The sequence below is a fragment of the Xenopus tropicalis genome, chromosome 8 (genome assembly GCF_000004195.4).
Source record: "Xenopus tropicalis strain Nigerian chromosome 8, UCB_Xtro_10.0, whole genome shotgun sequence".
NCBI classification, from domain to species: domain Eukaryota; kingdom Metazoa; phylum Chordata; class Amphibia; order Anura; family Pipidae; genus Xenopus; species Xenopus tropicalis.
The window spans coordinates 90,356,806-90,417,753 of NC_030684.2; the positions used below are offsets into that span (position 1 = coordinate 90,356,806).

At 38.3% G+C, this 60,948-nt stretch overlaps 1 long non-coding RNA gene across 1 annotated transcript; it reads left to right on the forward strand.

Moving 5' to 3' along the window:
* The first annotated feature begins 45,606 nt into the window (after positions 1–45,606).
* LOC105948166 lies at positions 45,607–60,443 on the forward strand. The gene is made up of 4 exons (XR_001171548.3): positions 45,607–45,688; positions 46,415–46,579; positions 46,763–46,901; positions 59,956–60,443. It is a non-coding gene; the product is annotated as an uncharacterized LOC105948166 (long non-coding RNA).
* Positions 60,444–60,948: the final 505 nt, after the last annotated feature.

Genomic DNA, 60,948 nt, shown 5'->3' on the forward strand with positions numbered 1-60,948 from the left:
AAAAATTGAGTTGTTTATATTTTCCTGTATGCCCTGTTTAGCTCAAAAATAGCAATTCAAATTTAATTTAAATTGGCCAGAAACTGATCATTGCAGAAGAGTGTGTATGATGAAAAACTACTGACATTTCGGCAAACGAGGTAAAAAATCCATTCAGCCAAAAACCCATTATAATGTAAAGAACTAGAATAATAGGTGCTAGAAGTCTAGAATTCAGAAGGTTCTGGACTTATTTATTAATACTAGGCAAAATTGTTTCAATGAAACTGAAAATGTTATCAGTTAAGGTGGCCATACACGAGGCGATTTCGCTCGTTGTGCGATGAACGATTATATCGACAAACGATCGTATGGCGATCGAGTTCCCATACGATATGCCATCCACGGGCAACGATAATTCGGGAAAGATTTTGTCGCATCATTATCGTAAGATACCTACGATCGTACATCTACGTACGATCGATGTCGTTGCTGGCAATCGTGACATGCGCAGAGAACAATCGTTGAAAGACAAATGTCTGACACTCACACCAACTGGCAGATTTTATCGTTAAACGACAAAAATTTTTAAACCTGGCCGATCGATTTTGGGGACGATAATGTCGGCTCGTTTAGTGGGCCGACGATCGTTCGTACACCACCAACTATACGATAACTTAACGATAGCATCGGATTGTTCGGGAATCGGTCGTTTGTAAGTAAAAAATCGGTCCGTGTATGGCCACCTTAAGTTAAGGGCCCCTAATCCCAAGAACCAATTAAAATAAGATTGAATTAAAGCTTTAATAATGAGGTTATACTTGTATATTTATTGCTTATATTTATTTTAAGCAACCTAAACTATTTATATTCTGTTCTGACTACCCAGCTGCTGCCTAGTTGTTAGGGAAATAATCCCTAGCAACCGCATGGCCAGATGTTAAAATTTGAAGAATTTGAAGTCTAACAGCTGCATAGCAAAAAGAAAAAAATACAAATGGTTCAAAAGCCAGAAAACAAAATGAAGACTAAATGCTTATTTTCTAACAACACCACTGTGTGCATCATGCTTAAAGTTACTTTTAAGGAGAACTACTTATTTAAAACCAAACGTTATATTTAAAAAATAAATAATAAATGGAATCTGTTACTGTTGGATTCAATGCATTTTGTGCAAGCAGAGGTGTTATGGTAGTGTTTTTTTAATCAGAATGACATTATGTGGAACCAGCTGTCTCTGGGTAGACTTGCTGGCTTTGCACTTCCAAAGTGTATTGTTCTTTAAATGAGCAGTAGTATTTTAAAATAACTTCATTCTTTTTATGCTTTATAATAAAAATGAGCTTGCTTTTTTTTTAAAAAAAGAAGGTGGCCATGTGGGAGACTTTACTGTGAGCAATATCCCTGAAAAGTTTAACTGAATTGTTTGATATCAACATGTAATTTTCTTTATCAAGTAAAAACATAATTAATTTCTTGCTGCTCAGACACAGAGCTCAGGCAAAATATCTGATACCTATAAAAAGATACAGCTTGTTCTCATTTGCGGTCATCTACCCGGTGTTCTGTGTTAAGCAGGAATAAAGGGAGTGCAAATAGAATATTTTCCTGCAGCCTGCTGAACAAGTTGAATGTGTTCTTCATTTCATATTATAAAAATGTTTTTTCTCCACCTCTCTCTTTTTCTTGCCTTCCAAATGCCTACTGTTTGCATATAATACAGGCTTATCACTTAAAGGGGTGGTTCCCCTTCAAATTAACTTTTAGTATGATGTAGACAATTTGCAGCTGGTCTTTGTTTTTTTATTTTTTGTGGTTTTTCAGTTATTTCGTTTTTTGTTCGGCAGCTCTCCAGTTTGGTATTTCAACAGCTATCTGGTTGCCAAGGTCTTATTTACCCTGCCAGCCAGGCAATGAACTAATTGCTAAGTTGCTAGGAATAGCAACTGTATATAACTAATACTATACTAATAGTTAAGTTAAACTTGAACCAACCCCATAGGAAAGTCATAGAATAAGATGGATGATCTGGGGCCCCCAATATCAACTTCTGAAAGTCCCTAAATGTATCCTACTGAAAATGAACTAAAACAGCTCTGACAGTCAAATACTGTTTATCTTAAAATATAGAACTTCATCAAAACCTGTTTGTCAATACATGACCTTTCACATAAATCATCTTGGTTCATAATCTACTCCTATAATTGTAATAAATCCATCCTGAAAAAGTGCAGACTTATGCTTACTGGACCTAGGAAAATTCAATTCAGACAAAAACTTTGGATACTTTGGCAAAATATGTTGAGGTGCCCGTTAGAAATGAGAAACCCACTAGAAGTCAGTAGCAGCTATGTATCGTTTTCTGTTGTCTGTGATTGTGTTTACCTTGTCACTGAACACTGTATAGAGGTGAAATGATTCCTGCATTTATTCTTCTTTCAGATATAATATGTATCCTTGGACTGCATTTATTTTGGATACTTCATATGGTATAGATTCCATAATACCAAAATCACAGACATTACCATTCACTTATGATACAAATACACTGAAAGAACCCTTTAGCACAATGTTTTTAGCACAGCAGGACTTCACCACAAATGCGTAACTTGGAGTCTGAATCAGCAGAGAAAGTCATTTTAGACAGGAGCCAACCTGCCCTGTAACTGTACATTTAGCAGGACAGAGCAGATCAAGTTAAATAAAGCAGAACATACTTTTAAAAATATGTAATACTAGACTGTGAATAGGATCAAAAGACCATCTATAAAAACAGGGCCCCATTTGATAGATTTGTTGTTTTTTTATGCTTTATTCACATAATCAGGACTGGAACATATACCTGGAGAAACAAAGCAGATTTTTGTTTTAGGGAACATTTTTTATACATTGCCTAACAGAAGTCCTGGTATATAAGGTGTTAAGAGTTAGTCAGCGTGACAAGTATACATATTGTATGCAGCTTGGTGGGTAAGCTCTAATTATTGTTGCATTTCCACCTTTTGCTGTCCCCTTTTGTCATTGACTCAGTTGCATTGTGTCTGCTATGAATCATGGGATTCTTTATGTGTTTAGTGTGGACACAACTCACCTGCTTAAATAGAAGGCATCTATTAACATTGCATGTCAAAACTCTATTTGGTTTGATTTATGTGAATTTTTGTTAGATGTTCTCTGTAAAAGGTGAGGTTCAGGCAACCTATATGTGATGCATATAAAAACAGCAATATTATAAATGACTAAAACAGTTGCAGTGAGGGTGTACACTACAAATTAAAGAAACACTTTGGGGAAATACAAAGTACTCTGAAGCAGGTCATTTTTATGTAAGAGGTTAGCAACCCATCACGATTAGGGCCACATAGGAAGAATTTGGACCGGTCCAGCTACTGGATATTTCGGATATCAGTGGGGCATTGTGAGGAACTAGAGCAAGAAAGACCCAGCCTGCCAATGCAACACATATATCATGGACTAGTTCCGCATGCATGCTCACAAATATCAGTCTAAGGCATTAGCAAACAGGATTAGTGATGGGCGAAAAGTTTCGCCAGGCATGGATTCGTGGCGAATTTCCGCGTTTCGCCATTGGCGGATTGTTTCGCGAAACGGACGAAAAATTTCGCCGCGGAAAAATTCGCCGCACGTCCAAAAATTGTCAAAAATAATAGCCGCGGGCGACGAAACAATAGCGCGACAAAACAATAGCCGTGCGACAAAATAATAGCTGCGGGCGACGAAATAATAGCCACGCGACAAAACAATAGCCGCGGGCGACGAAACAAGAGCCGCGGGTGACGAAACAAGAGCCACGCGCGACGAAATAATAGCCGCGCAACAAAACAATAGCCGCGGGCGACAAAACAATAGCCGCGGGCGACGAAACAAGAGCCGCGGGCGCTGAAACAAGTGCCGCGGGCGACGAAACAAGAGCCGCGCGCGACGAAATAATAGCCGCGCGACAAAACAATAGCCGCGGGAGACGAAACAATAGCCGCGCGACAAAATAATAGCCGCGGGCGACAATTTTTTTGTCGCACGACATTTTCGCCGTTTCGCGAATTTTTCGCCGTTTCGCGGATCTTTTCAAAGATTCGCGAATTTTTCGGCGAAGCGAAACGGAACAGATTCGCTCATCACTAAACAGGATCATTAAGTACATTTTGTTAAGAATAATTATAATCCCATTATTATTCCACAGATCAGTGTAAAAGTCATGTGCTTAGCTGACTCAGCCTGGCCAGTGTTCTCATAAACACACACTGCATTGGGGCAAAAATTAGGTATGTGATCTTGTTTTAAAGCAGTAATCCCCAACCAGTGGCTTGTGAGCAACATATTGCTCACCAACCCCTTAGATGTTGCTTCCCATAGCAACATAAGCAGGTGCTTATTTTTGAATTCCTGGCTTGGGGCAAGTTTTGGTTGCATAAAGACTCAGTATAAAGGCAAACACAGCCTTCTTTAGGCTGTCAGTCACCATATGAGGCTATTAAATAACCAATTATAGCTCTCATTGGCACCCCCAGGAGCCTTTTCCATGCTTGTGTTGCTCTCTAAAACCTTTTCCATTTGGATGTGGCTCACAGGTATAAAAGGTTGGGGATCCTTGTTTTAAAGTTTTCTCTGTGTTTTTCAATGCTGTGGTGGGCCAGTACTTTGATATGGCACCCTTTTATATTAAATATCTTAACATGTGTATCTTGTTAGGAAATCTTGAAAATTTAACTTGAATAATCTGTTAAACAGATTACATATCATTGTCCTGCATCACTGACCTTTAATGGAAAGGTAATCAAAACACTTGACTCCCCATAAGTATATTTTGTTGGACCCGTTTCTTGGTCATGTTAGTCCTTTAGCTAGAAATTCCATTATCCACTTCATTGGCATTACATTCTCTTAAAATCGCGTTATTTTATTAAAACATGCATAAGTGAACAACTATCTAGAAAACAGATGAAAAACAAATCCCACTTACAAGATAGATTGAAATATTTAGGCCTAAAGGTGGCCACACAGCAGCTTCCTGCGATATCGGTCGACTTGCCGACATGCCATACACGCACCGAATATCGCACGAAACAAGGTTTCGTACGATATTATCGGTGCGTGTATGGCCAGCTTAAAACTGAACATTTGCAAACTGTTTATTCTACTGACCCTCCCCAGCTGGTAACTAGGATTTGATTAGAATACATAGGCAGTATTAACTAAGACATAAAAATAACTTGTCAATGGGAGCTAGCAGGATACTGAAGCGTGACACCTTAATGAGCCCTGTATTGCCCGTGCACATACAAAGCAAGGGACATCAGATAATCTCAGGGAAATTATATTTTGGAATTATTCGTTTTGGTTTGTGTAAAGGCATTTATCTTTGGACTGCAAGCTGAATTAACTCATTACAATGTTTCCTCTTAAGGCATGCTGGCAAAAGCAGTCCTTGCACGGTACAGAATAAATGATTTGTCACATTTTTATTTTTAGTCTATATAATGTTTTGTGATTAATGTTTGTCTTCTGTGCCACCATTTAAATACACAAATCTCTGCACGGAAAGGGCTACGAGCTTCTAATGTGAGATGTATCATTAATTGTGTCTTCTCACATTTGGCACTCAAAGCCTGATAAAATTTCACCTTTTAATGAAATAAATGACTCAATTAACAAGATGAAAAACAGCAGTACAGTGGCAGACCCACTTGGTGGTATAAAAAAAGGATAAAAAAGAATTATCTCAGCAGGGTGTTAATACAAGGAACGCCACAATACACAGCAGGCCCCTGCATTGACTGACAGGCATCCTGCAATGCTGACAGATCCATCAGCTTGCTGACCGCTGGCTTAAGTTAACTGTACCACCCTAGGAATAAATTGTTCTTAAAAATGTTGGTGCAGGCAATTTATTCTTGTTGAGGCAACAGAACTGAGCTTTTGTCTTTGAATATGACCTACAAGAATAGGGGGTCTAATAGTTCCAGATATATTGACCCTTTTGTCTACAAAACACATTGGATATATGAAATGAATGACAGGAGAATGATTGCCACAAGTCCCTTACAAGTGAAAGCATTGCCATTGTATGAAAGTCTTTTACATACTGGTAACGACATTCAGTCTTCTGTACCTATCAGTGGGTTCAAGGACCTCTGTGTTTAAAACAGCCTAAATCAATAGCTCTGCAAAGATCAGGCCTTCTGTGTCTCCTTTTAAGGACAAATCTTATATTACCTATTCCCACTAACTCACTTGGGAATCGTGTGTTCTGGGTGTTTTTGAGGAAATGAATGCTAAACTGACACTTTTATTTCTCAGCACTTTTATTTCCCAGGTTTCTCCGCAGCCAAAACATTTCCACTAGTTGTTCTAACCAGTATAACATATTCTGGCTTTCATGGCATCACCCCCAACCCCCCACCCAAAAAAAAGGTTGGTTGCAGGGCAGGTAAGTAACATTGATTTTCAAACCCAAACAATGATGAACCACGGAATTGCTAAACACAATATTAATTGAATATGCACCAATTAACAATATACTTTTATAAAATAGCCTAATTTCCACCATATATAGGCCCAGGGCAGATTGCAAATGTCTCCCCCAGCAGCTGCTGTCTCACTTGATAGTTGCAAATTGGCCACCTATGACTGACACTAGTGCTATTAGGCAAGTATTGGTCTGGAATTCCGACTAATGTTACAGCAAGATGCTTGTTATGATGACTGTTTGGCCTGTTGGAGATTCTTTATAGGAAGACTGCAGTTTGATAATGTCAGTCCTGATGAAGCCACATCCAGGGCAATACACATGGTACAAATCCTTGGATGCTAATGTAACCTTTTTTTTAGCTCAATAGCTGCCTTCCTGGACAAGTACCAGTAGAAAATGGGTTATACTGTACTCTCTCACCCAGAATGGGCCTTTGCTAAGTGAAAGAGGAAGGTGAGGGCGTTGTGCAACTACACCTCTCTTGCTGCTGTACAGAAAAATAAATACACAGAGCGCCAGAGGTTCTTGCTGACAACAAAATAACAAGTGTTTATTGAACATCCATGGTGTTTACTCACAATACAGCTTCTCTAAGGCCAGTGGCACAGGCAACATCACATGCAGAGTGTATATACAGGCTGACACTCCCCTGAGGGCAAATTTGGCAGGATTCTCACTTCACCTCGCCCCATAGTGGATCACCTCAGGGTATTTTCTATCCTGATTCCCTATTCACTTGGATCCCTACACTACAGGCAATGTGGCCCTTAAGAGATACCTCCAAATTGCCTTTCCTATGTAGGAGCTCACAACTGCTCTTTCTAGCTGAACCGTAACGGCCTTACACTCGGGGTATATTTATCATGCTGTGTAAAAAGTGGAGTAAAGCATTAACGGTGATGTTGCCCAGGGCAACCAATCAGCAATTACATTTCAACAGTTAGAAAAACAGAGCAAAGTATCTGATTGGCTGCTATGAGCAACATCACTGAGAATGTTTTATTCCACTTTTTACACATAAATATACCTCCTAGAGTGTACTATAAAGGGAGCTACACCTGCCACTATCTAATGCTTCATTCACGGGGCCCTGTTCCCCAACTTTAACTGGGCCAGTGCCCAGGCTGCCAGCAGACATCCACCATGTTTAGCAAATTTATTCACAGTTTCACAAATGGACAGATTCACTAATCACTAATAATGATATAAGGCCTACTTCAATCATTTAAACCAAGTAAACCATTCCCCATAGTAATGCTTAAGCTCAATTTTTACAGACACCAAAGTGTAGCATATTTACAAATATAAAATGGGCTGACATTTTGTTATCTTAATCTGACGCACCTGTCAGCAGTGGGGAAAGTTTAAATTCAGTTCAACAGAAAAAAAAGGACCAATAATGCCATAAAGTGTTGTTTAAAATGTGTGTGTATTTAACCACCCCATGCAAAGAAACTATTTCTTAACAACAAATGTCCTTCTACATATGGAAGAGATTTTCATTCTATAGTCCATGCCATGGATGGCATTTGACCCCTGTTTATCTTTTGTGAAAGTGAAAGAAATAAACCTATTGTATTCTATACAGATTATCTGTTGTAAAAAAAGTTTGCACTGTAGCCCTATCCAAATTGAAAGTCTCCCCAAATGGCTACTCAGTAGTAATGAGCGAATCTGTCCCAAAAATTTTAAACGGCGGACTATTTTTTTTGTCACGCGGCTATTCTTTTGTCGCCCGCGGCTATTCTTTTGTCACGCGGCTATTCTTTTGTCGCCCGTGGCTATTCTTTTGTCGCGGACAACAATTTTTGGGCACTCGCGAATTTTTCCGCAGCAAATTTTTTCATCCATTTCGCGAAACAATCCGCCAATGGTGAAACACAGAAATTCGCAGCAAATCCATGCCTGCAGAAACATTTCGCCCATCACTACTACTCAGTACTATCAGTAATGATAGTAGGTAACACTTCATCTCTGATGATGTGCCAAAGAAAGACATGAGACACATCAGGTGATCATGTACATGGAAATATTGTGATCTTGAATGGTGTTTAGTCCTTATTTTTAAATTATATATTAATAAAAGGTATTTTAACATTGAATTGATGCATCCATGGCGATTAAAATGCAATCTATTTGTTGGGGTATGGAAACCAAAGACTTATTGACATTTTAATTGTTATTGTTACCTTTATTGCTTAGATATCTTTAGAGGCTCTGTCCTATAATATCTTGCATTTTGGATTCCAAACCACTGTCTGCTTGCTATGGTAAATGGCACCTTAGCAACCAGGCAGTCCTTGAATTTCAAACTATAAACTCATAGAGAAACAAGGTGACAATTTATAAAACAGCAAAACATGAAAAATTTAAAATAATTTCAAACTGCCTTTGGATTCTACTGTCTAAGGTACACAACCTTTAGTGAGGTAAGTGTTCTCCACCTATAGAAAGTTTTCCTAAAACTCTGGATTCTTGAAAATGTTTTACTTGTACTTAATCTGACCTTACAGTTTGTTAACAAGCACAAATACTATGACCTTAGAAATATTGCTCAGTCTTAAAGACATCCTTCCCAAGGGACTGTGGTGCTCCATGAATGTATTGTATTTAATTGCCCTTGACATCAAAACAAAGAGAAAAAAATGTTGCCTTGCTTATAGCATTGTGTCCTTGTAGGTTTTTGCAACTTTGCAATGACCCATGCTTTAAGAACATATTTGATAAAACCTTGAACAAATAATGGTTATTTTTTTCATTATTAAATTCCTACCTGCTTGTAACGTAGTCCCAGTTCGAACTTTGTTTTCACCTGTTCTTATTTCACTATTGTTACTATTATGAATGGTGTTGTTTTCATTGGAACTGTTTAAGTTGTTTATATTTTTGTATTTTATTTGTCCCAGCAAGCATAAAGCAAACGCTGTATATAGAGACAAGACCTTAGCTGGGTGGAGGAATGTGTGGAGCAAGTGAGCTGGATATTCTACAGAGCCCTCTCTGCTATTTCTTTGAACACATTACATGACCAACTTTGACACTATCTGCATTACCCACATTGCTATGACAATCCAAAGAAAATAATACTGACAACATGACTTGCTAAGGTAAAACATCACAAAAATTGTTTAGACCTTTGTATCTTGCATTCCATAAAAATGTCTATTAATTCATTACTTTAAAAAAAAATGAAAGAAAAAAGACAAGTTAACTGTCTGTCTAGGTTTTTTTTCTCGGAGCTGTAGTGCTTTACATGGACTTCAATGTACAAGGGAAAACGTAGGGTCTTGTAACTCAGACAGGCCTGCTCAGGGAATGCCTTTCTGTGGCTTCTGTTATACACAGCTTGAGGCTATGAACATTGTATAGGCCCTGACCCAGTAAGGTCATCATTTGTGAGGAATTCTGAGGCCTGACATCTGGTGCCTGGCTTTAAGTAGAATCTTAGGCCTTGACAGCCAAAACACAGGCTGATGTAAAATAATCCCTCAGCAAGGATCCTAGACTTCAGTGAAAAGGCTAAATGGTCTTCTTTTTGTCTGAGTGTCCAAGCTTTTTGTTTTCTCATCCTCGTGTAGTATAGGGTTCATAGAAAAAAGCAGTTCCCACAATGTAGGCACACATTCTCACGGCACGATGCTATCTCTCTATCACCTGCAGCCCACTGATATACATTTGTACAAGTATGGGGGCGTTCCATAATTTCAATATATTTAAAACCCAAATATATAGCATAGGTCAGCTATACAGCAACAATTGTATACTACTGTTTTCTAGCTATTTTTAAAATATTTGGAATTATAAAAATAAATGCTAATTAATGAATGTATAAACAGATAATTGATTTTACACAAATTCAATAGCTATGAGAAAGATACTAGCAAAAAATACCACATGGGCTATTGAGGAAAACAAAAATGAATTGCAGAAATGTGGGTGAAATATGGTTCTGTCTAAAAATTCACAAAGCTGTGAAAAAAATGTGCCTTTTAGAATGCTGTTGTATTGGTTTTGTTTAAGTTTTGTATTTGTGTATAGCATCTTTTAAAGATTTGCTGGAAAACATCTTTTTTTAATATATAATACATTCTCAATGAACAATTTCATCACACACAAAAACTTTGCAGTTTAAAACTCAAAAACAGTTAACAGAAATATTTCCAGAAGAACCATTTTCCCTGTATTCTTTTATTAAATTCATTTATTTAATATATTGTATATATATTTAATATATTGTTTTATCACTTGTCTACTTTAAATGTGTTTGTCTTAAGTTTGTATTGTATAATATCTTGTCTATGAAAAATTAAGAGTTAAATTAGTAGAATATATAGACTATATATATATGTGTGTGTGTGCGTGGCCTCATTTACACCAAACAGGGTTTTTCACACATTGGACCATGCCCTGCAGATAGTGGCAGGCACGTGGGCATACCCTTTAAGGCCAACTAACTTGCAGGTAATTCATGTCCACAATCTAGAAAGCCCCCACAAACAAAAGATGGATCCTTACACTTTGTGACAGATTCTTAAAATAAGAAATTAAATATATTAGTGCTCTATATAATGGATGATCAATAGTAGTGATTTTATGGTCCACATAGAGGATTTCCACACAAAAATTGCATTTCAGAAGCTCTATACCAACAATGGTCACTTTCAATTATTTTGGGCTATGATAATGCAGAATAATCACTTGTTACACAGAAGATGGATTAGTAATTCCTGCCAGTGGACAGTTTATTTGCTGAAGTGAAAAAGAGACCTTGGTCACATAGACTTACCTATCCCGCAGAATCTCACTACACATCAACAGTTCCCACAAAATCTCATCCTGCTTGAGGCAATGTTAAATATATTTGGTGATACAGTAGATAGAATATCTTTCATAGCAACATACATCCATTTGATAGTACCGTCATATGCCCCATGAAGTTCAACTTTATGTCCGCCTATTTTATTAGCATTTACATTATTTCTTGATGTGTGTAACGTCATCCAACTTGTAGGGTGTGTGTTTTCTGTCCAAGGTGTAGTTCAGCCCTATAACTATTATTACTGAGCACTGCATTCTTATTATATCACTAGCCTCCAGGCAATGGCTGCCTTGGGGTTACCTAATCATCCAGCAAGGAGTTGTGTCAGTGTATGTATTTTGTTGTGTCACAATACAACAATTATATTTGCATTGCTTGCTAATTAACTCTATAACAATAAACTGTTCAAATCATACAACTACAACTAGAAAATTCCAAAATGATGTTTTGAACTTCTGCAGCTGGAAATGTTAATCATATATTTATCTAAAATAAAGGTAAAAAGAAAGATTGAGGATTATGTATTTAGCTGCATTTATATGTAGCTAAATAGAAAATTAAAAATCCCATACAACTGCATTCTGGAGTTTCCAATCAAAAACATAGCAAAAACCCTTCACTCCAAGCATTCAGCTATTTTCAGTACTTCTTCTCAAAAACCACTTCCAAATATAGATCTGTCCTAAATTCCCATTGATTAAATTGGGCACTGCAATAGCTTTGCAAACTGGCAGCCATGATGGGTTTGACAAAGAAGCCAAATCTAGTGTTATACTCCAGCTTGGAATGATTTCTTCTCTGGTGTAGCCAATATGTCTACATTACCAGGATTAAAAGCATAAACAGGTTGTTGGAATGAAAATGCAGTCAGCAACAGTGTTTGTATATTTGTCTGTTAACCCCAAAAAACAGCTGAGGGAGATTTTACAACTCTGTCCCATATTTTCTATTGTATACCTTGGCTATTTTCTCATTTAGGTTACAATAAAATGATTCTCAACCAAAAACACAGCTACGTCCAATACAAATATCTCTGCGCCTACTGTCCTGTAAGCGATTTAGTACTGTGCTTTATATTCCACAGGGATGGGTAGCGATTAAATATTTGATGCATTTACTGTTCCAGTTAGTGTGGGCTCTTGGCTGCCCATTTTTTGACATCTTCATTAAGCACATAGAACTTACAGCAGAAGGGGAGAGAGGGCATGAGTCCAGGGAGAGAAAAAGGGAAAAGACTGATTTTTTTTTTTTTTTTCATTTTTACTTGGAAGGAAACACAATAACATTTTATTGGTGATATTTTATTCTCTGGCTTTTCAATTCCATCATTGATAATAAGTGATAACAAATATCTTTACCTCTATATTTGGAGGTTAATGAGAATTAAGAATCAAGCTTTTTATGTAGTCATTATGGTTGAGGTTACAGTCAGTTGTGGTCTATATATAAGACTGGGGGAGGATTCTCTCCGGAGGAAATCAGGGAGGGCATTCCAAATGTAAGGGGCAGCAAGGCAGAAAGGTTTAAGGCGGGAAACAGCAGTAGTAGTGGGGGGCGCACCAAACAGTTGCTCTGTGAGGAACGAAGGAGTCGGCCAGAAATGTACGGAGACACAAGAGAAGAGTTGTAGTGAGGAGCAGAGGAATGGAGGGCTTTGAAGGTTAAGAGAAGGAGTTCGTAAGATATGCTTTGTTTAATAGGAAGCCACGATAAGGACTTTAGCAGGGGAAGGGCCTGAACTCTCCTGGATGAGAGGAGGAGAATTCTGGCAGCAGTATTTAATATAGACTGTAGGGGGGAAAGACGGGAGTTAGGGAGGCTGGTTAGTAGCAGGTTACAGTAGTCAAGTCGGGATAGGATGAGAGCATGTATGAGCAGCCTAGCTGTTGCAGTAGAGAGAAAGGGACAGATTTTGGCAATATTACGTAAGAAAAAGTGACAGCTTTTGACAGTGGTGTTAATGTGGTCAGAGAAAGAGAGACAGGAGTCAAAGATCACCCCCAAACAACGTGCCAAATCGACAGGGTTCATGAGGGTGCCATCAATAGAGATAGTAAATGGGGGGGTAGGACCAGGCTTAGGCAGAAAGATCATTAGGTTCAGTTTGAGGTGGCGTTGTTTCATCCTGTTCAACTGTTAATGAAGGGGTCGAAAAATAAATCTGGATATTATCAGCATACAGATGATATTTAAAGCCAAATAAATGGATAATAACAGTGTGCTAAAAATACAGCACTGTCTACATGAAGAGCACAGACCAGGGCAGCTTCACGGCTTCCTGACGCCCCTTAGAAAATATCCCAACTAAATACCATTCTACCCCTGCAAATGAATTCAAACAGAGTTCAGCATGGATGTGAAAGACCACAGCTTTTATTTATACAAAAATGAACGTATATACTGTATATATATATATAGGTGTGTATATATATATATATATACACACCTATAAAAAGGACCAGCACACTGAATCACATCAATATCTTCTTTTTATATATATGTATGTATATATATATATATATATATATATATATATATATATATAAACAAGCAGGGTACCGCACACATAGGGACTAGTGATGAGCGAATCTGTTCCGTTTCGCTTCACCGAAAAATTCGCAAATCTTTAAAAAGATCCGCGAAACGGCGAAAAATTAGCGAAACGGCAAAAATGTTGTGCAACAAAAAAAATTTGTCGCCCGCAGCTATTATTTTGTCGCGCGGCTATTGTTTCGTCGCCCGCAGCTATTATTTTGTCGCGCGGCTATTGTTTCGTCGCCCACGGCTATTATTTTGTCGCGCAGCTATTGTTTCGTCGCCCGCTGCTATTGTTTCGTCGCACGCGGCTATTATTTCGTCGCGCGGCTATTGTTTCGTCGCACGCGGCTATTATTTCGTTGCACGCGGCTATTGTTTCGTCGCGCGGCTATTGTTTCGTCGCCCGCGGCTATTATTTCGTCGCGTGGCTATTATTTCGTCGTGCGGCTATTCTTTTGACGTGTGGCTATTCTTTTGACGCCTGCGACAATTATTTTTTGACGCCCACGACAATTTTCGGACGTGCGGCAAATTTTTCCGCGGCGAATTTTTTCATCCGTTTCGCGAAACAATCCGCCAATGGCGAAACGTGGAAATTCGCCGCGAATCCATGCCTGGCGAAACATTTCGCCCATCACTAATAGGGACTTTATGAAAAAACAAAAAAGGTTTATTGAAAAAGATCCGACGTTTCGAGCACCAACTCGAAACGTCGGATCTTTTTCAATAAACCTTTTTTGTTTTTTCATAAAGTCCCTATGTGTGCGGTACCCTGCTTGTTTATTTAATTTTTTGACCAGCACCTAGGGCATTTGATTGCCTGAAGGGTGTGCTGCTTTTGTTTCTGTATATATATATATATATATATATATATATATATAAAATTGTGTGTCCACACTCTAAACAGGTGCAATAAGTGGATGCTAGGTCAAAACATGTAAATACCTATAAAAAGGACCAGCACACCAAATTACATCAATATCTTCTTATTTTATATGAGGAAGCAGAACACCCTGCAGTCCCTTCTTATACTAGTTCTCCAGTTAATGCTGTCCTCCCTGCTTTCCTAACCTGGGTGACAAATCTCCTGAAAATGCAACCCCCTTTGCTAACAGTTGGACCAAAGCAAGTATTGTAAATTACATTACTTGTGGTGATTTGGCTTGGTCACAGATAAATGCCTTCTTTTACATTATCTCATAAGTGAAGATGATATTTAATGGGAAAATATACACCTATGTGAGACATGGGACCAATAAAGGACTTGAATCAGTAATGCATTTCGTCATTTTAGCTTTACATTTCGCTTCTTTAATGAATTTTTTTTAATAACACCTACTGGTGTAAGTGGCTTAGCAGACCAGACTTGCACACTATACTCTTACATACTCAATGTATGCAGGAAAGGAAGCTATGTACAGCTGCTTTGATGCTTTATTGGCAATGTCATCAATGAGGTGTTTGTTTTTGCTATAAACACCCACCTGATACTGTGCAAATAGCAAATGCACAGTGACCAGCATTATCTGCTAGCAAGGTCTGTTCAAGGAAAGCCAAAGCCCAGACGTCTTTTGTTAGATGCAGCTCAGGGATGGCAAGCCGCATTCCAAAAGGCTGAAACAGTACGGTTCAAAGGATATTTCATTTGGGACTTGTAATTTTGTTTTATGTAATGAAGCCACAAACATAATGGGTAGGCCCAACATTGCTTCACCTGGAAAAAAATAGATATACCTGTATTTAAAGAAGATTGTGGCTGGACCCCATTGAACACCAGGTCAATATTCCAATTAAGGACAGAACTAATTCTGGATTTATAATTAGATACAGACTAGTTCCCTGCTGTCACTGTCCCACCCTTGTCAGAGAATGGGTTAATCAGCTTAGCATCCTACCCTTAATTTTCCAAGCCTTTATCTTAATTACTGTGCCTGGGAAGACCTTGAATCTACATAAACCACTCCTTTCTGGTTACATTTGCATGTAATTAACACATGAGTGACATGCAGTGCAATCAGGTCCTTTTCTGTGTTCAAAGCTCATGTTCCCCCTGGCTGTCCTTCCCCACGCCAGTTCAGGCTCTCTTCAAAGGCAAAATACTCCCACAATAACAATACATTTTACATGACATTAAATTCATTTAGCTTCCCATCTGGTACATTTTTTTCCCATAAATAGATTAACTACTTCATTGTAAAGCAATTCATTTAATCACACATGCCACCAATTGAGAAAAAGGGTCTGTGCTGAAGAGCTTACAATTCAAATAAAAATGCCCATCCAAATAAAGCTAAAAATACTAACTATTATTATTTTTTTTCAATAGCCAGAATGCAGCAATTCATCTAAAAGACAAAAGATTTTTTTTCATATTATTTTATGCATTTTGGTCTATATTAGTGAAGAGCGGAATAGACAATTTGCAACAGTTTATCAGAGAGGAATTGCACAGCTTTATTCATTTTTATAGAATTGTTAAAGTTCTCCCCTGGCGATCTAAAGTGCACTGGCTATTCAGCCTGCAATAAATATTCCTATAACTTTTATCTGATAGATTTTCATTTAACCTATTAGCTGCAGCATGTTTAAGCATTTTTCGATTTCCATATTTTTATTCCAGAGTACCTGGCACTGCAGTCCAACATTTGTTATTTCCCTGAGCCCTAACATATAAATTAGAACATAAAAGCTGATCATGATATCATTTTAGGTAGAACCAAAAAAGCCTTACAAAGTACAGGTATGGGATCCCTTATCTGGAAACCCATTAACCAGAAAGTTCAGAATTACTGAAAGAACAGTACCTTGTACTTGATCCCAAGTAAGATATAATTAATCCTTATTGGAAACTAAACAAGCCTATTAGGTTTATTCAATATTTAAATGATTTTTAGCAGACTTAAGTTATGGAGATCCAAATTACGGAAAGATCCCTTATCTGTAAAACCGCAGGTCCTGAGCATTCTGGATAATAGGTCCCATACCGGTACCATAGCATGAAAAAATATATTATTATTTTTCTATTTCTTTAAAGGAATTGATACATTTTCATACTTTAGAGAAACTTTTGAAAAAAAATGTTGAGAAACTGAGCAATGAAATGAGAAGATAGTCAGAATAGCATTTATTTGCTTAACAAGAAACGCACAAACATAGGGGGCCTTATTTACTTACTGTTTTTTTCCTACAACAAAACATTTTTCCCAAAATACCAGCATAATTCTTCAATTTTGCTTGCATCAAAAAATGTTTCTTTTCAGGTGACACATACCCAAACTTGAAGAAAGTAAATGGGGAAAGCCTAAATGCAGTGCTTTACTGCAATCAACTTTATTGAGTAGTGCCACTACATGTTTCAGACACAGAGCCCTTTCTCAAGTGAACACAGTGAATATATGATTGAATACAAATAGGTCAAGCATGTAAAAACCCCTCCCTCAGGTGACTTTTCAGGTGACATGTTGGCATATAGTTTTATACCTTAGAACAGTATTGTCCAACTTATTACATGTAGTGACAATATTATTTATCATATAACATGCTTGAGTGCCATGTTACATTAAAATGATTATGTCAAACAGTGATGTTTATGAAGCCTTTCACTAGGCTGGGGGCCATCAAAATCTTTTGGAGGGCCATTTCCGACCTGGGGGCGTATAGTTGGACAGCACTGCCCTAGAATCTAACAGGGAAAAAATGTTTTCATGGGCACAATATGCAAAGGGAATCATTTACTTTAGACTGGGTATATTAATAGACAAACGGAATATTGCCACAAGGTAATTTGATAGCAAATATTGAATGTTATAGAACATTTATGTTGCTCACTATTTGACTATATATAGACTATATTGCAGCACAATATATGCAAAAGGTACATTTGTTGTGGGGCACCAGCAGAGTGTTAGTGTCACAAATATGGAAAGGTATGCCAGAAAGTTCAAATAAAATAAGCGTTTGAGCTGTTTATTTTTTATCTTTGAAGATGGATACAAAAGGCATGATCAGCCAACCCTTAATAGGCAGATTCACACTAACCCTTGCCTATGCTGCATTTAAGCTATTTTCTTACTTTAGCTTCAGGGCATTATAATCACATTCATTGTGTATTTCCTGATGTTATTTTGTCCATTAGCATAAGGGCAGTTTGTTTGTTCCATTTTCTAGTCTTTATGATTGTCTCACTCATCAGAAGAATTTATTCAATTTAGCACAGAAAAGCTGAGGCTCTACTTTATAGTTATAGTCATTGAATGAGACTTGGAGAGTCCAGTTTGGTAAATTGACAAGACATGAATTAAAAAAGCCCTGTGTTCTTTACAGAAATTGATACTTATACCTTGTGGGAACAAGCATGTAAATTACATATGCCTTCTATTGGCAAATTAACCTTTTTTAGTTTCAGGCATGGAGGTGACTCACATAAAGAATCCATATTTCTTACCCTGTTGCTATTGAAGTGCCACACAATGTGATACAGACAAGCCTATAGGGTAATGCAAATGACGAAAAGCCGAACATTTTTTTACCACAACCATTTTGTGACCACACCTCCTAAATATCACTCCCTACAAAATTTGTCAGGCTATATTGTTTGAACCCATTTCTGGGGTCTTGTTTTATTTGTTATTACAGTTTTGCTAATGAAGGTGAAATTGCCCTTTCAATTGCAAGTCTCAATTCGCTCAAGAGACCTATTTATCTTTTTAGTTACAATTGTTTCTAAGTGCAGGTGTTAACTATTCTGCACTTTCTGCCAAAAGCCTACTTATCTAATTAAGTTTGAGAAACTTTGTATCTTTTTTGGCATTTAGTGCAGGAGATCAGAGGGAAATGAGGGACTTTTCAATAAGAATCCAGGGCTGCGGGCTGAGCTGTTAAAATCGGGAATGTCCCACAAAAATTGGGACAAATTAGGAGGTATTGATTATTGATTGGACTTTGCAAAACTTCTGATACTGGGGATTTATATATGCCCTTTTATATTTACAGGCTCAGGTCTGTGCAATGAAAGCAACCTTTTTATGGCTAACGTTTTATATATGAATAACCATGAAAGGGTTAAAATGTTGTAGACACGAGTGGTTAATATAAACTTGAATTTGAATGTATTCTTCATGCAAACAGTAAAAAAAGTAAGATTAAATATTCACTACATCCTGCAGTCCATTATAACCTGGATCTACTTTAGCTTGAAATGAAATGTTTGGTTATTATTCAGACAATCATATTCTTCCTGCAAGAAAAAAAAATATTCAGCACATATTAATCGAAGGCATCTTTACATTATTACTAGTCATATTTACTCTCCCATTTAGTTAGCTTATTAATAACGTCTTGGTACTTCTTCAGTCACCCACCAGAAACTAATAAAAGACATTCACATTTTTGCTGTTGTGAAATGACAAAAGACAGAATCTACAATATGAGCTGCAACAATGAGCTAAAATTTTGCAATCAATAATAAACCTAAAGATTATATTAAAAGATATATCAGTTTCTCTGGTACAAAAAGAACTGTTTAAAGGACAAATTCAGTCTAGAAATAGATTATACTGCTCAGAAAGCACATATTAACATCCTTTTCTTAGCATTACAAAAACAGTATTTTGTTTTAAATGACCCTAAATAATATAATACTTCCAGTTAACTCATTTAGACTATCACAAAGTGGAACCCTGGTTTACATAATTGCATTAAATGAACCACAGAGGATATCACTGTTTGCTTGGACTGTGAATTTGAATTCATATCTGAGCGCTGACACTGCAGTATATTTGACAGAATATTAGGGTTCATTTTCAATTACTATGGGGCTGATTTACTTACCCACGAACGGGTCGAATGGAGTCCGATTGCGTTTTTTTCGTAATGATCGGTATTTTGCGATTTTTTTCGTATGTTTTGCGATTTTTTCGGATTCTTTACGAATTTTTCGTTACCAATACGATTTTTGCGTAAAAACGCGAGTTTTCGTATCCATTACGAAAGTTGCGTAAAAAGTTGCGCATTTTTCGTAGCGTTAAAACTTACGCGAAAAATGCGCAACTTTTCGCGTAAGTTTTAACGCTACGAAAAATGCGCAACTTTTTACGCAACTTTCGTAATGGATACGAAAAACTCGCGTTTTTACGCAAAAATCGTATTGGTAATGAAAAATTCGTAAAGAATCCGAAAAAATCGCAAAACATACGAAAAAGTCGCAAAATGTTCGTTTTCAAGTCGGAACTTTTCCAATTCGGGTCGGATTCGTGGGTTAGTAAATCAGCCCCTAAGTGTAAAAATGGGCACAACATTGTACACATTAAAATGCCATATACAAAATACTTGCACCTACTATTGCTTATCTATAGCAGCGCTATGTGGCACTTGCTACTGACAATAATTTTGCTGTTTCCATCATGCAACATGTTCTGGCATAAGATTTTCCTTTGCTTCATGGTTTTAGAGGTTTTTAGGCAGGTTTTTACGCTGGTGTCTTACACTCATTTTTGTACAACAATAGGAAAAAGTTGCGGGTTTTGTGCGACAAATTAAAAACGTTGCAGTTGTCTTGTTTTTACACATTTTTTTGTACATGGTTTTTCAATTTCGATGTTTTGATAAAAGATTGACATTTGTGGAAACTAGTTTAGTCATGGTTTAAAAAAAAATATCAACCTGATGAAGGGGTCCACCCCCAAAATGATGTTTTGCTTGGCTATTCTCAATTAAACATAGGGTTTATCCCCTTTTGCATCCTACCCATGATCTGGAGTGTTCCTTGCATGGCATTTTAGAAGGGGTGCCATCCTCCTATATCCTTTTAGCACCAGGTTACTTACTTTTGAGAGGCCAAGTGTGTGTGCACTTACTTTTGTTCAAAAAAATATAAAATCAAAAAAATCTAAATGTTAAAGGAGAACTAAACCCTACCCAATTCCCAGTCTCCCCTCCACCCCCCTCCTCTGCCTCCCTCCAAGCTCCCTCCCCTCAAGAGCTATTCTGTTCAGACGTCTCCTTGTGTGCTAACCTGCTATTAATATTCAGGGCTGCACACTGAGTTTAATGGGTCCATCTTCTGTCTGTCTTCTGATAAAGTTATTGGTACAAATCTTGCAGAAGCATGTGCAGGTGAAGCTGATTCAGGATGTGGATTCAGCTTTGCCTGATACTCCAAGATCCGTGTCCAGGGCTGCCATCAGGAATCACGGGGCCCCGTACAACAAAGATTTCTGTGCCCCGCCCACCCCAGCCCTGATCCTTTCTACAACTTCAGATCTCTTAGGTGGCTTCTTTGGATCCCTTTGTGGCTTCTTCAGAAATGTCCTACTCCAGCTAAACCCAGAAAGAAATCGACAGCGCGGAATATGCAGCAAGGCCAGGTCCCCCTTAAAACTTGAAATACAGCTGGCCCAAGAGGACTGCCCCCCCTGTGCCCCCTGATGATGGCCCCATTGAATTCCACTGCGCAAATCTGCAAATTTATAGCAAGTCAGGACACAGGGAGACTTCTGAAAAGTATAGATGCTGCAGGGAGGGAGCTTGGAGGGAGGGAAGTGAAGGGGTGGGGCTAGGGTTTAATGCTTCTTTAATAAATTCCCCTTATGTGTTGTTCTAAGAAGGGTATTTAAGGGTATGAAAATGCAGGCCCATCTTCTGCCACGGTGACATCACGCCTTATCACCTCAACCAACACTATCGTGTAAGTAGTAAGGCATCAAGCATCACAGTATTTTAAAAGGTTTTTTAATTATTTGATTCTTATTCTCAACAGTAAAGTACTCAAGAAATGTGATATAAATTGCTCAAGAAATGTGCTGATTAATTCAGTGACATAGAATTCCACAAAGCTTAGCTTAGAAAATAAAAGGAGATTATGTGGAATGAAAAAGACAGAGGAGAAATTCAAATACAGTATGCTATAAAATCTGATCTTTATAAGCATTCTCCAATAGGTTTATCCTGCAATATAACAGGTTCTCTTCAATACTGGACCATAGTGCATTCATTCTGGGTTTGATTTCCATCCCAAACATAACTCATTTTTATCTTGAACAAGTCAGTTATTTCCATGCACCTGAGTATATGAACCAGCTAATGTATGCTCATTTCTGGTTCATTGCACTTGAAGACTTATTAGTGTTGCATAAAATAAATTAAAATACAGCGATAGTTATTGTTGCATATAATAGTTACAATTACTGTATAATAAAAACATTGCTGTCATCTTCTCTGATCACTAGAATGCATGATAAGCCACATAGAGTGATGAGGGAGTCTGTCCTGTTTCATTTAGCCAAAAAATTTGCAAAACCACGGAAAATTTCACAAAACGCTTTATAGTCAATGGATTTTTTTTTGCAGCATTGATCAAGTTAATTAGCCAAAATGCATCAAAGGAAGTTTGTGTTAATTAACTGTTATTGTTCTACCCAAAATACATTCAAGTCAATAGGCATTTTTCCACAGCATAGAAGTCAATGGGTTTTTTCAGTTTTTTTTTTTGCATTTTACCCTTCACAATTTTGGCATGGTTTCAAGAAAAAATTTGCTGCCACAAATCCATGGCTACCAAACAATTTACTGATCACAAGGACCACATATAATAGTGTAAGGGTGCAAAGCCTTTAGCTATATGGGGTCAATTGTAGTAAAAATGGTCCATCATGGTCTAACACCTCAAGTGTTGCATTGCAATTGCACTGTATTGAACTGGAAATAGAAATAATAGGAAGTTCACAAAAGAATCATCTAGTTGGGTTTTATGTGGGCCATGCTTGGCTGATGTAATCTACTGGTCACCAGCTTAAGATCTACTGGTAGATCTATTGTTTGGCCCTCTTCTCCCATATTGTATGAAAAGCAATATTGTGCCAATGAATTGTACACATCTAAATATAGAAGAAATGTGCTAAATATAGAATATATATTTCTGCAAAAACCCCACTACTCCCACCCATCTGTTGCACTTTCTGCTGCCTCCTTTCCCAGACTGTGCAGGGGGCCGGCGGCATTCGGCTCACTGCACTGTAGGATAGGAACCAATCAGCAGCTAGATTGACCTGATAGGAAGCCTGTCTTTGCTTGCGTGACTGCAGAGCTGTTATTGGCTATCCCCCTCCTGCTGTGCTTCTAGCAGGGACCGTTAGGACATGCCCACCCTTCATTTGAAACAGGGACAGGGACCTAACAGGATCTATAGGGAGCTCCAATAAAAGTGCCAGTATTATTTCTTCGACCAAAGTGAAACTAGCTCCATATAATATTCATAATTGCCTACAAGATTAGATATTGTTTTCCTTTATCTTATATGTCTCCTTTAATAGTAGTTTGCAACGAGCAATCAAACTGCAGCATCAGAGCACAAAAGCCACATTAATTTAATGGACTGGTCCATTGCTAGGAGAATTGTTATATGCACATAATTTGAATTAGTGCATGCATAGAAAATACTGTAGATAAAGCAGAATCAAGATAATGTGTATTTGCGATGTTTGTGCTTTCACTGTATCAGACCGTGAGTGCAATGGATACAGTTGTCAAACAACATTGGATCTAACACACTGCAGTGAATGTAGCAAGATGATAGAATTGCATTAAGTTAAACATAACACTGTTGGGCTGGTGTATTCTGTGCCACAGGTGCCTGAAGAAACTTTACTGCAATGTTTTGATGGTAGATGATATGGCAAGAAAAAAAGAAAAGAAAAAAAGGCTGAGAATAAGTCACAATTATCAGTCACAATTGATGGCTGAAAGATTGACAAAATAATTTGTACCCTTCGATTCCTCTGAAAAAAATAATAAATTTACAATGAATTTGCCAGGCGCATTTTTAATTTTAATCAGCAATGAAAAAAAATGACAACACAGATCAAAACAAAACATCAGCCGTTAAATGGGCTTTTTGCAGATTGTGTCAAAAGGACTCCATTAAACACATGTACCTAGATGGGCATCAATCACATGTCTTCCCAATTCCGAACATCTCTGAAATGTAATTAGACATTAAGGTTCTTCACCAGCAATTTGCACAAACTGTCACTTACTAAAGATACAAAATGCTTAAGAGGTGGGTGTTAAAAGACCATAGATGAGCTGTTTTATACCATCACATTTTTTATGATAGAACAAAATGACAGTCAAGGGTTCCTAAACATTTTTCATTTTTGGAAATACCAAACATATATTTAAATTGAGTTTATTTTGCTCCATGCTCTAAAGTTCATAAAAAAAAGCACTGTGAAAAAATAGGGACACGCAGACCTTTAAATTGTATTTTTACTACAGATATGGAAGAGAAAACTGGAAAATTGTAAGGACTTTAAAAAATATCTACATATTTGACATAGACTATACTATCTATACTTTACTAGTTTAGTAAGTTAAATAGTAAGGGCCTTACTGGCATTGTCTAATGAAAACCATGTACCCAACCCTCCCTAAACCACTATGGAGTGATTCAGATTCATTCCGTGCCAACAGGCGAGCACCACACACAAAGTAACACTTTTAAAAGTGACAGGAAGGTGTTAAAAGGTGTTACAACTGCTGATGGGCAAAATTATTCACCAGGCATGGATTCGCAGATGCGTTTTGCCATTGAGCGTATTTTTTTTGCAAAATAGAAAAATTGTTGCCCAGATTAAAAAAATGTCGGCCACAACGCGAAAAAATTGTTGCATGTGGAAAAAAAATAACGTGGAAAAAAAAAGTTGTGTGTGTCGTTTTTTTTTGACGCACACAATTTTTTTTTTTTGGCATGCAACTTTTTCTCTCATCACTAAAAGGTTTAGATGCTACTCGCATTCCCCTAGCCAATTGCTTTTTGCCACTTATCCTCTTATTCCCAGGTTTTTAGCCAAGTGCTTGTAACCGTAGCATCACGTGATAGTTAAAGTATGATGTTTGGTGCTCCTGTAATATTATTGCATTGAGGTTAAATACCTCTTGAAACATTTACTAGATCTAGTATTTTTTTTTCCATTAAAAGAGGCTTTGGTGGGGGGCGTGGTCTGACGCGGATGTGAGCACACGCACTAATCGGAGCTCCGCCGAGACACCCGGGAAAAACCCTGATTTACCTACCTACACGCCATAATTACGGAGCCTGACGAACTTGGCTGGAACCCCTTGCCACAAAGGGAACTAATGGGGCAAAACAGAGCCCAAAAAAGAGCCTCAGAGGCAGCGGCGCGCTTAGAAAAGTTCGCCCGCGAAACTAACCAAAATGGCGGCGCGGCAGAAAAGCCAGTGTCTGCCCCGGGATCCCCTGCTAAGCCTGGTGAACAACCGACAGCAGGAACTACAAACCAGCGGCAAGCTGAGTCCTTACCTGCCAATGAACCAACTCTCCACGACGTGCTGACAGAGATACGCTCAGCAAATGATGCTTGCACATCTCTGATAAACAGTAAGACCGAGGAAATCAAAATTGATCTATCAATCATTAAAGGAGACTTGCAAAAGCTACGAGAGAGAACCACTGCGGTTGAAACCAGGGTAAGCAGCCTCGAGGACTCCTGCAGAAACCTACCTGAGCAGTACCAAACAGTACAAAAGCTTGTACTGGAATGCCAGCGAAAATCGGATGACCTAGAAAACCGCCTGCGCCGTAGTAATTTGAGATTTGTCGGCTTCCCGGAACTGTTGGAAGGGAACACGCCAGAAACCTTCTTAGAGATATGGCTAAAGGAAATATTTGGTGCAGAGCAACTATCTAACACATTCGCAATCGAAAGAGCCCACAGAATCCCCACCAGGCAAGCCCCCCCGGGAGCGCCGCCCAGACCTCTGATCGCCAAGCTGCTCAATGCCAGAGACCGGGACAAAATTTTGGCACTGGCCAGGACACATGGGCAACTGCGATACCAAGCGGCAAACATTTCAATATACGCAGACTATTCAGCTGAAGTCCAACGGCAGCGAGCAGGTTTCCAGAGCGGAAAAAATCGACTACGCACCGCAGGCCTAACATATGCCATGATGTACCCAGCACGCCTCCGAGTCCAAGCAGATGGCAAATCCTACTTTTTTACCGCGCCTCAGGAATTACAAACCTGGATGGATGCCAGAGGACTACCGGTATAGAACTGGGCCACACCACTCCAAAGGCTCGTTAGGGCCCAAAGGATCCGTAAGTACTAAGTACCCCTTAACTCCTGTCCGTCGCTAATGGACTAAGAAACCTCCGCTCACTATACCCTAGATACAGACCCCCAGGCACTTGGTGTCCCTAATGCGGCAATAACCTCCGCGAGGCCAGCCCCACAACAAACAAAACAACTAAAGTAGACTGTCACCCTAGAGCTAATTGGCCCACCCTAACCCGGGACACATCTCGGCGGCTCCAACCTTCCTCCACGAGCTACACTACCACCAACTTCCCAGGATTCTGGGACACCACTGTGCCTAAGGAGGCGCCACGACTCACCCCCAGAGAAACTACTAAAGTTACCAAGTTATTTTATGGGTCAAATTCTGCCCAAAATTGGGGAATGGGTGGAAGGGGAGGGGGGGGCAACGGTTGGAAATGGTTAAATTCCTGTACACAGTTAAAGTACAGCTTTTCAGTTTTAACAAAAATGTTAATGTTTTATGCTCAATGGTTTGTTGGAATATTGCAAGGGAAATGTTCAGTAATATGCGTGTGGTACTACCCAACCCAGAGGGACTATGGCTATCCAATTGACTAGCTGGAATGTCAGGGGCTTGAACTGCCCCATTAAACGCAGACTAGTCCTAGACTTTTTGAAAAAACATAATACCTCTATTGCATTCTTGCAAGAAACGCACTTAACCGGTTCCAGAATATTAGCCCTTAAAAGGCCCTGGGTTGGTTGGTCATACCACGCTACCTACTCTACACACTCCTCTGGAGTAGCTATCCTTATAGGGAAAAAAGTCCCATTTAGGTTTGGGTCATTGAAATCGGACCCCAAAGGTAGATATCTATTTCTGCACTGTCACTTATACGCTTGTGAACTCTTACTGGCAAATATATATATACCCCCACCATACGACCCAGAGATACTACAGATACTCTCAGATATGATGTCTCAATTCCCTCATGCCCTATGTATAACAGCAGGTGACTTTAATGAAGTCCTTACACCCAGTATTGACAGGACTGGGAGCCAATCAGACAAGGCACCCCCTAAAACCACCCAATTTGCACGGATGGTAACTTCCCTGGCACTTCTAGATCCCTGGAGAATAGCCAACCCCAATACCCGCCAATTCTCCTGCTTCTCAACATCCTATCTATCCCTCTCTAGAATAGATCTAATACTTGTTAACGCAGCTATGATCCCCTACATCAATAAGGTTAGTTACCTACCGAGAGGAATTTCGGACCATGCACCAATACAACTACAGTGGCAACTCCCCTACAAAATCAAAAGCGCTAGACCAGCCATTAACCCCACTTGGCTGAATATCCTTGACAACTTCACAACAGTGGAAGCTAGCATCAAGGAATTTACTACACTAAATCAGTGCTCCATTCAGGTACTTCCCTTTTGGGACGCCCTAAAAGTGTACCTCCGCAATTCTATATCAGCGGAAATCACAGCATATAAACAACAAGCAAAAGCGGCACATAGCGAGCTAGAGCAACAGGTCTCACAACTAGATAAACAGGCAGCTAATCTCCAAACTCCTGAATCCCTCAACGCCCTACGAGAGGCACAGGAAAAGTACGCAGATAGCCTCAGACAAAAAGCCCAGCATAAACACTATTTCTCAAAAATTAATATATACGAACATGGGGAGCGCTCAGGCAAAATGTTAGCCCACCTTGCCAAGGTACACTCCACCCCCCCGCCCATCCCTGCATTAAAGGATAATAATGGCACACTAAACACGGACCCCGGGGAGATAGAAAACCTGCTAGTCAAATACTACACTGACCTTTACTCTACTAAACTGCAGGCTTCAGCCGAAGACATTAGAGCCTTTCTAGAACCGCTGAATTTACCATCCTTACCCCCAGAGTATAGGGAATACCTAGAGTCCAAAATCACGGATATAGAAACTCAAGAAGCCATAGACTCCTTTCCACAAGGGAAAGCAGCAGGCTCTGATGGGATCCCAATAGAACTATACAAAAAGCACGCTAAATCGCTAACACCAATTTTAACCAAAATGTATGAAGAAGCCGTACTAGCAGGAACCCTCCCTGAGTCGTTATACGAGGCCGCAATAGTTTTGCTACCAAAACCAGGCAAAGACCCACAGCTCTGCGAGTCGTTTAGACCCATCTCACTATTAACAGCAGATGTCAAAATTTATGCTAAGATATTGGCACGTAGACTGGCCAAAGTAATAAAAAAGTTAGTCAACCCAGATCAAATTGGGTTTATACCTACAAAAACAACTGTCCTGAACACCAGAAGGCTCTACTTGAACCTAACACTTGTACCAAACAACGTAGGCAACAGAGCAATAGCAGCTCTAGACATAGCCAAGGCGTTTGACACGGTGGAATGGACATACCTATGGTGTGTCATGAAACAGCTAGGCTTTGGCCCCGTGTTCATAAGAATGGTACAACTACTATACAAATCCCCAAGGGCAACTCTCCGTATTAATTCCCTCTGCACTTCCAACTTTGCACTTTCCCGAGGCACAAGACAAGGATGCCCGCTATCTCCCCTACTCTTTGCCCTGGCCATAGAGCCTTTTGCCCAAGCAGTACGTATACACCCTCTGATCCGGGGATATGAACAATTAACCACAACTGAGAAAATACAGCTATATGCTGACGATACCTTAGTATACCTAGGAGACACCGGCCAATCACTAACAGCCCTAATAGAACTCACAGTCGAGTTCGGCTTAATCTCTGGGCTCAACACCAACACGTCCAAGTCAACACTATACTTAGTGGACGAACACAACAAGGATGGCACCGGTGAGCCCTGTCCTCTACAAATTACCAACAAATTTACGTACCTAGGCATCCAGGTAACACTACCCATTACAAAATATATAGAGCTCAACCTGAGCCCACTACTCCAAAAGATACAAGACAAATTCAGAACCTGGGAAACATTACCGATAGGCCCAACAGGGAAAATACACCTAATAAAAATGTTCATACTACCCAAGATGCTGTATATCCTATGGCACTCCCCGACCCGAATCCCCAAGAAAATATTTACCAAAATCCACTCACAATTCACTAAATTTATTTGGGGAACCTCAAGAGCTAGGCTCCGCCTCAGTACATTAATGAGACCAAGAGACAAAGGAGGTCTAGCCCTGCCTGATATCCACATGTACTATCTGGCAGCACAGTTAACCCACATCTCCCCTATGATTCACCGGGAGCTTTCCCCCCCACTTTACCAGCTATGGGCACAAGCAGCTAACTGCCAGGGAGCACCTTGGCACACTCTGCTAACTAAACAAAAAAACAGCCAACTCCTTCCAATCATTGCACTACAGCGCTCGGTGATATCCACCGCCCATAAACTGATAAAGTACACGGGCCAACCACCACAAACACCACTATGGCACAATGCCACTTTCCCCAAGTTGGCAAAGAGTAATCCCCCCGAAATATGGCGTTCCCTCGAAATTACTACCCTAGGAGATATCTGGGAAAATGGCCAAATCGTTCCATTTTTGAACCTGCATAACAACAAACACTTGCCATTAAACCAATGGCTTATGTACCATAAACTCAGAACAGCCCTAACAGGGAACCTGCCAGCAGCGAGTCTCGAGGTTAACGACTCCCCGGTAATAGATAGCCTGCTAAACCCCATACAAAGAGGTAAGCTATCTCTCCTGTACAAACTCCTCAGTAAACCCACCTACGGAGACACTGAGCTGCGCTCTAGAACCCGTTGGGAGGATGAGCTGGGGATAATATCAGATGATCAGTGGGAGTGGGTACTAAACACCCCCCTGATAGTATCATTCTCTCAGAGACACAAACTTCTACAACTTTACACAATACATAGGGCCTATTATACAGTACAAAGACTCCATGCAATGAAGGTACTTAATTCCCCCTACTGCCCTAGATGTAAGACCGAAATAGCCACACTGGTACATACACTATGGGGATGCCCACAGCTAAGGATCTACTGGGATGGGGTTTGTGAATGGTTAACGAGCAAAATCCCAGAGTGGGGCCCTAGTGACGCCAGAAAATGTCTCCTGGTACTTGACCTCAATGCCTCTTTGGATCTACACACGAAAATCTTTATCACCAAGGCACTGTTCCAAGCTAAAAGGATATTAACCCTCCACTGGAAAGACACAGCGCCTCCCTCTATCCAAGAATGGAAAAAAGCAATGGAGGACCTAGCTTCACTTGAAAGAACTATACTGGACAAAAAAGGACAGATGCTGAAATATATCCAAATCTGGCGTCACTGGGCAGACAACATTTAATTTAAGGGGAGCTATGCTAGAGGGAAAACCCTTGCATGAAAACAGTATAAATGATTGTAAGTCTGGAATATTACAAGCTTGTTTACTTTAATGCACAGCAATTACTGCATGTATGTACCCTGCAAAACTATTCAATAAAAACAACGTATTGAGCAAAAAAAAAAGAGGCTTTGGTTACCCTTTTTTTTAACTAAGCCCAATATTGAGATTCAAATCAAAAAGACAAAGAGGCTTCTATCCACTATTTTAGTTGTTCAGTGCTTGCAAACACATGGCTTTGTGTTGCAGGTTAGCATCCATCTGTCAATAAAAATGTACAAGGGTACTTTTCTCTCACTTCTTTTATCTTATCCAAACAGTGGATTGAAACACAAGGGTTATGCCAAAAAAACAGTCATTTAAGACACAAAGCAAACCTTGTCAGGCTGTGAGCTTCATGTAATGACAATAGAAGTGGGAATGAGAAATCAAGGTCAGATATGTTGCGAAGAACACATTTTATTAAATTGTTTTTATAATTGCTGATAGATCATTTGGAGACTCAGACCATTTGATAATGTTCCTGGTAGAGAGTGAAATGCATTGAAGAGCAAGCAGTAGCTGGCACCTTTTAGAGCTGAATGGATTGTATTGACTGGTGATGTAGAGTAGTAACAAAAGTATCCAGACTAATGTAGAATGTGTGACCTTCCTCTCAGGCTTTCACGTTTTGTTTCAAAATATTGTATTCAACAAATCCAACAGTGAGTTTCTTCTGAAACTGGGCACTTAAGCTTCCACAATTAATTCACAGGCTGCAATTTTTCTCTTAGAATTACAAGCACATATTTTTATAAGATTTACCAACATAAAAAAATAAATTTCACAATGGCATTCTGCATATTGCAAGAGTCAGTAATCTGAACACAGTCTGTGTAACCCTGAGCATCCTGTTTATTTAGAAATATACCTCAACTTTACTTGTTTACTATGATCACCTTCCTTGTTAGAAAATTCCAAATTCCATACCTGTAAAACATTAACTCGGGAATGCATTAAAAGTGGGCAATGGAAAACATTTGCAATGTAAAACTGCATGCCTTTGTGCAAAGATTTCTACTTAGCGGGAATTTAATATAGTTTTTGCAAGCCCAGAAACTGTTTAGTGACCACTTCCGCCAATGGGAGAAAGTGGCAAATGTTATAATTGGAACCAGTATGGAGTGTACCCAATAAAACTTGTTTTCGTTCTAATCAATTACACCACCTTCAAGCATGACTTGAAAGATTGCTATGTCTAGTTAAAATTTGTGTGCTGTTAGGCTCTAAATGCACTGTTCATTTTACTGGAGTACATGGGAGAGTTCCATGGTCTGCCATATGCCATATATGCCCCAACTTGTTTGTCTTTCATGATACACTAGTACTGGCACCTGCAGAGACAAAGCATATTAAGAGCATTGCACTCATTGCTGGCTCAAGGCAGGTGTTACATACAGGACTTCCTTTCATCAGTGACTGCTGTGCACTCCACCCTGCCTGGGTGTGCTATAAAAGGTGCAATTGATAGAAGGAGGTAGAATGCATCTGCTCTGCACCTAATCCCCTGGACATTTTCATAGTTTTCAAGGATCAGTTAAAATTAGGGCTTCTTCTTCTGAGACTAGAAAAGGAAAAAGACAACTTAAGTACAACATATTGCTCACAGTTATCTTATTGTGATATGTCACCAGGGAGGGGATTGCAAGGGGCATGATTACTGTCTGAAGGATGCTGTGTGCTCCACAGAATATCTTGGAAAGATGGACCTGGCCCAACAAGAGCACATTACAGAACCCAGCTGCAGCAGGAGGGAAGAGACTATTAGGTTAGCATGGTGCCCCTGCTAAGCGCATCTGGAGTGCCTTTGCCACACAAAGAAACCATCGGGCTTCCTGTCAAGTTGCAAGATGCACAGGAGGTGAATGACACCACAGAAGAGAGTGCCAGCATTACAGAGCTTTGTTGTCAAGTAAGGTAGCTTTTGAGGGTCCCACACTGGGTCTGTTTACACTGGAGAAGAGGCGCTTAAGAGGTGACATGATAACTATGTATAAATATATAAGGGGAGCATATAATAACCTCTCTAATGTTTTATTTACCAGTAGGTCCTTCCAACGGACACGAGGGCACCAACTCCGTTTAGAAGAAGGGAGGTTCCATTTAAATATTCGGAAAGGATTTTTTACTGTGAGAGCTGTGAGGTTGTGGAATTCCCTCCCCGAATCAGTCGTACTGGCTGATACATTATATAACTTTAAGAAGGGACTGGATGGCTTCTTAGCAAGTGAGGGAATACAGGGGTATGGGAGATAGCTCTCAGTACAAGTGAGGGAATACAGGGTTATGGGAGATAGCTCTTAGTACAAGTAGATCCAGGGACTGGTCCGATTGCCATCTTGGAGTCAGGAAGGAATTTTTTCCCCTCTGTGGCAAATTAGAGAGGCTTCAGATGGGGTTTTTTGCCTTCCTCTGGATCAACTAGTAGTTAGGCAGGTTATATACTTTATAGGCATTATGGTTGAACGTGATGGACGGATGTCTTTTTTCAACCCAACTTACTATGTTACTATGAATATTTATTATATAGTACTTATACTATTATAGTTTTACATTTCTATAGTACCCAATATCAAAACAATGTAAAAAGGGTTATGTTAAGCCAAATTTCCTGGGCAAGATAATTTTTAGTAAGGCTCAAAAGCATGATACATATAATGGCCTTTTATTTCTCACATCACACTGCCATGAGAAAACTAAGGTGTGAGCCTTAAGATTCAGTTTTCAGAATTACTCATAAGAATGTGGTACATGTTGACACCTGTAAGAAAAAAATCCCAGCACGTCTTTCTCAAGGAGAAGAAAGAAGATATTGTGTTTCATTGTTTATGGAATCATTCACCCATATGCAACAGTGTCTTGGAATAATTAATAATCTTAGCAGTGTGCAATATCTATGTTACACACATTTCAGCTCTTCTCTGTGTCTTTGGTAGAATCTAAAATTAGCAACAATATTTTAGAAGTGCACAAGTGACACCCATTAAACCAAAAAAAGGAAAAAAGCATTAGTACATCTAATAAGTACAGTTGCCTAAATACAAAGCCACATAGCTGTGTAGCCTTGAGGATTTAACAGCCTTGAAATATAGTTGAGTTCAGTGGTTCCAATGCAATTCTCAGGCCACCATGCATCAAAATCTTTGTTACTTTAGGTGCAAATATTCAGAACTGAGTAAAAATATTTATACATAAACGACGGTGTAATTTTTTTTCTGCAAAACACATGGGTTAATGGTTAAATTAACGCTATGGGTTACAACTGTGGAAATCAACTATTACAAAGAGGTATTTTTAAAGGTGTGTATTTTCTGATGCAAGAGAAAAAATATACAATTATTCTATACCACCTGAGACCTGGCTCAACCCGTTAGTCACAAATTAAGATGTGCTATTAAACAAGTCCAGGCAGTTATTTAAAGAAATGATACACAAAGACTGTGCAACATTGAGGCTGGTTTTATAGCCTTAAGAAGAATTGGCACTTTTGCCCTTGAACTTTCATACCATCCCCTAACTGGGATCTTCCAATTATTTCAGGACTGCAGATGCCGGTAAACTCTAACAAGGATAGGATGTCTAGGGATGTCTAGGCATTCTAGCTCATCTACAGCTAGGGAGATGCATCTAAAATACAGAAGTTACCAGTACAAACCAACACCATGTTCATTGGCAGTATAAACCTGTGTCACTGCATCTCAACAGATCTCAGCATCAATCATAGGCAAATGGAAATCATGCAATGTGGGTTGTCTTTACCTTGTCTGAAACTAACACAGTCCAAACGATCCAACTATTTCAGAGCTATTTCATATCCATACTTGGGACATTTTTTGAAAATATCTACAGTCATATGGGGTCGCTAGAAAGACCCTCTTGATTTGTCCCCTTGAATATGGTCATTTACTTGTTACGAATGATCAGATCTGCAATTGCAGAAAATATACAATGAAAAAAGGGTGCAGGAAAAAAGCTGTTGCGGAAATTTTTTTCACTTGCTGTGAATTTCATGAATTGTAGTAAAATGCAAACATGGCAACTAATAAATATGTCTCTAGGGTCCTATCTAGGAAGCTGTTAAAGAAATGGCATATCAGTATAAAACACATTACATTACAAAAAAAAACATCTATGCCTGACAGTGTTGAGTACCATCACCCCACTGCACAGAATGAGTGTTGGAATGTTCAATGCTGTCATACATGTGCTGTTGAATTGACACAGGTATCTTCTATGATAAATGTGGCAATTTTTTAAAAAAAACTTTCCGAAATTTTGATAAAATATGAAAATTTTGAACAGCTGTAATTCCCCAATTTGGCATTTTATAAATCTGCCCCACAGAACTAACCATAACCTTAACCATAACCTCTATTAGCTAGCACTGTAGGTGTAATAATAACAGCTGCATGCAACAATACTAAAGTATATCCTGCTTTTTTAGCATGCTACATTATGATGCAAATGCAAAGAAATTGGCAACTATCAGTAAAACCATACCCCAGTTCCATCCCTTGTGCTTTTTTATTTTCTTGTGTTTTGTCTTGTTGTCCTAGATGAATAGCTGTTTCTTTACTATGAAATATCTGAATAGATTTGGGAGGACCACTCCTCATAGAAATAGAACTTGGTATTCAAATAGAATGAAATCCACTGAATTATTCTAAAGAAAATCACCAACAAATGAAAAAATGACCAGTGTTTACTTGCTATATAATGGAGGTCAGAACCTCAATCCAAACTCACAATATAGACATAATGAAACAAAATGGATATGTCAGTATTAAATTATTTAGCTGTAATCACCTCAGCATGTAAATACTATAAATGTAGGTCTTATATAAGTATGAGAAAATAGTTCTCTTTGTTATCTTAAATTGGTGGTTTGCCAGCCAACTCTGTAATACTAACAATTGCAAATAATGTTGAATTGTAACCAAGAGGGTAAATCAGCATCTAAAAAGAAAGTGATGCTTAATCAAGGCACAGATATGATTTTTATGCAATATTACAGTTTGTTTTCTTTCCATTCATTTAGATAAGACCAATATTTTTTCCTTGTTCTGGCAGACCGCGCTTGCAACTTTTTTTTATAAACTACCAGCAAGTTAAAGATTAAACTGTGGTAAAACAGTGCTGTTGATCCTGTATTATATTGAGTGGGATTAGTTTTAGATGCAATTAGTTCCCAATTATTTCTCACTTTCCTGTGTCTCTCCTACAATTTATTTCCCAATGTATTTGTCCTCCACCAAATTTTTGTTATAGAGATTTGGGCAACTGAGTAAACAGTCTTATATGTTAGACTAGGGTGGAAATCTCTACAATTTCTAAACACTAGAAAACACATTATCATGAGAGAAGTTAATACATTTTTGAGACATTCAGGAAGCAGAATACTGTATACCTTTCTAGGCAATATGGCTGACACTTGTGCAGCAAAGTCCTTTTCCCCTCTTTCTTTGATGCTCTTAGTTATCCTACATTACTGAAAAAGGGGTTCAACATGCATTCATTTTTGCCTATTGAATTCATATAGATTTTGGTTACATTCTAATAACCAAACAGTTGCTTGTCAGTGTGTAAGTCCTTTTACCAATCAATGTGAGTGATCAAATTTTGGTCTGATCCACCAACCCTGGTCATAGTAATTTTTTAAAAATAGCTAACTGATGATCTCCTACTCCATATTTATTGGGGTTTTTTTTTGGTTAACCAGCAAGTGTGCATATACCTGCGCTTCCATGTTGTGAAGAGACATATAGATCAGTCCAACTAGTACTAGTCCAACTAAAACAAGAATGCCAATCAGTTGGATACCTAAAAATGTACCCCATATGTAATAGTTTAATATCTTGTTGAGGATGGTTGAAGGTGCCAACAAATGATGAGCAACTGATATTCTGTGAGTTTTTTTGTTGCTACTGCTATTTGGTCTAGTATTTTATATAGGCAATTGTAAAAAAACATATATTATGGTACACATTACCTGTCTAGAGCTAGCCACATGAGACATTGTAACTTCCACCTTAAGGACAGATAGACAATAATTGGTCAGTTTGTTTTTTTTCCCTTTTGGGCCAATCAAAAGGGATGTACTACAGTTAGATACACCAAAACACTTGCCACATGTGGATCAATAATTGTATAATGTGAATTGTGTGAACAAACATGTTAGTAGCAGGTTGAGCCTTATTTACTTATCATAGTGGGAGTGATAAGAAAACCAGTTTGGTATTGATTGCTATACTTTACTGGATTTTCAAGCAATTAGAGATCAAGTTATAAATTAGTAAAAAAAATATATGTTCTTACTAATATTTTTTTAAAATTATGATTAGATTCAAAATGGCTTGCTAGAAATGAGACACTGCTCGAGCACTTGGGGAATTCCTTGTCATTTTCCTTAGGATAAGCAGAAGTAAGGATTAAAGGTCCCATATAAAATATATTCCATTTCATCTAAAACCAAAATGCCAGGGACTACATATTAAATAGGAAGAGCAGTTAAACATATCATTAAAATGGAATCTAGTAAAATGGCAATTTGTAAATCAGAACTTCTCCTTTAATTTTGTATTTCTACAGGAAGATATTAATGTAGCCCCACACAGCTATTCAAAACAGACTGTCTCTTGGCTATAACTGATTTACAAACTAAGCTTGCATCTTGTCTAGGTACAGCATCATTTATTACATGTATGTTTATTATTTTCATGGTCCAGAAATAAAACAGCTGAGGTAGGAAGCTCTTAATGGCCTCTGTGCACCTGTACTGGATCTAACAAATCAAGTCACTATCATTATCATGCAGCCAGACTGTATCATGGCCTGAGAGGCTTGACAGAATGAGTATGCTTTCTAATAACAACAGTGCAGCATTAAATCTGTAGGGAAGGATGAACAGTGGAACAAAACAGAAAATATTGCCCTTTTATTCAAGGTTTTTAGGCTCTTTATGTATATGAATGTCTGCTTAAATAAATATTTATACATTTACAATCTGCAAGACCAAAAAACTCACTAGCTACCTCATCATAAGTTGGTGGGTAGAGATATGCCGGTTATAACCTTTACTACTATATTTCTTATATATACAGTGGCTTGCAAAAGTATTCGGCCACCTTGAACTTTTTCACATTTTGTCACATTACAGCCACAAACATGAATCAATTTTATTAGAATTCCACGTGAAAGACCAATACAAAGTGGTGTACACGTGAGAAGTGGAACGAAAATCATACATGATTCCAAACATTTTTTACAAATAAATAACTGCAAAGTGGGGTGTGCGTAATTATTCAGCCCCCTGAGTCAGTACTTTGTAGAACCACCTTTTGCTGCAATTCCAGCTGCCAGTCTTTTAGGGTATGTCTCTACCAGCTTTGCACATCTAGAGACTGAAATCCTTGCCCATTCTTCTTTGCAAAACAGCTCCAGCTCAGTCAGATTAGATGGACAGCGTTTGTGAACTGCAGTTTTCAGATCTTGCCACAGATTCTCGATTGGATTTAGATCTGGACTGTGACTGGGCCATTCTAACACATGGATATGTTTTGTTTTAAACCATTCCATTGTTGCCCTGGCTTTATGTTTAGGGTCGTTGTCCTGCTGGAAGGTGAACCTCCGCCCCAGTCTCAAGTCTTTTGCAGACTCCAAGAGGTTTTCTTCCAAGATTGCCCTGTATTTGGCTCCATCCATCTTCCCATCAACTCTGACCAGCTTCCCTGTCCCTGCTGAAGAGAAGCACCCCCAGAGCATGATGCTGCCACCACCATATTTGACAGTGGGGATGGTGTGTTCAGAGTGATGTGCAGTGTTAGTTTTCCGCCAAACATAGCGTTTTGCATTTTGGCCAAAAAGTTCCATTTTGGTCTCATCTGACCAGAGCACCTTCTTCCACATGTTTGCTGTGTCCCCCACATGGCTTGTGGCAAACTGCAAACGGGACTTCTTATGGTTTTCTGTTAACAATGGCTTTCTTCTTGCCACTCTTCCATAAAGGCCAACTTTGTGCAGTGCACGAGTAATAGTTGTCCTATGGACAGATTCCCCCACCTGAGCTGTAGATCTCTGCAGCTCGTCCAGAGTCACCATGGGCCTCTTGGCTGCATTTCTGATCAGCGCTCTCCTTGTTCGGCCTGAGAGTTTAGGTGGACGGCCTTGTCTTGGTAGGTTTACAGTTGTGCCATATTCCTTCCATTTCTGAATGATCGGTGGAACAGTGCTCCGTGGGATGTTCAAGGCTTTGGAAATCTTTTTGTAGCCTAAGCCTGCTTTAAATTTCTCAATAACTTTATCCCTGACCTGTCTGGTGTGTTCTTTGGACTTCATGGTGTTGTTGCTCCCAATATTCTCTTAGACAACCTCTGAGGCTGTCACAGAGCAACTGTATTTGTACTGACATTAGATTACACACAGGTGCACTCTATTTAGTCATTAGCACTCATCAGGCAATGTCTATGGGCAACTGACTGCACTCAGACCAAAGGGGGCTGAATAATTACGCACACCCCACTTTGCAGTTATTTATTTGTAAAAAATGTTTGGAATCATGTATGATTTTCGTTCCACTTCTCACGTGTACACCACTTTGTATTGGTCTTTCACGTGGAATTCCAATAAAATTGATTCATGTTTGTGGCTGTAATGTGACAAAATGTGGAAAAGTTCAAGGGGGCCGAATACTTTTGCAAGCCACTGTATGTGTGTGGCAGATGCTTTGTTACTAATGTCCCAACAATGGCAGCGCTGTACTACTCTCACTCATCGTCTGTTACAAAAACGATGAAAACAGCAGCACACCGGTTGGTTTGAAAAAGTGATAGCTTTACCCAAGTGCCAAAAGCCTTTTTCAAACCAACTGGTGTGCTGCTGTTTTCATCATGTAGCACATCCTAACTGATTCTACTCATTGTGTGTTAGGCACTGGAGCTTGGTAAATTTTACCAAGAAGCAATAAATTTATAACATTTTTAATGAAGCTCTTGCCTTTAATTCTTGCTAAATCAGTTTACTATCTGGCTAGACAGTGCTGGCAGAACAGTATTTCTACTACTACCAATCTCCAAAAAGGGGTTACTCCTTTGCCCTTAGAGTTTCCATCATTCCAGGAACTAAGTTGGCTGTACTGCACATATGGACAGCTCTTAACAGGAGCACTACTGCATTGAAATGAATTGAGAAGCTTGCCTCAGGGGGTAGCAGCCCCAGGGATGGCAAAAATCTGCTCCTGATAATGCCACTCTATAGAAATGTAGCTATTGCACTTTCTGCACTAGCAATCTGGAGCATTCAAAGGCTGCCTCTGTGTGGCCAGGGGACCAGGAACACCCCTGGCTCTTAATGAAAATTAGACATACAGTAGTTCACACAGCTGCAAACAGAGTCACTAAGGTCCTGTACCATATACAGAATTTTCTAGTCAAGCTTGTTTTTGCTGAGTACACAAAATTGTGCATGGCTGCTAGAACTGAACCAAAGCAGCTAAAACATATGGTTCCATTTAGCCATGTCAGCAGCTTATTAAATGACCCCCCACACTGAGCTCTCTTTTAATCAAGTAGCCACTGTGTGGACTACCTTTAAAAGCTACAGGCATTAAAGGATCCAGAAGAACCTGGTAGAAGGACCCATGTGTTAAGGTTCTTTCTTCTGGTGAGATCTAAGATAAGAGGTCTTAGCTGTACCTGGGAAATTTAAAGTATTGAGACATTATGGATTAAAGGGGTAGTATACTACCTTGTTTAACATGAGTGCTGAACATTCTTTTTGCCTATAGCTAAAAAGGGCAAACAGGGAAACTGAAGCTACTCCATGTTTGGTCCTTGTGAGATTTGATTACCAGTGCCTAGATAACCCCCAACATCACTCCCCTCTCATAACAGACCATATCTATCTGTTATTTGAACACTGGTAACCGTATTATCTATCTCACAAGGACCAAACATTGAGTATCTTTAAACCAGTAAACAAAAACTATGTTCAGCCCAAATCCCCTTTGTTGAATTCATGTTAACATGTTATATTACTGCCCCAAGTCCCACTTAGTGTTGCACAGTCTAGTCCAGCTGTAGTGAAGGCAAAACTTTGCAATGATTAGCTTTAGTGTCTCTTACCTAAGGACACAGAGCTTTACAAAGTGAGCTTGGGCAGTTTATTACACATATAGGGGCAGATTCTATAATTTCTCTTTTTTTTTAAATTCGACTAAACTCGTTTACTAAAAAAAATCTGATTTGAAAAGTAGGTGCAAGAAAAAGTTGCAACATTGTGACTTCGAATTGTCAGTGTGAAAACTCTAAATTTTAGAATAGTTGCACCAAAACCTTTGAATTGTCACACAAAAAATCACCTTCAAAAATCCAAAACCTCTAAAGTTTCAAGACAAAAGAAGGATCTTCAAGGAAAGGGAAAGTACATCTGCCATCAACTTCTACATGATCTTGCCAAGTTTTAGCTGGTCGAATTTTTAGCCATTTTAATGCATAGTAAATCTCAAAAAAAATCTCAATTTTTTTTCCAGCGACTTTTAGTGCTAAAAATCAGAATTGAGAGAAAAAAAATGGTATGGCTAGTAAATGGGCCCCATAGTTCTATGTAATTAATGTAACAAATGTTTGCAACAGATATAATTTACTGGTCAATTGTTTAAAACAAAACTTTTATTGGTTGCTATAGATTATATTGTTTTATAAAAACTCTATCTATTCTTATATTACTTCTAACTTATAAATATTGAGACAAATTCCAATGTTACATGATCATGACACCACTAAGTCAAATGGAGTCAGAACATAACACCATGGCCTATTTATTCCAGGTTTTACAAATATAAATAAGTGCAATTCTCAGTGTATGCTCCTCACTTCAGATACCTCGTGTCCCAGGTCAAATAAAATTCAATAAATAACTCCAAAGTGCCCTCTTCTGCTTTAGACTTAGCGATGAGGTCTTATGAGGAAAAGAAGAAAAAAAAAAATATATATATATAGTGTAATACTGTTATTACTTCACAATGTGCACTCTCATGTGCTTTTTAACACCAGTGATAACTTTTACTTATATCACCCTTTTGTGCCCAGTTGTGATATCCCTTTCCGATTGCCAATCTACTTACAGACCCCCTTGGGTTTATATGGCATCCAATTGGTTCACTTGTAGCTCACGACTCTCTGCTTTCCCTCCTGAGCGAACCCAGAAACGACACTGCAGGGAAAGAAAAAGGAGCAGCCACCTGATCCATACCAGTGACTCCTGACATGCGCATCCTATACTCTGTTTGTGAGTGTATTGGGAAGTTTTATTTATATTAAAGTATTTAAGTTTTTACACATATGGCGTATGCATTTATCCCACAGTAAGTGCACAGAAGGGGAAGGGAAGCGGAAAGGTCGTGGAATTAACCTAAAGTTGCTAAAGTTGGAAATTTACCTATGTGAAGTGGTTCCTAACACTGCCTGAAACTAAGAGGTGGGAAAGCAGAGAGTCGTGAGCTACAAGTGAACCAATTGGATGCCATATAAACCCAAGGGGGTCTGTAAGTAGATTGGCAATCGGAAAGGGATATTACATTACATTACATTAACATTTATTTATAAAGCGCCAACATATTCCGCAGCGCTGTACAATAAGTGGGTTACATACATTGGACATACAGAGTAACATATAAAGCAATCAATAACCGATACAAGAGGTGAAGAGGGCCCTGCCCAAAAGAGCTTACAATCTACAAATCACAACTGGGCACAAAAGGGTGATATAAGTAAAAAAAAAAAGTTCATCCATAAATGCCCAATTGCAACTTGTGCAATGGTGCAATTTGACAAACATTTTCTTAAATAGATGCTAATTTGCTTTCAAATGAGGCTATCATGCACAGGTTGTTTCAGATACTACTTAACAAACTTGCACTATTAACCTTTATTTTTAGGAATAAAAAACACTCCATTGTGGCTATAAAATGTCCATATTTTGCACTTTGTACAAAATGAGCTCTAAAGTCATCAGAAATTATCGGAGATTATTCTCCTCTAGAGTTTTCAGTTTTCCCATCCAGGTGACACAAAGCTATTATTATCACTATACCTCATTAAGCTATTACAAATATAATACACCAGGTTGGATAATCCCTCAAATAACAGCAGTTCTGAACCAGTGAAGCTATCTGTGTTGCCTCTGTTCAAATAACCACACAGAAACATTTTGGTCAGTTCTATCAGAAGCCAATTAGCCTAGCTGTATGTTTTTGGACTGTGAGAGGAAACCAGACCACCCAGGAGAAACCCAGACAAACACAGGTCACAGGGAAAACACTCATTACAAAGTCCCTAGTGCCCTGTCCCGAACCGAACCCATGATCAAAGTGCTTGAAGCCAGCAATGCTGCCAATGTCAGCCCATGTGTGCCACACTATGAAATAAAGATGTTTTTTGCATGTGATCCAATGACACAGTAGACCCATGCAGCTCTGTGATTGTTTTGCCCCTGGTCCCAGAGTTTGTTTTTCTAACCCTGGAGTATGGCAGGTTTACCCAGCAGTAAGATTTACACAAATTCTTTCTAGTTTATTTTGATTATGTGTTACTTAAGAACTGCAATGATGGATTCAAATCACACAAATGGTTCTTCAGCACAGGTGGTCAGAGATTTGAAAGAGACTACGGTAACTAAAGGTTTAACATTTCTACAAATATGTTCTCATTCTCAGCATGAAAAAGCAGTGGGTTTTAATGCAATATAGCAGAAGATTCTCTATCAGGGAAAGGTTAAAGCTGTTGAATTTCTACACACGGCGGGCTGGTAACACCACTCTTAATTCCACTGACACTAATCTAAGTGGTGCCGAAATGATTTTAATTCTTAGGTAACCTCTTCAAAGGCTGACACACACCACCTCAGCACGTTCATTAGAATCTCTAATCTTACTAAGTACAGTAATCTCAAAAACGAATTTACAGTAGACGCCGGCTTTAAAGGGGAAAGTCTCCTTTGGGCAATACATACAGCATTTATAATGCTAATATTACAATCTGTCTTCTTCACATCTATTTTGGTCTCTCAGCTGTAAATTATCAACAACTGTCCTTCATGGAATTCTTGTAAGGTTAATATATGGTAGCTGGAAAACAAAGCAGGCCCATTTTAAGTGTCCAAAGCCACATATGAATGACTTGCAAACATATTGGTATTCTGGGGAATAAACTTGTGCCACCCCCTCCTGTCCATTCTATGTAAAGGACAACTGAGGTGCAAAATGCAGGGCAAATAGAAAAATCACAAAATAGTAAACTTTCTGCTTCGACTGCATGTTTTGGTGAGTGTATAGTACTTTTTAGGGGCACACAGCTGCACTCACACCTATTTTTACCCCTATTTTTTTTTTGACAGGTGATTTGCTGAATTATATGCCCAGGAAAGCACACCATGGTATCCTACCAAGTACCTCTGTAACTAACCTGGGCAATAACATGATAGATATAATAATGACAAAGGCCTTGCATAAGCCTGGTATCTATGCAGACACATATTAGGTCAATGGCCATGTAAATTCTACACTGAGGCAAGAGGACTTATTACAGTATTGCCATTTGTCAAAACCATGGAGTAAAAGAAAGTAAAAAAATATATATTCTGCCCCCTCCCTGAAGTAATCACAATTGCATCTAATTCCCATCTCCACTTCCAATTGCCAGCAATGGCATCAGACTCATCTCCCCCTGGTAACTGCAATTAAGCAGGAACCATGGGGGGGGGGGGGGGGATCATGAAACTGCACTTAGCCCCACTGCAGTGAAGTAAGTAATGACCCCTCTACAATCTACATGATCTTTGTAACAGCTTTACAGATTTTGACTGGTTTCATATTTCCTTTCATATGAAGACAGTGTAACACTGACAACAGATAACTAACCAAGAAGGAAGAAGAAGTAAAGGTATATACATATATAGAGTGAGGGAAAGAAAGAAAGATTCTGTTTGTGATGGTAAAATACGGAAAGTATACAGTTGAGGTATTATTGATATGTTCAGATCAATGTGTATGTAAGAAGAAGCCATATAATGTGATTTCAATACCATCTGACAACTTCTCATTGTTATATTTCATACATATGAAAGCACCTACTTGAATTAGTAAGTACCAGTGCATATATATTCTAGTGCTCATTGCTTATTAGTTGATGAAAGTTGTTTTCCAATAGGAACTTTAAATAGAATATTAAACAATATGAGAGAAGGCTTTAAAAATTGCCCAGTAGGAAAGTTTTGCGTGACATGCATTTGTTCTAAGACACAATCCCCTTTATACTCAGAGGAGAAGCTGAGGGCTGAGAATTGGACATGCGTCGCCTGACATTTTATAGCAAAAGTTTTTTTTTTTTATCCTGCATTTATAAGAATTTCCAGCGTTTTGCCAGGCTCCACTGGGGTTAAAATCCAGACGGCCACAATAGCTTCAGAGGATTTAATATAATTCTGCAAGAATGACAAGTGTCATTTAAATGTAGATGCTGCACTTTTAATAAATGTAATCCAGGTCTGATTACTGCGGAAGAAAGCTCTTTTTTAATCTTACAGGGCAGGAATATTGCAATAACCGTTCCATCTGATTTAAAAAGTAAGATTTGCTAAAGGTCAATGTATCTCTTGGACACATATGCAGCTACATTGAAATTTTCCTCAGCCAGAGAATAAAAAGATTCTATCATTAAAAATAAAAGCATAAGGACATCTCCCAGGACCGTATGATTTTTTTTTTTCTTCTAATTTTTCTTTCGAGAAAGAAAAGGAGACATTTTACTATCACTGTAGAATCACAAGATTTTTTAGCAGTATCTCTAATCTGCTTCTGCCGCCCTGATGCACCCATTCCCTCCCCCCTTCTCTTCCCTTTTCACATCAAGGTCTTTTTATCTCCCAATTTTGCATCTAAAGATGAGGTGAATGCCATTAGCTCGATTCAACCTCAAGTGTAGTCAGATGTGCCTGTGATTTCTGAAAAGCACTAAGGTCACATTAAAATGTAAAGGAGCTTTTCTGTTACCAGGAAGGGGGCATATTATCCGGCCATAGTGTAAAGGGGTAATGTTAGTGGACACGGATTCAGGTAAAAACAAAAAGGACTGCAAGCTTTTAGCCTTTTGTCAAGAAACCTCTCCAGTTTCATTTTATATCAGCCCCAGGCACAGTGGATGGTGTTGCAGACTATGCAGACGGCTTGAAAAAACAAGTTCAACTCGCTTTTTACCTGTCTCTTAAAACAACCCCTGACTTGATTTTATGTGTAACCCTTTCCTGATTTCCTACTTATACACCTTTACATTTCCTTGTATCATAATTTACTCGCTTGAGGGACAATGGAGGTTGAAGATCACAAACTGCTGGAGTGTATCAAGGTAGAGATACAGAGATACAGAATCATATAATATTTTAAGACTGAGGGATTTTTATTTTTTTTTAATTGCCTTGTGGAAGTTACAGACGGTCACTGCAGTCACAAGGGCTAGTTTAGTTACAGATTGCATCTCACACCTGTGATCAAAGTAAGGTGGACTTTGTTAGCATTTATTACTGGAGCACATTTCTAATAGTAAACATTACAATATTGCTGATCAATTGCTGGTGATCAAGTACCAATGTCGAAAAAAAAGTCCACGGTGCAACAGTGTCTGCCAAGTATACAATTGTTTTATCCACACCAGCATTATAGTCGCCACTATAAGTATACCTCCAGAGTTCCCCGGCAGTTTGATCACTACTAAATCCCAATACATGTCTGTACATCTGTAAATGCCCTTAGGGTTCTTGCAGGATGTTTCTAAACTCATCCTGCATTCTCCTTTCGCCAGTTTTTCAGCGATCAGTGGATTGGAGGTCCTTGTTTTGGAATAGAACGTAACAAAAATCAGAGTTAATATTATCAAATGGACTGATACTTGGGTTTAAAAAGTAATGGAACACATTTATTGAAAAGTTATGTTACTGTCCACTAAAAGCGAAACTATTTCCTATATCTGTAATCTCGACATGTTGTCACTGAGGTTTTACAGACGTTACTGCTGTCAGGCATAGGTGTATAAGATAAGGGTGTAAGAAATAAACTGTACTGTTTTTTTTTTCAGACAGACCTGCCTACTGAGCCAGAGGAATCTGAGGACAGTCACGCCCACCAGTGAAACTAACATGTCTCTACTTAGCTGTAGGGTCATATTTCTTGAGAAATTCAATCATCTATTAAGCAACCAAGAATTCATCAACCAGCTTCTAACATCTGAATCTCTGTAAAGGTAATCACAGTCAAACTGTGGCTCTTTAAACCAGAGATTCCCAAATTTGTTTCATATCAATATTTAGTTGTAGCTGCATAAGTTAGAATATTTGCATTTCTTTTTGCAATTTTAAAATATGCTTAAGACAAGTTATGATTAGAATTTATAGTGTTTATACAGCATGGCTCTATTTTGTTCCAGGTAGACTGATGATCCATCATTTGAACTGTTGGATGTCATGGGCTGACCTTGTTTTCTACTTTGAGTAATAACATTTGATATGATCTGATGTTGACTGCTCAAAATGACCTGAAGGGACCTACACACCGAAAGAGTGATGGTAAACCAGAGCAGTTTAAAAAAACACTTTTATTTTTAAATACATTACATTACATAGAGCAAGCCTTTTGGTTGTGCTTATACATTGTAGCCGTAGTTTTGTCCTCTAAGACTGATAATCTTTCACAAGAATAGCATTTTTGAACCTTAAAAGCCACCAAGGTAAAAAGGGACATATCTAAAGATAGGATAGGCAGGAATGGAGTAACATTAATGACTAAATTGATAAAGGACTTAAAATTATAGATGGAAAACCTGCAGTCACCATCCCTTCTGTACACTCCAGTCATGTTTCCCAGCAGCATACTAGTTCCTAAATGTCCATCCAGTGGTGATTTTTATCATCCTGCATATGGCGACCAAAGTGGCAACAGGAAATGAAAGAGATTGTTAGAGAATCACAAAAGCAACTGTTGGGAGCACCAAAGAGATTGGATAAAAGGGAGGCGGAGAAGGATACTTAATTGATTGTGAGTGGAGAGGTGGGGACCATTTCCTATAAATGCCACTGTAACATACAAATTGAAAAAATATCCCAAAGAGCCATCAAGTTTAACGCTTTGCTTAAAGCCCTGCATAGTTGATTCAGAAAGAAAAGATCCCCTCTTAAACCACCTCCAGCTTGACTGAATCAACATTGCTTTACATGCACTAAAAACAAAAACCTTTCATTTTCTCATTGGCTATAAAGGTCACACACTCTACTTACTAGATTTAATACTACAGGGATAACAAGCTGGGGAACATCTCTGAACCAGCCATGGCAGGCCTATTATCACTGTGTCTGCCTTAGACTGGGCATTTCTCATATAGCAGCAAAAAAGGCAGATGGGGACTCTGTCTGCTAACAGACCAAGTATTACAGTGAACATGACCCCACTGTCAAGCTTAACTTTCTTCATAAAAGGTAAAATAAGGCCTCCTTTAAATCCCTTCTGAGTTTTGTTGATACATGTAAAAGGGGACCAACCATTTAAGGTTTCATAACTTTTACAAATACCCCAGTTACACTATAATGGCAACAGGGGTACCTGCCTTTCTCATTAGCAACTGCCCACAAATATTACACTGATCAATATTGACCCATATACATATCAGTGCAGTGTTTAGGTTCCATGATGCATATACATTACAAACTTACGTACTTTCCTGTCCAGATATGCTCAGTAGTTCCCCACCCACTCACCTTTAAAACAAGATATCAATATTACTGTACCAGGAAATGGGGATCGGCATTTCACACTAAACAAAGCATTGAACAAACTGACTCATAAATTGACCACTGATAAGTATTCAGGTTGCCATTATAACCATGCCCTCCTTTCCACATGACATCAGCCTATTTCCATTGCACATATGTATGCCTCTTAGGATACAATTGCAGCATTCTATAAAAAATCTGATAATGATAAAATACATTTTCTTAAAATACTGAAACCTTGTCTGAGGTTAGTTTTATTCCAGACCCCAAGCAAATACACTGGTCTCTTCTTTAGCCTGTACAGCAATAATATCCTATTTTCTCATGTGCTGCTTAAAGCAGTAGCTTAGGGGTATATATATTGTGCTGTGTAAAAAGTAGAGTAAAACATCACCGGTGATGTTCCTTATAGCAGCCAATCAGATGCTTTGCTTTAGTTTTCTAACTGTTGAAATCTAGTTGCTGATTGGTTGCCCTGGGCAACATTACCAGTAATGCTTCACTCCACTTTTTACACAGCATGATAAATATACCACTTGTTTTAGCAAACAGTATTCAAAAACTAAAAGAACTTATACACAAATATTTCATTACATGGAAAATCCTATATAATTATACAAATACAAATATATAATTTTTCCAAGTGTTTCTAAATATTGATGCCTTTCCTCCCTAATTTGACAAATGGGATGAAAATTACATATTTTTAATTAAATAAGATCATTATTAAAACTGACATTAACTATTTACAGTATAAAGTTCCTTTAATATTTATTAGTTACTGACCCCACATTTGCATCTGATTCTGGTGGTTCTAGATGGCCTAGTCTGCCACTGTCTTTTGACCTTAAGGCATGAATTTGTGCCCAATATGTAGCCATCAAAAATGTCAGTTGAGGACTGTGGTTGCTACAAGCCATCACAACAGGTATAGTGCACTCTGGTATAGAAAACTATTGGAGTTATATGATGTTTTATTGAGCTAGTAACTGAACAGAAATGACTATAGCATATAGTTTTCATTTGCCTGTTATTCTTGATATCATTACCTTCACTGCTTCAAATGAAAGTTTATTTCCCTGTAAAAAGGGTTGGGATGACAATGCCTAATACATTTCCATTCCTTCTCCAGCCCATTAATATGCTGGTGCCCATACACAAACTTATGTTTTTATCCTTTGAATTAATGCTGTTTTCATGCAAGACAGCACTTTATTTGCTTTAGTATTTAGTGCCTAGGTCTAACTAGCTTGTTATCCACAAAAGTCCCCAAATCTTTCTTAATTAGGGAAGCCCCAAACACACTACCATTTAGTGTATTAATAGCATTTCTGTTATTTCTACTTAAGTGCATTACCTTGCATTTATCAACATTGAACCTCATTTGAAAATGTGAAAATGCTTAATTTACCACCACCCTTTGTAATCTATCCTTCAGGCAGTTCTCTATACAAGTACAAAAATGATGTTCCAGGCCAATATTCCCTAATTAAATCTGTAACTTTCTGTGTGGTACAGTATCAAATGCTATAGCAAAGTCTAAGTAGATTACATCCACTGCCACCCAAGTCTATGTTTAGCTATTTCCTTAGTTGTGCACAGAGGTGAAAAATATCATTTCAAAATCTTTGCTTTTTTCACAATCAATCAACCGACCTCCCTCTGATACTAAGGGGCTGATTTACTTACCCACGAACGGGTCGAATGAGTCCGATTGCGTTTTTTTCGTAAAGATCGGTATTTTGCGATTTTTTTCGTATGTTTTGCGATTTTTTCGGCGTCTTTACGAATTTTTCGTTACCAATACGATTTTTGCGTAAAAACGCGAGTTTTTCGTAGCCATTACGAAAGTTGCGTAAAATCTTGCGATTTTTCGTAGCGTTAAAACTTGCGCAAAAAGTTGCGCTTTTTTCGTAGCGTTAAAACTTACGCGAAACTTCGCACCTTTTAAGTTTTAACGCTACGAAAAAGGCGCAACTTTTCGCGTAAGTTTTAACGCTACGGAAAAATCGCAAGATTTTACGCAACTTTCGTAAAGGCTACGAAAAACTCGCGTTTTTACGCAAAAATCGTATTGGTAACGAAAAATTCGTAAAGACGCCGAAAAAATCGCAAAACATACGAAAAAGTCGCAAAATGTTCGTTTTCAAGTCGGAACTTTTCCAATTCGGGTCGGATTCGTGGGTTAGTAAATCAGCCCCTAAGGGTCCCACTCCTTTCTTGCTTAATCTTTCTATTTTACATATTTAAAAATAATTTTAGATTCATTTTACTCCTCACTGCTGTACCCTTTCTATTTATATTATAGGTTCCCCTGCAATTTTGCGTGGTTTATTGGCCATGTTTAGTGAGGAGCGAAACTTTTCAGCAGGCATGGATTTGCAGCAAATTTCCGCATTTCGCCACTGGTGAATTGTTTCATGAAACTTCCGTGAAAATTCACCACGAAAAAATTAATCCGCTGTTTTTTTTCGTTGTTTCGCAAATTTTATGGCAACACGAAACGGGACAGATTCACTCATCACTAGCCATGTTGTACCTACTAAACGTTCCAGCTGTCCCTGCTAACATTAATGTCTTAAATGCACATTTTTCTCACCATCTTTAACAGCGCCGGATTTGTGTTGCTGGCACCCTGAGGCTGCCCCCATTGATTGTCCCCCCCCCCGAGTGCGAATGCACGAACACGCGAAACTCACCCCCCGCCGCCGCCATGAGCAAACATTTAAACTCCAATACGGAGCAGTGGGGAGAGGTCCCCATTGCTCTGTATGGGGGCAAAATTTAGTTGCGGCGGGGCGGCATGCCACCCCTAAATTTCTGCCGCCGTGGCCCAGGCCTTTGTGGCCTCTCCACAAATCCAGGCCTGATCTTGAACGCTTTTATCAAACCATGAGGATTTTGCTTAGCAATGCTTTTACTTGCTTACAAGGGGAATATACTGACATGTATTTGTTAAGTAGCATTCTAAAGACATTGCATTTTCCTTCTGTGTTTACCCTGTGAAAAGTTTCCATTTTTTTATCCAACTGTTCACTTAATTTTGACAGTTACTTTTTCTTTTTTACTAGTTTTTTTTGTTGCTGATGGTTGTAAATATTTAAATTATCAATGTGATGAACAAATTATTTTATTTTAGCAAATAAAAAAGCAACAAATGACGAGCAGTGATGGATTATGTATAACAAAAATTATCTTTATTCAATGAATCTTGTAGACTTCTAAACAAAAAAACCATGAAAATCTCTAAAACCACAAATTAAATAAAGATCGGTACAATTTGCCTATGACAACGACCATTGACAGCTTTTAGATGGCAAAGTTTTGTATTAGTGGTTTTATGCTTAATAAATTACAGAAAAAAATCGATTTTTAGTGCAAAAAAATACAAATTGTGAAAAAAACACCCATAACTTACCTATTTCTTTATTAGCTCATCATGTAATAAAACCAAGTTCAAAGCCAATATCTAAACAAGGGCCATTGCCCATAAGCCCATATCTCCTGAGTGCAGTTCTGTCAATTGTTTTCAGTTTGTTCTAACGGAATGCAGTGTGGCTACTCAGAATCATGGGTAGTTACACACTTATAAGTGCATCTCATCCTGGCCAGTTTTTCACTTACTTTGTATATTTAAAATGGCTAGAGAAGTCTAGTCCTTTCATCTCTCCCAAAATTAAACAAAAAGGTGTCATGAATAGGACATTAACTATTATTACACGGGCATTTGTTGTTTATTACATTGCAAGACATTGTTTATTTTTGGCAGTTTTGCTGCTAGGATACAATATAATAGGAGCCTTGGGACCACTACTGATGTTATGTATCTTATTAAGTCCACAGCTAAGCATTGTCTTTGTGCTTTGGTTTTTTCGTTCTTTACAGAGGATACTCTCCTTAACCGGAAGAGTTTGTCCACTGTTTGGCTTGTATGTGATTTTCCTTCTAATTCAAAGCTATGCTTATAAAAGTATTTTCTTAAATCCAGGACCCCTCACCCTTAAAAGCATTATGTTATACAACTGCACAGAACAGGGAATTAACCCTCCCCACACACACACACACACACACACAAAGCCACCCATGCAGACCAAGAAGTAACATTCTAGGAGCTTAGTATTATATTGTACCTAGTGACAACACACCGAACTTTACCTGTTTCAGCACTGACAATTCTACAAAATAATACATCTTCCAAAATAAAATCATAAATACATCAAATAATCTACGTTATTGTAGATCTGAGTTGAGAGATTTCACTCTCAATCTGAGTTGAGAGATTTCATTTAGCATTCATATATTTGCTGAAATTCGTTATGAAAATGGCATCCGGCTTAGAGATCTGCATCTGATAAGGGTGTTGATGTATAGAGTTGGCTGAGGCCTGTAGGTTTATATAGCACCCATATTCCTTGCTTATTAAAACTTACAGGCTCTTTTTGAGCTGTCAGGAGGATATAAGTATGAAACAAAGTCACCCTCCCATTCTTATGCATTTTTGATGTCTTTGACCACATCCTTTTTTAGTCTTTCTAGATGCAAAAATGCAGGTGTGACATGTTTTCTGCTCTATAAAACTGTAACATGTGCACATTATTGCTAGAACACAGAGTTATGACCACTTTCCAAACAAAGTTTGCTGTTTCAGAAAGCAACTGCCCTCCAGACCCTCCCAGTTGCCTGAACTGAAGCAAGCTGATACTGCACACTCTGTAGTACGAACAGCCTTGGTGCACTGGAGGGGGTCTACAGAAAGGGACAGAAAAAAATGTTTTTGTCCAATCAAATCTCTGCTTTGGACAAGCTCAGATTTCCTGGCAGATTAAGTTTCCTTCCAAAACTGTAATTGCACTTAATGCTTAATTTAGTAGACCATACCCTGGCTTCAAAGCAACACCCATGAATGAATCTTCACAGCAGAATTCTGAATACTCCTCATTAACCCTTACAGTCACAGGCCAGACAAGGCAAACATTTTCTTTTTTTAGACCATTTGGATTTTGATCCTTTCTTTCGCACAGAGACAGTCCAAAAGAATAAAATTATGGTAGGAACCATTCATGCTACTACCTATTATTATTATCACAGGAGGCTTAAGGTGTCCATGGCAGGGGGCAGTCTATTTCAGCTTACAGTTTTGTCATTTTAACCACCTAAAACACAACAGACACATTAGCAGTTAAATACAAAAGGATGCTGTATGTCTTTGGTAAACAGACCTTCACACTTAACTTATTTTATTCATGTAATTAACTCTTGCCCCTTTGCTTGCTCTTCTTACAAAATATTAGCACCCTTGATTATTTATACGTAAAGCAGTTTTGAATACAGCTATATATGGAGAGAATGCTTGGTTTAGATGAGTCTCTATATTAATTTGTCTGATTTATTTGTCTCAACAACTTTAGGTCATCCTGCCCGCACTGAGGAAGGGAAAGTGACAGGTGTTTGCATTTTCATAATTCATTGCAAGACGCTCTAATGAACGCAGAGTATAAAAATGACATCACTGGATCTGCAAAATTTGACCATGCAAACTAATCATGATATTCCTGATTATGATAGTTACATTTTAATGAACATATATATATATATATATATACTAAACTATATAATAAAATATTTGTTTGCTTTTCCTATATAAGGGATGAAAACCTGGGTTCTACACTGTAAAAGCTATATCCACAATGAACAGGGTGCACTCCACAAACTTATTACTATAACAATTAGTGATGAGCGAATCTGTCCCGTTTAACTTTGCCATAAAATTCACGAAACGGCTAGAAAATTCACGAAATGGTGAAAAATTTGCAAAACGCATTTGTAGCACAATTTTTTTGTCGCCTGCATCTATCTTTTGTCGATTTTTTTTACACGACCACGCCCAATTTTGGTGCTGCCGCTCCCTTTTTTGACGCGCGTTCTGAGGAGGAGACTATGATATTAGTTTATAAAAGCTTGTTAAAACCAGTATGAACAGATCAGATAGACTTTAGCCACTTGTAATACCGTGTAAAGGTAGAAAATTTCATTGTTTTAACTCTGCCCTGGTGTAAGCTTTCTGTAACATAAATACTGTGATGCTCTTAGGTGCTAAATTGTACCAGTTCATTAATCCAAACCGCCCAATCAGCATGCACTAGTCATTTCTAACTTAAGTTGATTGCTCAATGTTCCTTGATGACTGACAGCTATAGGATACTGCTCTGGGGCATTTAGCACCTATGTGCTTTGAAGTATTAAACAATAGGAACCCTGAGCCTTTCAGACAGAAGATCTGTGGTTCTTTTTGGCTTTTATTCTGTTAGAAAGAGAATGAGAATGCCATTGATAAAGAACGTCAGGATGTTGTTGTTTTGGCTTTCCCCATTTTTGCCCTAACCAGAAGGGAGACGATACTGCAAGCAATATACAATGTATTTCTCCATGCAAATAATGTAAATGGAGATTTGTTTAAGATAATTAAAATAAATCATTTTTTCATTACTTTCCAGCTATAGAGGATATTACATAGTGTTTGCAGGCATAAATTTCTCTCCAAGAGCGGAGAATCGGTAACTAGAGGCATATAGGGGACAGAAATAAATAAATAGCCATATCAGGTCAGACAGCTACAGAAGGGTAATTTTGTCTACCTTTTAAAATGCCACCAACTAACAGCATAACGGCATTACAACCACAGGCGTGATAATATCCTAATTCTATTACTTTTTCTGTTGATACTCATCAAAGATTTGCACTATGGCACAGGCTAATGTGTTTTACAGTTGTATATGTGACTTTGGTGGGCTATCAGGCAAATAAATGGTTTTACATGATTGGATATATAAAAATCCCACAGCTGCTTTGGAGATATGGAAAAATGTAAATCCTTCCCACTGTTTCAATAGATAATTTCCATTCTCACTGTTTCACATGGTAATAGACTCTGCCATCACCGACAGTATTTTATTTTTAAACTGTTACTTGTTTCTTATTCTGTTGCACAAAAATAAAAAATCCTGAAAGCTCAGACCATGAGCAAATGCCTTGTGTTCTCAGGCTGCAGAACCAAAATGAGTTAATCCATCATTTACAGATGGAGGTACAGGAAGAAGAATGTTGTCATCGTTTGCTTTATTTTGCTTCTGTTTGATAGGGAACTGAAGTGATTGATAGCAACGAGGCTCCGAGCTGCACAGACAAATGTAGTGTTGCCAGTACAGGGTTGGATAGCATGTAAATAAGAAAATGGAGTGAGGAAGAAAGATACAGAGTGCTGTTTCACTTGAGATAAAACAGATTTTTAGTTGAATTAAACTCCTCTGTCAAAGAGCTTCTGTCTAGATTCAGCCACTTCGTAATCACAATGTTAGTGGCTGCATGTACTAAACCAGTAGCAAGCAACTGCTCTAATGCAACATTATAACAGCTCCAAACTATCTCATATAAACCCCTTTTCTTTTTAAGCTTCCGATGCCAGCATAGAAGAGGTTGTTCCCTTTTAAATTAACTTTTAGTATAATGTAGACAATTATATTCTGAGACAATTTGCAATTGGTCTTCGTTTTTATGAAGATGCATCAGGCTTATTGTAGTATTTGCTGTTTTCTATAGTCTGTAAAAGAGCCTTTCTATACCAGGATCCAGCTGCTCCATTATGAAATGAATAAATAATATTGATGCTTGTGTGTGTCAGTGGGCCCTGGGTGACAAGCAGCATCTATTTCCTTCCTACAAGTTTGCACTCCAAAGTCATATTTATTCATCTTTCGTAAAAAAAAAAACCTATCAGAAAGATAAATATTGGTCATTGAATAGATAGATCTTTTTAGTAGCTCACAATCCATATTATGACTTAACTATGCCCCCCAAAATAATTGATTTTACCTGCAAATGTTATGAACAAAATATTCTAGGGGGCACATTTACTAACCCACGAACGGGCCGAATGCTTCCGATTGCGTTTTTTTTGTAATGATCGGTATTTTGAGATTTTTCGGAAAATTGTCGCAACTTTTTCGTAGCCATTCCGAAAGTTGCGCAAAATCTGCCGATTTTTTCGTAGTGTTAAAACTTGCGCGAAAAGTCGCGCCTTTTTCGTAGCCATTCCGAAAGTTGCGCAAAATGTTGTGATTTTTTCGTAGCGTTCGGATTCATTCAAGCTTCAGTATGGTGACTTTTCTTGGGCCAGGTTGGAGCTGCAGGGTGCCATTGAGTCCTATGGGAGGCTTCCAAAATCATGCTAAGTCTGAAAGTTTCGCCCGCCGCTTACGAGCGCTCAATACGAAAAAGTCGCGACAAGATACGAGCGAATCGTAATGGCTACGAAAAACTCGCGTTTTTTTGCGCAAATCGGATTGGCAATGAAAAAGTCGCGTCAATTTCCGAAAAGTCGTAAAGGCGCCGAAAATCAGAATTTTTCGGATTTGGATTCGTGGGTTAGTAAATGTGCCCCTAGGTGTTATGGTCTTATAGTACGTTGTATAAAAGGGAAAGGTTTTTGGAAAGATGTCAAGTTAAACTACAAGTACAACAGAAGCTGATCAAAACCCTCTGCTACAATTCAGTAGTTTTCATCTGTATCAAAGTAGGGAAAACTTGTCACTTGCATTTCCTTAAAACAATGTGATCTTTTAAAATCTGTGGAAAAGAGGAATGTTCATCACTGCCAGACACTGGCATGGGTAATGTATGAACTTTAACAATGCTATTGTGGGTTATGGACGCCTCAATATTTCCAACTACGTTCATCATAGTTCATTGTTAGCTTCAGGTTTGCTGCTTATGGGCACCAAAATGAAACATATTTGTTAACATTTTAATGGGATATATCAGTGGGCTGAGTTTGTTAATAGCCCTTTTTAGCAAGAAATATTGGCTAACATTACTGGGCTGATGTATAAACAGAAAACTTAGCACATTTATTCTGGTTTAATAGGTGGCCAGAACCCCTGGGACCAAACAATGGTTCTTAAAAAGGCAAATGATCCTTCTTTCCACTGGTTTAAGAATGGAGTTTATGGGAGATGGCCTTCCTGTAATTCCCATAAAGCTTTCTGGATAATGGGTTTCTAGAAAATAGATCACATATCTGAAATGTAGCTATGTAAATAAATATTTAGTATTTCAGTAGCAAAACAATTCTATTTAGCCAAATATTACAACCAATCAGAACAACTGGAAGAGAAGAGGAGCACTGGCTCCTCTTCCTTTTTAATCTGCCAATGCACCATGTACCTGCCACACAGAACATTGGCATTGGAGTGTAAGTTAAAAGTATCTGAAATGGAAAAGGAAAGGACAGGGGCATATGGCATACTGTATGTACATGTTTGCATGCACTAAGCTACTTGCCCTGTGCCCTGCGTGTCTTGGTACCTAGCCATAAAACAGAGCGTTGCCCTCGGTTTTCAAAGAAAAGTTTGAATCTTTTTTTATGTTTCGGTATTTTTTTTGGAGATTTAGGTATGTGTTTTTTGTCAGTATATGATTGTTTAAAATTTTAGATTGCCAAAATTTTTAGATTATTCAGAGTATTTCCTCAAAAACTTCAAGAACCGAACAAAAGTTCAAGATTTATAAAACTTTTGTTTATAAAACTTTTTGTTTATGTGACTTTTCTAGACTGACAAAAAGTATGCCAGGCTTAGCACAGCAGAGGAATAGAATAGTCAGTGACAGAGTGTCCTTGACACATTTGGAAGGAGAAGTTATTCCCATCATTGTTTGCTATTTCACACATTTTCAAGGGGAAGGCAATGCCATCATTATTTTCTATTTCACACTTTCAAGGGGAAATTAATCCCGTTCTTGTTTTCCATTTCACACATTTTCAAGGGGAAGTTAATCCTGTTCTTGTTTTCTATTTCACACATTTTCAAGGGGAAGTTAATCCCATCATTATTTTTTTTTTCTTCCAGCTTCAAGTGGAACTTAAACACATTATTGTTTTCCAAGAATGAGTGCCAGTGCTCCTAAAATGGCCCCTAAAGTACAGTACTTCTTTTTTTTTTTAGGAAAAATAAAGAGGATTCCTGTAAATGAACAGCCACTTAAATTTTTATGAATTTCTCAAATTTAAACTGTAGCAAGCAGCTGCTTTGTTCCTTGAAGTGAAGGCTAGGGCTGTATACAGTGTTGTCAGGGATGCAGGGAGTTGTTATCTGAAAATTTCTATGTTCTACAGCAGGCCCGGACTAGGATTCAAAATAAGCCCTGGTATTTTAAGGGCACAGAGGTCCAAACAGCCCCCACCTGCCTACTAAATAATGACTGTCTATGGCATCTTACAGCAACCCCTCTGGCATTTGTCAGAATCCACAGATTGCCAGTCCGGGCCTGTTCTACAGGTTTCCATACCTTACTTTTTAATGTAGGAGAGATAAAGAATTTTCTTTTAAGCAAAAATAGTTTCTTCTATCATGAATGTTAAAAATATCAAAGGGATATTTTCAGTCTTCAAAATAAAACCACAGTCTTGCTGCTAGAAAAGCCATTTTTATGTCAGAGCATTTTTAATGCACGTTAATGAATCAAAACATAGGAACTGTGGGACAGCATTTTCCTTCAGGTCCAAGGTAATGGGAGGTTTGCCATTTATGCATTTAAAAGAAAACAAAGTCAATAAAACTTAAGGTAAGAAATCAATATGGTGTCAGACAAATTAATTATCAATGTATGAAGTTAAAAATAATGGAATGAGATCACCAGCTTAGAGGTTTTTCCGGTGGCTTTGTCGATACATGAGTCCATAGCTGAATGGGAAAGTACTAAAGAGAGTCTGCTCCAGTTATGTCTTTGCAGCCCTCATAGACCACAAACCTGACTGAGCTGCCTCTTTATAGTGACAGACAAGGACAGCCGGGAAATTTCAGCCAGCTGAATTCAAGAGCAAATGTTTCAGGCACTTCTGTGTGTCTGGCCCCACAGGGCAATACTGGCAACACTATTCATAATAAGTTACTGCTAAGTAATTACCTTTTAGGCAGTAACCTATCAAATTAAAGCATACATTTAAGCCAAAAACTGCAAATGTCTCCAATTAGTAGATCTTACTTTTACCTTTTCATTAAGCATTTTAAATGGGGTCGTTACTTGTGCCTTTTGCCATGCCCTGTGTGCTCTGGCCCTCCTGCCATACTGATACTTTTCGGCAGGGTCTGGGCATCTAGCTAGAATTAGAAAGAATAATGAATGGTGCACAATACAGGGAGATGCTGCAAAAGAACCAGTTTAGGTCTGCAATAAAACTGAATCTTTTGAGATTCTTTCATCAATGCAATGATCCTCAGTTAGTGATGAGTGAATCGCCGTTTCGCTTCCCTGAAAAATAAGTGAAATTGTAGAAATTTGCAAACCATATTGCTCATGGGCTTTTATTGCAGTGAAACCTGGTGAAAAATGTCACTAATCCCAAACACTGGGCCAAGAACTAAAAAGGTAAAGATCCTGCAAGGGCCTACTCAAACCCCTGATCTGTTTGAAATCTGGGGTGGCATCTAACTAACCTGAATAACAAGGAAAATACCAGTCAGAAAAAAACAGTGCAAAGCTGGTACATACTTACCCTAAAATTGCTGCAAAATGTGACTCTGCAATTATGTGACAACTAAATACTTTTGCAAACAACATTTTTTCATTTTTTTATTTTCGTAATTCTTCTTTTGACCGTAAAAAAAATGTTATATTTACAAAAATGAAATCTTGCTTACAATGGCTTTAAATAGAAATATCATAAAGACACAATTTTAAGTGTGTGATTGTTATTTCAGTAAAATGAGAGACAACTGGGCAAGGGAATGAATACTTTTAAAGGGCACCCCATATGTCTTTCCTATGCAGTTACTAACACGCTTGTTTTTCTTTGTGTTAGAAGCACCATCCTGATTGCTGCCTGCCCTTACCTTTGCCTGAAACTTGACTACAATACTGGTTATCCGTGCCAGCTCTCCAGAGTCCTTCTAAATTCCGACTTCCAGGTCAGCAGTGTGGTCCTGACTCCTTACAGTTTGGAACTAAAATCCTAATTGTTATTACCGTGTGTTTCTTTAATCGAAGGTTTCCAGTATATTTAAAAAATGGTGCCAGATCCCAGACTGCTGTAAAGACAATATCTCTGAAACTTTCCTATCTAGGAAAAAGGGTAACCTTGACTTTATTACTTTGCCTAGACTTGTGGACTTTTTGTATTTTTTTTTGTTTTATTTTTTTAATTTGGATTTATTGTTTGTTGTACTATTGGGGATGGGTTCTGGTGTGGAACACTCCTTCTATGGTAGGGATAATTACTTTGCATGTTGTATCACCAGGAAGGCATGAGAAAAGACAAGATTAGGCCCAAAGCATCTTTATACCTCTTTATCTGACCTAATAAATTCACCTTTTAACTTTTGAATGTACTGCAGGGTTGTAATTTGTACTATGTTATTGCTGTTTGTTTGCATATCTGCTTTCTCTCTCTCTACAAACATCTATTATCCTCTGCAGATTATTTATATTAATAAGAGCTCTTGGCAAGAGACCTTAAAAATAAAAATTAGTAAAATACAGATCACATATCAACTATTTGATAATAAAGGTATTAATACATGTGCAAATTGTTATTTTTTAAATCTCACTGGCCCTTTAAAGCACTAAATTCACTGTAGTCATTTTATTGGGTGTCTTCAGACCATACCTAGCTAAGGTGTAGCTTTACAGAAGCAATTTTCCTACAGAACTCATAGGCCACATTATCATTTTCACATTGTTTACAAATTTCCTGGAAATAACTGCCATTTTTTGTAACTTGCAGGTAACAGCTGTTCCTGATAATACTGGAAAGTTAAATTCAGAAACAACCTGAATATTATCATCACCATTTATC